This window comes from Papaver somniferum, unplaced genomic scaffold (genome assembly GCF_003573695.1).
Source record: "Papaver somniferum cultivar HN1 unplaced genomic scaffold, ASM357369v1 unplaced-scaffold_137, whole genome shotgun sequence".
In the NCBI taxonomy this organism is placed as follows: domain Eukaryota; kingdom Viridiplantae; phylum Streptophyta; class Magnoliopsida; order Ranunculales; family Papaveraceae; genus Papaver; species Papaver somniferum.
The window spans coordinates 18370223-18442311 of NW_020622934.1; the positions used below are offsets into that span (position 1 = coordinate 18370223).

The 72089-nt window shown below is 35.1% G+C and overlaps 4 protein-coding genes, 1 long non-coding RNA gene and 2 pseudogenes across 8 annotated transcripts; 5 read left to right on the forward strand and 2 right to left on the reverse strand.

Annotated features, from left to right (window-relative positions):
• Nucleotides 1-2105: 2105 nt before the first annotated feature.
• Nucleotides 2106-3589, forward strand: LOC113334632 (pachytene checkpoint protein 2 homolog; the record flags this gene model as incomplete). The annotated part of the gene is made up of 7 exons (XM_026580841.1): nucleotides 2106-2189; nucleotides 2292-2361; nucleotides 2476-2546; nucleotides 2629-2719; nucleotides 2953-3080; nucleotides 3222-3344; nucleotides 3449-3589. Coding segments are annotated over 7 exons (708 nt in total), but the record flags the coding sequence as incomplete, so codon positions are not given.
• A 2927-nt stretch (nucleotides 3590-6516) lies between these two features.
• LOC113334865 lies at nucleotides 6517-10132 on the forward strand. 4 transcript variants are annotated; one of them, XR_003353008.1, is made up of 7 exons: nucleotides 6517-6606; nucleotides 7284-7416; nucleotides 7608-7739; nucleotides 7843-7884; nucleotides 8447-8490; nucleotides 8593-8638; nucleotides 9720-10132. It is a non-coding gene; the product is annotated as an uncharacterized LOC113334865 (long non-coding RNA). The 4 variants fall into 4 exon arrangements; XR_003353009.1 differs by having other exon boundaries at nucleotides 6523-6943; nucleotides 7843-7899; XR_003353006.1 differs by having other exon boundaries at nucleotides 6523-6943.
• A 2115-nt stretch (nucleotides 10133-12247) lies between these two features.
• LOC113334864 lies at nucleotides 12248-14084 on the forward strand (annotated as a pseudogene).
• Nucleotides 14085-28751: 14667 nt separating this feature from the next.
• On the forward strand, nucleotides 28752-31715 carry LOC113334857 (probable protein phosphatase 2C 47). Its single transcript, XM_026581082.1, has 4 exons — nucleotides 28752-29108; nucleotides 29910-30107; nucleotides 30288-30529; nucleotides 30691-31715. The coding sequence occupies exons 1-4, from the start codon at nucleotides 28866-28868 to the stop codon at nucleotides 31259-31261; spliced, it is 1254 nt and encodes a 417-aa protein (XP_026436867.1). The 5' UTR covers nucleotides 28752-28865; the 3' UTR covers nucleotides 31262-31715.
• A 614-nt stretch (nucleotides 31716-32329) lies between these two features.
• Nucleotides 32330-34116, forward strand: LOC113334420 (annotated as a pseudogene).
• A 383-nt stretch (nucleotides 34117-34499) lies between these two features.
• LOC113334884 lies at nucleotides 34500-36864 on the reverse strand. The gene is made up of 7 exons (XM_026581106.1): nucleotides 36542-36864; nucleotides 36358-36457; nucleotides 36050-36145; nucleotides 35905-35957; nucleotides 35307-35355; nucleotides 34872-34919; nucleotides 34500-34792 (listed from the first exon to the last, which is right to left on the reverse strand). The coding sequence occupies exons 1-7, from the start codon at nucleotides 36814-36816 to the stop codon at nucleotides 34715-34717; spliced, it is 699 nt and encodes a 232-aa protein (XP_026436891.1). The 5' UTR covers nucleotides 36817-36864; the 3' UTR covers nucleotides 34500-34714.
• Nucleotides 36865-37011: 147 nt separating this feature from the next.
• LOC113334633 (protein NRT1/ PTR FAMILY 5.10-like) lies at nucleotides 37012-38788 on the reverse strand. The gene is made up of 3 exons (XM_026580842.1): nucleotides 38591-38788; nucleotides 37901-38469; nucleotides 37012-37792 (listed from the first exon to the last, which is right to left on the reverse strand). The coding sequence occupies exons 1-3, from the start codon at nucleotides 38786-38788 to the stop codon at nucleotides 37012-37014; spliced, it is 1548 nt and encodes a 515-aa protein (XP_026436627.1).
• Nucleotides 38789-72089: the final 33301 nt, after the last annotated feature.

The window sequence follows — 72089 nt, forward strand, 5'->3', positions numbered from 1 at the left end:
ATTCGTGTAACCGTGAAGAACATAGTAAAACAACAAACCCCGTGGATGTAGGCCTTAGTGCTGAACCACGTAAACCTTGGTCTTATTTACATTTCATCACTTTACATTCATTTAGCCCGCGCTTGTTTGCTTATATGTTTTGTTTTCCTTAATACTTATATCCCATGCACAAACGCCACGCATGGAGTTGTTGGATGAGGCCATGATAAACCCGAAGGTTTTGAGCCAATGAATCAACACCAAGGTACCATCATCATAATCTCTTTAGATGTTAATGATTGATTGTGAGCGTTCGGACCCCATCGTGGTTCGTGTGCCCACATATCCCATAAAGAGTGAATCTGTAGGTGTCTGCTTTTTTGAGCATCAAATGAAATAGACAGCAGAGAATAGACTGTCGGGTTGTGGTGCAAGGACCAACGATGTGGATGTGGATTAAGAAGGATTACGAAGCATTAAATTGATAAGAATACGGCATAACATAGATTGAGTTGGTTTTGATGTGCGTACAATGCCACACTTTTACGGTTTTATGCTCTTTGTTCAAAAACAATGCCCACCTATCAAATATTGGCAATCCATTATCATTAACAAGAAGAAACTACGTGGGTGCTATCAAGGGAGCCAGGTAAATCAGGACTAAAATATCTAAAATGACTTGGTAGGAATTACATATAGGTACTAGTTTGGTGATACTAGTTAGTGGCAGGTCCACCCATTAAAGCCCAGTAATCAGAGGTCCATAATTAAAAGAAAACATAAAAATGGACCAATTTTTTTTATTCCTGGTCCAATACACGTGTGACTTTAGGCATGTGAAATATGAAAATACCAAAAATAACCTTTCCTATTTAAAGACCTATAAGCACGAGATAAACATTTCACGTTTCATATTCGTTTTCTCTTTCCTCTCACTGCTATGCGATCAGATTTATGGTCTTCTTCAATATCTCTCGCTTCTACCAAATCAGATGAAAATTTCTTTGTTGCAATGTTTATATTAGGGTTTTCACGATCTAATCGTGGTTGTATTTGATTTCGTCTTTTATCTCCGTGTCTAATTTGTTGATTATTTTACTAGATCTAGATGAATAATCAGATTGTTTGTTCATTTCGTTATTAGATCTGATTATACCAGTTCCATTTTTGTTGGTTTTAGATTTATTTCAGTTTGTTGTTGTGTATGAACCAGCAGTACGTATATCCCGTACTGACAGAAACCTAGTCTACTTTTAAGAAGAAGATGAACAAGATGGTGCATCATTATGATTTACGAGGAGAATATTTGTTTTCTATTTCCAGGTATGATTATTTTGTTCGGTTTTTCTTCTTTTGATTTGTTTTTTTTTTATTGTATTATGATAATCAAATCGATTTGATTGACGCTTTTATGGTTTTTAGGTTTGTTACAGTTGTTTTTCGTGTATGAATTGACAGTACATATATGGCGTACTGATACAAAACTCTTCTGATTTTGTTTTATTCGAAGTTTTTCCAATTTTTTTGGTTCGATCCATGAGTATGTATGTATAATACTGAAGTTTTGTCACCTTTTTTTTGTCTTATCCGTCAGTACATATACGAAATACTGTAATATCTGTTTCGATCCTCTTATTTTTCATAGATCCGTTACCTATTCTTGTCATCCAGTTGATTTCTAGTTCATGAATCTTCAGTACATTTATCTCATACTGATAGGAAGTGCTATTTGGTTGTGTTTTTGCTCCTTTTTTAGTCTTATCCGTCAGTACATATACGAAATACTGTAGTATCTGTTTCGATCCTCTTATTTTTTATATATCCGTCACCTATTCTTGTATGCAATTGAGTTTTTGCCACTATTTTGACATGCAGTTCAGCTTTTAGTTGATGAATCCGCAGTACGTATATGTCAAACTGATATAAACTTCTTCTGATTCTGTTTTATTCAGAGTTTTGTCACTTTTTTTGGTTTGATCCATGAGTACGTATGTGAAATACTGAAATATGTGCTTTGATTTTTGATTCGGTTATATTCATGGATTCATCATTTCTTGACATGTAATTGAGTTTTTAGTTTATGAATCTGCAATATGTATATATATGACGTAGTGATAGAAACTTCTTTTGATTCTGTTTTATTCTGCCAATTGGTTGAGGTTAATGCACATTCTTTATTCAGTAAATGGTTCTCTGAAAGTGGTAAATTGGTATGTACATTTGCTCTTCAACTGCTTTACTGAACTTCCAATTAAATGTAAAGAAATCATAGTCTTTTGAAATTCAATCTTTGTTCAAATTGTTTTAATCAGGTTGCGAAACTTTTTCAAAAAATCCAAGAGATGGTAGAGGAAGATAACATCCTGGTATTTGCTTTGATTGGTGAGCATATCTTCATCCATCCACATTATTGTACTTTCTGCTAGGTTCTTGCACAAACTCTTTTGCTGACTTATTTTGACAATATGTAGTAACAGCCTTTTTTTTGCTTTGTAGATGAAGTTGAAAGCTTAGTTACTGCTCGAAATGCTGCTTTGTCTGGATCCGAACCTTCTGACTCGATTAGGGTATCATAAATTCTCTGAACTGGGAACACAAAGTAATCGAATGCACTTTATAGCCATGTAACGTAAGTTGTATTATATTCAGGTTGTGAATGCTTTACTCACTCGGATGGATAAATTAAAATCCTCGCCTAACGTCATCATCCTAACAACTTCAAATATTACAACTGCAATAGGTACGCCTGCAATGAATCGGTACATTCTTTTTATTAACTATAGATGCTGCCAAAAGTTTCATTTTTCCTGCCAGGAAAGACTTTAATTTCTGGAGTTGCCCGTATGTAGCATTTAAGAATCATTTTATCGTGAGACCCAGCCAGTTTTTTCGAGATCTGGAATAGAAATTTGTGTTCTATACGCATCTTTGTTAAAGGTGGAATCTATAGACTGACTATGGTTTAGATTCCAGATATTGCGTTTGTCGATAGGGCAGATATTAAGGCCTATGTGGGGCCTCCAACCCTTCAAGCAAGGTATGAGATACTAAGGTCGTGCATCCAGGAACTGATTCGAACTAAAATTTTGACAGATCAACAGGTAATGTTTCCTTTTCCTCATTCACCTAATTGTTGATAAACGTGACTTCATAATTTCTAGATTATTCGGAGAGACACTGCGGTTCAGTCTGCCAAAGGTCCACTTACTAGCTTGTGTTGATCCATGTTTCTGTTGTTCTAGGAACCACTCATTCTTCCAAGTTTTGCAAGTGTAAGAGAGAAGCTGAATTCACCCAGCATACACGAGAGTCTGGGTCCACTTGAATTGGCTAAGCAATTGCTGGAAGCCTCAGAAATTTGTGAGGTTAGAGATCAACAAATAATTCTTAAAATCCATATGATGAGTAACTAATCCAAATTTGATTACCTTATAATACTTAAATGATTTTGGATTCTTTGTTATTTCAGGGATTAAGTGGAAGAGCATTAAGAAAACTTCCTTTCTTAACTCATGCCTCTCTTACAAACCCTAACAATTGTGAACCTAGCAAGTTCTTGCAAACATTAATTGAGACTTCCAGGAGGGAGTTGTCTGAGCTATGTAGTTGATCTTATCAGCTAACCGAATGCGTTAGTGCACACCAACTTTGCTTTGAAAAGGACAATGCCACAAAAACCAGTGAATATATCGTTTCCGATGACCTTCTCTTGACATATAGGTAATTCCTACATGTGAAATACTGAAATATGTGCTTTGATTTTTTATTCGGTTATATTCATGGATTCATCATTTCTTGACATGTAATTGAGTTTTTAGTTTATGAATCAAATGGAGTTGTCTGAGCTATGTAGTTGATCTTATCAGCTAACCGAATGCGTTAGTGCACACCAACTTTGCTGTGTTTTAATATTGTTATATTCTGCTGACATTTACAGGTTCATATGTCAAATGGATACGTACTCTATATGTAACCAGTGCTGCAGATATATACTCAGATTTGTAAGTGGTGTAGCAGATATGTATTCAAAATTTTGTAAGAAGTGTCGCACATATGTACTCAAATTTGTAATCAATGTAGCAGATATATACTCAAATTTGTAAACAGTGTAATAGATATGTACTCAGATTTGTAAACAGTGTAGCAGATATGTACTCAAATTTGTGGTCATTTCCATGTTTTAATTAAATTTGGACCTCCAGATAAAATAGAATCCCGATCTGGTATAAACAGTGTTCTTCTGACCGTTTCAGCGGTTTTAGTACGGGAAACAAAACCGTAAGAATGTGTTGCATTCTTCACACGTGTTTAGCTCTAGGGTAATGTGGTCATTTTTCTTGTTTCAAATAATTATGTACCTAGTGATAAGTCTAAAATCCGGTTGGACCCTAGTATAACTAACTTATTGGGCCTAGGACCAACCAACAAATTTTCCTTTCCTCGGAGCCAGCTGGGCTCTAAGTTGGCCCAGTCCCCGTGCTACTGGTGTATCTAGATATTAATGAGCACACTAATTAAGACACTTATCCGCTTCCTTTGGGTGAAAATAAAACCGGCGCCTCAAATAATTTTATTAGGTTAGCTGCCAGAGCGAATCATCTTAAGTCTTCAAAGAATTACTGACAATAAGCCCGATATCAGAAACACAATAGACTTTTAAAGGATAATAACCAAGAAAAAAACTATATCATATTATGTAACGACAAGAACACCCAAAACCCGGACCATTACGGCACGGGTCATATCCTAGTCTATCTTACAAAAATAAATGTGTTCTTCCTAATCTGACGGTTTCCATTCCTTAGAAAATGCAGAATATAAATTGCGGCTGAGAAATAGCCATATTTTTAAGCCCAAATCCGACGTCTTAGATATCATCTTGCACTTAATCTCCTCTTCCGTCACAATGCCCAATAGCACCATAGGCATAAATTAGGGATTTTTCTCCTCTCATTGTTCTCTCGATTGTTTGCCCGCTGGGAAGCACCGACACACGACACGGACACGGACACGAGGACCGGCAATTTCTCAAAATACTAGGACACGGACACGTATATATAAAAATATTTCCATTAAATTATATATGTTTGTCCCCATTCCTAACATAAAAGATTAAGCATTTACCTGTCTAAATGTTCCAGCCTTCCATGAGAACATAGATATCCATTATCAACAAAAGGTTATATAGACATTTACTAGTATATATATATATACATATCAACAAAAAATTAGAAGGCTTCGCAAAAGGGAGTAAAGTCCTTTCCGCGACATTTACTAGTCTATATATATATACATATCAACAAAAAATTAGAAGGCTTCACAAAGGGGAGTAAAGTCCTTCCCGCAACAGCGCAACTTCATGAACCAAATACTAGCCCAAAAAACAAGGATCCTCCAAGTATGATGTGAATGCCGCTACATCCAGCTGTAGAAATTTAAAACAAAGAATTGGCATAAATGAAACTTGCCAGAGTTTGTAAGAGTGCAGGGCTACTTGTAGAAGGTCAGTTTAAACACAAATTTTAGGGGGAATTCACATCATAAAACAAAGAATTGGCATGATGGTAACTAAAATTTTAGAATAAAATAGATCAAGGAGATGGACAGTTACCTGGTCACCAAAAAATAACGTCAACAGTCAAACCAGGGGGTATAGCTCCTCCACATTAGCTTCATTATCATCCAATATCATGCGTTCCATCTCTGGCTCATTAAGAGAAAGATCAGCAACTTCAAGTACACCAACAGTACCCTCCACAGTATCAAAAGAATCACCTCCAATGTCCCACATTCTTGTATCCCCTAGCAAGTATTCTGGGCTTCGTCTTGATAAGAGACGGAGATTAGTATGAACAAATACCAAATCTTCACCTCTTTGTGGAGTAATTTTATTTCTCTTCACAAATTCAAAACAAATACAGCAACAAAACCCAAGTTCACCAAATACAGCAACAACCCAAGTTCACAATAGATTGAAAATAGAACAAAAAATCAATAACTCAACAAAATCATGCAAATAAGAAGGAAGAAGGGAGAGTAAAAGAAAGAGAACATACCTTCAAATTCAATGTAAACAACTAAGAGATAAAGCCAGAACAATTAGCAAATGATTGTAAAAAACTAAATAAGTTGATTTTCGGATGATCAACTTAGATCTGAGAAAAGAAGAGTAAAGGTGAGGGAGACTCTTCCCACGGGTATTCACGGAAGAGTAGAAGATAGACGAGAGAGAGACGAGTTTTGATAAAATATTTTTTTTTTTGGAATTTAAGAAATAGTGTAACATATGCGTCCGACGTGCGTCCGAGTGTGTCCGACGTGCGTCAAATGAGGACACGGATTTTGATGCGTCCGACACGCATCGTGTGGGCGTCGTGGCCGCGTCCTGTGTCCATAGTGCGTCCGACACGGACACGGAAACGAATCTGATGTGTCCGTGCTTCCCAGTTTGCCCGTTATAGAAACCAATAACGCTAACATGATTTGCGCTATTAAATCTCTTTGATTCATACCCAGCTATTCAATTTTATGCGTTACGAACAACTTCCCTTTGAAATGTGCCCCTACATAAGCCTCCACCAAGGTTGGCATCTTCCAGCATAATCTCTCAAGTCTCAAGATTACCGGGTCAGTAATCTCCGTTATTGTGTGTACTAATGATATGTGCAAACATATCATTCGGTGATCAGGGTGAAATCAGAGTGAAACCATTAGAAAAGAAGAGAAGAGAAGAATTATCAGATTAGAAGCAAGACGAAATCATATAATCATAGAAGGAGAAGCCATGATCTAAAATATCACCATTTTCATAGATAACCTCTGCGTGTTACACAATGGCACATATATAGCCAAACCTATAACTGCCCATAGAAACTACCCAAACTACCTATTACATGTGTACATATCAATTACCTTAACATCAACGTTATTTCTCCATTGTTTCGTACTTTTTGAAAAATTGAAGGTATTAGAATGATGAATCTCTCTGCATCTTATCAAAAATATTGTTCTAGGGTTTCTGCTACACTTGACAATTACTGTATTTACGGGATTTTACTTTTATGAGAGATGAAATTTTGAATTTGTAACATGGATAATTTTAGATAATTTGGCTTTATATTTTAGGAACTACTAGATCATTAAGTTATTTTTTTCTTTTGCTGGAATACAGGATCATTGGGTAATTTTATTTTGTCTTTATGCCGAGATATATTTATTATAGAGAATTTGGTCTGTGTTCTTAAGTTTTATCAATCATTCAAGTATAACTTGAGTTTTCATGCCCTTCTATCAATCATTTTCAGGAGTTGATATTTAAAAATGAAGATGTTTACAAGTGGTAGAGAGAACATTAAGTTATCAATTTGGGATGTTGGACAGGATATGGTAAACAAGTGGTAGAGAGAACATTAAGCTATCGGTAAAACATTTCTCTTGGTAAGGTTTATTTTGCAGCAATTACCCTAATTGCCTATTGTACTTTTTATTGATAAAATTGCACACAATTTTCATATTTGACCGAAGTTTCTAAGTGACGCAAATTACTTAAGACCCTCCCCATAAAATATGTACTTGCTGTTCGATTAGGGAACATCTTAGCATTACACGTTCGTCTTTTGCAACTGCAGGACACATACTGATCGTGATCGATGTATGTAAGGCGTGGACTGGAATCGTAGTACGGAAAGATATATGGCCTTAGTTTTTGTAAGATAGATTGAACGACATCTTTGTCTTGATGTAGCATTTTAAAATTGAGGGTAACATTCATAACAAACAACTCTTCTTTGAACATTGTGTTTTAGAATCTAATGAGTTCACGAGTCACTCTCTCATTTACTGACTGTTTTGTAAATTTTGTAGGTCACAAGAGTCTGATTGAAAGGCGTGGTTCTCCCACAACAGGTACAACTTATCATCGTAAGTTTATCATTTCAAATTAGTATTGAATAAAGGTTTGATATATATTTGCAAATTGCCAGGGTTTTGTCACATATATATATGAACATACAGATTTTTTAATTTTCTTACTTCAGTATCACATCAACCTTCACTATTCTCTCCCTGATATAATCTGCAGTGTCCTGAATTTTCAACTTCCCGAAGTCAATAATGGGGTTAATTTTTGTGCATAATCTTATGTAAGGGAGATGTGCTAATCTTATGGAAGGGAGATGTGCTACTTTAATGCTTTATAATGTCATATTGCGAGTGAATTTCACATCAAGCATTTCCTTAAATACTTAAAAACTCAGTGGCCGAAATATAAGAACCTTGAACCCGATAACCAAACTGCTTTCGCTTGGAAGTTCACATTATCATTGACAACTTCTACAAATACAAATATATACTTCACCTGGATACACCCACAATACTGGAAATCAGAGAGGCATGGCTTATATCATCTCAATTATATCTTATATAATTTTACATTCAATCCCAGTAACAAACTAATTTGTGACTGCAGACGTTGTTGAATTACTGACTGCAATCCCGAGCTTCAGGTACCAGGTAATTTTGCAAGTCGGTATTGTTACATCCAGCTTTTGTTGGTTTTTGGTGTATCGAGCTGATTATTTTGTGTGTGTTGTCGTGTTATGTTCGTGCAAGTAGGGAAATATTGTGCAAGGCTACCCCTACCAGAATGCCACTGTGCAAGGTACCCCTACACTATGAGTATTGCTTAGACTGTAGTAAGAAAGTTGTAGGCGATGTCGGAAATTGATTATATTAGTGACCATTAGCAACAACATAGAATGTGAATTGGATGAAAATAAATAGATAGTGGCGTGTGTCGTGTTAATTAATGAGACCAAAACTAAATTTTACATCGCCTTAATTTGAAAAATAAGCTTATACAAGACCCATGGAGATCCATAGGCACAATCATAATGAATGAATATCGGTATACAACTGGAGAAAGTTTCAAACACCAACAACTCTATTTTCTTATATGAAAAGGTTACTTGCATGATCTACGTAATCACGACCAACAATTTCTTTCTTACATTGAAAAAGGTACAAATTTCATCCATTAGTGTTCCCTAGGCTGTGTTCCTTTATCACAGAGAAATTGCATTATGTAATTCACTCAGAGGCTCAGGCATTATTAATTTGTGAAGATCCATAGGCACATTAAAAATTCACACTCAGAGGCTCAGGCATTATTAATTTTGGATTATCTTGAAGTATTGTTTCCATTTTATGCAAGAACGGGTTGGAATGTTTGATTTCCGGTTTCAAATTTGAATTAGGTGATGTCATTTCCATTCGAAGATATAATCTTTTTAAATCATTTTCTGCATTTAAACTAGGGGTATAATTTGATATTTATTGTACTATATTCCAGCTTCCTGTGTTTAATGGTAAGGGACTAATTCTTCTTATATTGATGTATGTTTTAAGAAATTTATGGTTGTTAATTGTTGAAATTCTAATTGCCCAAACAGAAGATGCAAAGACAATGAACTGAGTCATATTTCACCCAGCCTAATAGATACTGAAGATTTTAACTTTTTGCAGTGACCACTCGGTTGTTTTCTGTTGGATATGGAGTACCTGTCTGTTGAAGTCATAGTTTGCCTTAAAAATTGAAACTGACAATGGTTAAAGTTAAAGCTGCAATTGAGATTGAGATACCACCTATATTGCTTTTCATGTATACTGAGTCGGCGAGTAATTCATCTTCTGATGAAGTATGTTCTAAGCAGTTTTTTGTGTTGTTGTTTATTGTTGCGCAGGTAGGGATATGCTTTGAAATAGAGTATTTCCTTCTTATTTCTGATATTGAAATGGTCACAAATTTTTTGCACCTGTCGACGATGCCACTGAAGGCATTTCTAGCTAGCAAGTCTATTCGACTCATGATAGAATGAATCACCTGCCGCGATGCCAGTGAAGCATTTTAATTCAGTTGGACACTTTCATTTTTGTGATCAGCTTGCCGTTAGACTGCCTCTCAATTCATGTATAACAAAACTTTTTAAGCGTTTGAGGGCAGAATTATCTCTCTTTCTGAATATTTGTTTTTTATTTTGATTTTTGAACGAAAATGAGTTAGAATATTTTTAATCTTTCATAAAAACGAAAAGATTTGATCAACCAAAACCGCCTTTGTAAACTTTCGCTGTTATCAAAAGTTTGTTTATGGGTACTTTTTGGCTCATTCAGATTGTTATCATTGTTGTGCACAGTAAATCATTTTGTTCAAATACATAAAGTTTAATGGCAGGTCCAGTGCAGTTTCTATTCCCGGAAATGATAACATGCATGATGACTATGGTGAATTTTCAATTAAGCCATATTTATAACCTCATGAAAATATTGAATACATAACTGTGAGCGAGTTATATAGGTCCTCAGCCCTGAAGGCACATTTCATATGTGAAAGGGAAGGTAATGAAACATGTTAGCGTCAGTTCAGATTTTCAATTCACATGAAAATTTGCCCGGGCCGTTACGGCACGGGTCATATACTAGTTAAGAAAAAAAAAACTGAGTTGTAAATCAAGGGTATTCATTTAAATAGCCGTAGATCGTTATTATTATTTCCCTCTTAGTCCCTTACTTCGAACCCATAGGGTAAGTTTCCTTGGTACAAACAAACTAAAAATGCTCGTAAGATAAAGATGGATAATGTTAATTGCATTTTGTGCCTAGTGGTTTTGTGCATCTTTTTGGCATGATAAATGTGCACATAATTCAAAAGAACGATTTTTTTGGGACCAGTCTTTTTTTGAGGGGACTATTGTTTTATTAGGCCATCTTCCCTGTGATTATAAGGGGTGACCTAAAGATAAAAAATACACATTTATCCTTTACTCTAATTTAAATTAAAACTAACATAATAAGTATATAAATCTAATCATATATATGTGTGTGTATATATATATATGTCTAATCTAAATGAACCATTAATCAAAATCGAAAATAAAAACACTAAAAATCTTTTGTTTTGAAAAAAAAAAACTCTTCTCTTCATCTTCTTCTCTCTTTCCTTAAAGTTCCTTGTTTAATTCGTTTTTGGTTGAGAAAATTGATCAGAAATCATCAAAATATGGTTAGAAATTATTTAATAAAACCTAGTTTGCTAACCGAACATTCTGAAACCAAGAACACGAAGAACACTTCGGTTATCACGAATTTATTTTTTTGCAACCGAACTCAGAGTTCGGTTGGTTCGCAAAAAAAAAATCTAACCGAACTCTACAATGCAAACACATAAGTTGATCAGTTCGGTTTATTTGAGTATTTTTTTCTCCTAACCGAACTTCACTATGATATTGAGTTCGGTTAGATATGTTGTTGGGTAAAAGTTTGCGAACCAACCGAACTTCTTACACTTGGTATATAATTTTTTTTACGTAAAGTTCGGTCAGATAGTTGGTTGGTATGAAGTTTGCGAACCAACCGAACTATGTACACTTGGTAAAATCTTATTTTCATGTGAAGTTCAGTTATATATTATTTGCAAACCAGCCGAACTTCTAGATCTTAAAGTTCGGTTACATTGCGGGGCGAACCGAACATTACTCTGTAAATCCTATAAACAAAGTTCGGTAACATGTCTGTTAACCGAACGACTAAAAACCTCCATTAACGAGCGAGTTCGGTAACCTGCATGTTTGGAAAAAGTAACTGAACTACACTTTCAGATGTGTTCGGTTACATGTTCTTCACATAAGGTAACCGAACAAGGCCAAATCTACTTAAAAAAATTTCATTTTTTTTTGAAAATTTGGAGCAATTCAACCAACATTATCAGATGTGTTCGGTTACATGATTCAGATGAGCTATCATCAATTGAATCATCACTTGAATACTAAAGCTTAGTGAACTCAATTTTTTTTCCATATTTTTCTTCTTCATCTTCTCTAACTTTACTCTCTCAATAATTCTACTTCTTTTAAAAAGAAACATCTGATTTTTTAATCTAACTAATTATCTTTAACTTAATCATTTCACTAATCATTCACTAAATATTATTAACACTAACTAATCATCACCCAAAATTAATCAGGAGGATAATTTAGGTATTAATATGAATATCTAGATAATGGGTGACCTAAATTTACTTAGGATGTCTTACCCAAAATAAAATAATAATCCCAAATAAATAAATAAAAAGACTGGTTCCCAGAAAATCATTCATTCAAAAAGTACACAGCAAAGCCAAGGCTATATCCACACTACGTGCTTGCTCTCACACCAGGAATATTATTCTGTGGGTCATCTTCTTCTTCAATCAAAACCCAATAAAAGAAAACTAATCAGTTAATGAATCAAAAAGATAAGTTGTCGGCCATGGAAGATTTTTCAAAACGATTTTTTAATGGTTTCTTAGTTCTACTTACTCTCTGTATCTCCTCTTCACCATTGTTGGTGTTAAGTGATCATGTGGCCACAGTAACAAATGATCAATCTTTTTCTAATTTCTCAACCAATTTCCTCTTTGGCACTGCCTCCTCTTCTTATCAAATCGAAGGTGCTTTTAGGAGTGATGGGAAAGGTTTAAACAACTGGGATGTTTTTACCCATAAATCAGGTAAAATCGTAGACGGAAGTAATGGAGATATCAGCGTTGATCATTATAACCGTTATCTGGAAGATATAGAGCTGATGGATTCTCTTGGTGTCAATAGTTACCGCTTCTCAATTTCATGGGCGCGAGTTCTACCTAGAGGGCGATTTGGAGCTGTAAATCCCAGTGGCATTCAATTCTATAACAACTTAATTGACGCTCTCCTTCGGAAAGGAATCGAACCGTTGGTCACGTTGTTTCACTACGACATTCCTCAAGAACTCGAAGACAGATACGGAAGCTGGTTGAGTCCTCAGATACAGGAAGATTTTCGTTATTATGCGGACGTTTGTTTTGAAGCGTTCGGAGATCGCGTCAAGTACTGGGGCACATTCAACGAGCCAAACGTCGTCGCTATCCGGAGTTACCGTACCGGTATGTACCCACCTGGTCGCTGCTCCGGAGTATTTGGCAGATGTGCATTTGGCGACTCCGAGACTGAACCTTTTATTGCCGCTCACAACATTATCCTGTCTCATGCTTCTGCAGTTCAACTATACAGAAACAAATACCAGGAAGAACAAAAGGGTAGCATTGGGATTGTAATGAACAGTATATGGTTCGAACCCCTTAGTGATTCTTTGGCAGACAAGCTAGCCGCCGAGAGAGCCCGATGTTTCTATTTGAATTGGTTCTTGGATCCCATTATGCATGGAAGGTATCCTGCAGAAATGCAAGAGATGTACTGGAATCCAATCTGCCGTTGTTTTCAGAAAATGAAAAGAAGAAACTACAAAGTGGTTCAGACTTCATTGGTCTAAACCATTACACCAGTCTCTATGTCGGAGACTGTATGTTCTCTTCTTGCCCAGATGGAAAGGGAGCTTCGAGGACAGAAGGTTTTGCCTATCTAACTGGCGAAAAGGATGGTGTTCCCATTGGAGAACCGACTGTAATGGATTTATACTATGTTCATCCACCAGGAATGGAGAAAATGGTTACGTATGTAAAGGAGAGGTACAATAATACGCCCATGTTTATTGCAGAAAATGGTTACGGTGAGATCAACAACGGTAGTGCCAACATTGAAGACTCCTTGAACGATACCGAGAGAGTGAACTTCATGAGCAGCTACTTGGATTCCTTGGCAAGCGCAATCAGGAAAGGAGCCGATGTCAGAGGATACTTCGCGTGGTCTTTGCTTGACAACTTCGAGTGGGTATTGGGATATACTCGACGATTTGGCATTTTCTATGTGGATTTTACAACACTGAAGAGAACTCCAAAACTATCTGCAACTTGGTATAGAAATTTCATAGCGAAAAACAAGGTGACCACCAAAAAATTCTTTAATTTCGAGAAATGATCATCAAAATTCCCAGAATTATGCAATGTAATATTAATAATACTTTCTTTTTAGAATACTATTACCGGGGCTTTAAAAAGGTGGGAATTTGGGTGCTGTATGGGATCATGAAATAGTAATCCTTATGACCCCTTATCATCCTATTTTATATGATACCTAATTTGCCCCCGATTTAATTAGTGTTAATCATGATTAACTAAACTAATTATTATTAGTGAATGATTAACTAAACTAATCATCCGACTAATTTTTTTCAAAATTAATTTTTCTTTTCTTTTGATTTAGTAGAAGGAGATGGATGATTTTGAAGTACCTTTTTTGAAAATTTTGGAAGAAACTGATGAAAAACGTCATGAAAATAGTCAAAAAGGCCTTGTATACCTCTCCCAATCTCAATTTTGTTGATTCAAATCCTCTGAAATCAAGATCAAAATCTGGGTTTTTCAACAATTACGGCTGGGATATAATACTCGACCTAACTGTGAATAGTATTTACGGTTAGGAATAGAAGGATTCCAAACCGTAAACAACTGTTTACGGCTGGGAAATAAAGAACTTCTAGCCGTAAGCTCTTCCAGGATCACTTATGTCTGTATTACGGCTAGGTTCAAATTACGGCTAGGTTTTCCTAGCATTTTTCCTATTCGAAACTCATTTTACGGCTTGGAATATCTGGTCGTACTCAACATGTCATTTTTTTCTTATTATCAGAACAAGTTACGGCTAGTTTTTCCTAGCCGTAATTGATAATTTCCGCTGGAAGACCCGGACGATTGTACTACAATGGATGGAAAAACCTAGCCGGAAGCAGAGCTCTGTTTTTTTTTTCCTGTGATTATCAGAATTACTTAAGACGGCTAGGAAATCCTAACCGTGAACAACTAATTACGGCTGAGAAATAAAATCTTCCCAACAGTATACCTATTCGACGGCTAGAAATTTTATTTTTCTACCCGTAATATGAGATTTACGGTTGGGAAAATAAGAACTCCCAGCCATAAACATCTACAGAAACTATTTTTTTTTACCCGAATTAGATTTCTTAGTCATTCACAAGCAAAAATAACTAATGGGTTCCTTTATTTTTTATTTTTAGGATCATCAATTTCATCATGATGGAATTATGATCATCATCTTCGTTGTGATTTATGAATGAGAAGAGAAGAAGGAGAAGATAATAGTTTTGTGATCATCATCATCATGGTGATATCATGATCGTCATCTTCATCATGTTTTGTAAACAAGAAGAATGAGAAGAAAATAGCTTTAGTTTTATTTTTATGATCATCATGATGAAATCATGATCATCATTTTCATTACATTTGATGAATGAGTACAGAAGGAGAAGATAATTAATTTAGTTTTTTTTTAATGAATAGTGTGATTTTGATTTATTTATGTATAAGGGTAAATTGGACTTTTCATATGGATGGGGTCCTCCCTATCCATGGTTTGGTTTTAAGTGTCATTTTAAGCTCCCAAAATCTCTCTCCTACGGCCCCAATAATAAGATTCTTTTTTTAATCGGAAGAGAGAAAATTTATTAGAGTAATGAGGAACTGGTAATCAAAATAAATCTATTATTTTAAAACGGAGGAGATATAATTTAATAAAGACATTTTTCCAGTTAAGCACATCATTAGAGAAGTTTAAATCCACCCTATTGCCTACAGCCGAAGACAAAGCAAGTGCTTCCCGTAATTTCCTTTGAAGATAATTCCTCTCCTTCCAAAAAAGTAACCGTCTAAAAGACAGCAACAATGATGAGATCCAATCCAATGACAACTTGGGAGCTAATTTACAAGTTGGGCCTCCTATATTTTGATTGAACGATTTTTTGGGCACCACTGTTTTTTTTGAGGAGATCATGATTTGATTAGGCCATCCGCGCCATAATTATAAGGGGTGTCCTAAAAGGTGGAAATGACTAGTTTACCCTTTAATCTAATTAAAATTATAACTCTACAACTTCTTCTTCCTCTATTCTACGACTTTTCTTCTTCTCTTCTTCATCAGTTTATGATCATTCTAAACATGATCATATACAAATCTAATCAAAATCATCAAATTTTCATCATTGTCGATTCATTGAATTTTTATCGTCGATTAATCAATCTTTTGTAAAGAAACCCATTCATAAGTATTTTCCCACAAACTCATCGAACTAGCCGATTAATTTTTATCGTCGATTAATCAATAGTAATTTTTATCGTCGATTAATCTTTTGTAAAGAAACCCATTCATAATTTTTATCGTCGATTAATCAATAGTAAATTCGGTAAGGAATTTTGTGGAAAAACTTTGTCGAACTAGCCGAACTTGCTGGAAATGAAGAACATGAAGAACAGTTCGGTTGTTTCGCAAGAAAATATTTCTAACCGAACTTTTAATTTCCTAACCGAACTTTTTAATTTCCTAACCGAACTTTTAATTTCCTAACCGAACTTTTCTCTGAAATCATATATATTGAGTTCGGTTACGTCGCAATTTTTTTCTCTTAACCGAATTCTCTATATATTTAGTTCGGGTACATCGCAAATTTTTTCTCCTAACCGAACTTTTTAATTTCCATACCGAACTCTTAATTTGCTAACCGAACTTTTCTCTGAAATCTTATATATTGAGTTCGGTTACGTCGCAATTTTTTTTTCTCTTAACCGAATTCTCTATATATTTAGTTCGGTTATATCGCAATATTTTTCTCCTAACCGAACTTTTCTCTGAAAGCAAAAACTTCCATTAAAATTAAGTTCGGCTACCTGCGTTTTCATGAACATTAAACGAAATACATTAGCAGATAAGCTCGGTTACATGTTCTTCAAATCTTATAGCCGAACTTGTTTGATTTCGCCCAAATCAAGCTATAAAATTTCTCATTTTCAGAAAATTTCGGCCTATTCAAGCAACAAAAAACTAAATTTGAAGTATGCTTAGGTGGTTTGAAGGTTCGGATTCAAAAAATAAAAAAAAAATAATTGAGTTTTTTCAACTCTTATATTCTTCTTCTTCTTCCCTCTCAATAACTTAAATTTAAGAAAAATAATATTGATTTGATATTACACTAATCACTAATTAACCTAACTTAATTACACTAACTAATGATTACACCAACTAATCATTACACAAACTTAATTAGGAAGGGCAATTTGGTATTAGCATAAATATTTGGATAAGGGGTGTCTTTACTTTACTTCTAAATGTCTTGTTAAAAATAGAACCATGGTCCCAAAAAAAACCATGGTCCCCAAAAAACCGTTCTTTTCATTTAGGTACTTTTCAACGATTTTGGGTTGGGCTTGGGATTTCGTTTGCAGCTGCATATAGGGGTAATATCTGGGGACGAAAGCTTTTTACGAATGATTTTTTAGGGATCATGGTTTTTTTGAAGGGACCATGGTTTTATTAGGCCACCCTCCCTATAGCTATAAGGGGTGTCCTAAAGTGTTGAAATGACTAACCTACCCTTAACCTAATTTAATTTAAAACCAACCTAATAACCATATATATATATATATATAACCACCACCTCCTACCACCACCGATGATTACCACCACCACCACCACCACCGATTATCACCACCACCAACCACCGATTACCACCATCACCTCCTCCCACCACCATCGCCCACCACCGCCGATTACCACCACCACCACCTCCGATTATCACCACCACCAACCACCGATTACCACCACCACCTCCGATTACCACCACCACCAACCAACACCACCTCTATATATATATAGCTTAATTTAAAACATTAACAAAGATATTCTCACAAACCCATTACTTGTCATTCGTTTTTGGTTGAATAAATGAGAAGTAATCATCAAAATGAGTTTAAAATGGAAGTTGCAGAGAGGTTTAATGGAGTTTTTTTTTTCCAGAGAAAAGTTCGGTTACGTCGCAAAAAGTTCAGTTATCACGAATTATTTTTTTCTTAACCGAACTCAGAGTTCGGTTGATTCACAAAAAACACTTTTAACCGAACTCCTTGTATTAGAATAACACAAGTCCATAAGTTCGGTTCCTTCGCAAAATAAGGATATCACCGAATTTTAGTTTACGGAAATAATGAGAAATCCAAAAGTTCGGTTCGTTCGCAAAAATGTTAAGTTTTCTTTGTAACCGAACTCTACCTTTGAAACTTCGTAACCGAACTCTACCTAATTCGCCAAGAAATAAATTTCGTAGTAACCGAATGTTTGCCTAATTGCATATATGCATATATAAGACCAGTTCGGTTGATTTACAAAATATGTTGAAGTTTGACCAACCAAACTTCTAATACTAGGTTACTTTTAACCTGCATTTCGGTTGGGAACTTGGTTGCGTTGAAGTTTGCGAACTAACCGAACATACCTCTGTAAATCTTATTACTAAAGTTCGGATACCTGCGTGTTTGAAGAAAGAAACCGAACTCTGTGTTCGATTATATGTTCTTGACATTTATTAAACGAACTCCGTGTTCGGTTACCTGTTCTTCATACTTAGTAACCGAACTACCTGAACCTAACAGGAATTTTTTATAAAAATTTATAGTTTTATGAATATTTGGACCAATTCAACCACCATTATCTAAGTTTGAAGCATACTTGGGTAACCAAATACTCTTCCTCCGGTTGTGGTTGGTAAAATCCATCATTTTCATCTTGAGATTGAGTTTGTGGAAGAATACATACACCATCAAATAATAACTCATATCTAGATCATTGTGAAGATTAACAAATACTCGAGGAGAGGATGGAGATGAAGAATCAGATGAGGTATCATCACTTGAATACTCAAGCTTAGTGAATTGGAAAAAAAAATATTTTCCATGTTTTTCTTCTTCATCTTCTCTAATTTTACTCTCTCAATAATTCTACTTCTTTAGCTTAATCATTTCACTAATGATTTCACTAATCATTACCCAAAATTAATCAGGAGGGTAATTTAGGTATTAATATAAATATCTAGATAAGGGGTGACCTAGATTTACTTCTAAATGTCTTATTAAAAATAGAACCATGGTCTCCCCAAAAAAACCATGGTCCCCAAAAAATCATTCCTTTTTACAACCGGTATAATCTACACACTACAACATTGTATGGGAGCTAATTTACAACTTGTTTCTTTCATCAGCATTTATAATATTTGGGCTTTTTATATTTTCTTGTACAATATATTCTTCACTCTTGATAAATTTCTCTTCTTATGAAAAAAGATAATATCTAATTACTAGCGATTTTGCAGTGTAATAACACTTCCATGCACAATTACTAGTTGGAGTTAAGACCAAGCCTTACCAGCAATCATGTAATATACTTTTTGTTACATGCCAACACTATGAGTTAAAAACACGAGAATTATTTTGTAAGAATTTGATTAGTTTGAAATAAAAACCAGAAGGCATGGGTAAACAAACTCATCGAAAAGAGAAAGGATCAAAAAGCATACAGAAAGGATCAAAAAGCATACAACTTGTTGGTTTCATAAGGGGCATCACGTTAAATTATCCTGGTTAATTTGACGTACGCATACCAATTATTTGAGACCTACCATTAGAAGATAAAAAATGTCATTTTGAAGTAATTTGTACCAGATCGTTCTTCGTGATAGGAACACTAAGAACTTTCATGATAGGGATACGTGTAGGAGAAGGAAATCTCAAATCAAATCTTTGCAAAATAGCCTAGGTATCCGGCTCACAAATAGAGTGGATATTGCTAATAATCTTAAGGACCGTTTTCTGGCCATTATAGCAGGTCTACTAATCCGATTATCCTTCTTGATTCTATGACTGCGCGTTAGAATTGTGTCTCTGAAACTGATAATGCGCTTCTATTAGCTATCCCTAGTGAATATGAAATCAAGGATGTAGTATTTAAGATGAAACCTTGTACATTTCCAGGTCAGATGGATTTTCACCGGAATTTTATCAGAAAATGTAGGACACGGTGAATATGGTACATTTTTTTAATTCTTTTTTTATTTTTTTTCATTTTTTTCATTTTAAGCACATATTAAAGCAATGTAATCATAGCTTCATATGAATGCTACGGATTTTAGGCCAATTTTTTATGTATTACGTCGTACAAGATAATATCTAAAATCATTTGTAACAGACTTAGGCTCGTCCTTAATTGGATCTCGCTATATCAAGTAGCTTTTCTGTAAAATAGACGGATGGCGGATAACATAGTTATCGCTCATGAACTTGTTTAACATGAAATCATATATTTCTGAGTTATATAGAGTACTCATTCCTGATCCAATATGTCATGAATTATCAAATGACAAAGTATGAATTACAGAATTAATAAGTATTGGACGCATGGTTGTCTAATAAAATATTGGATGGTCGGCCGAGTGGATGGATGTCCAATAAGTAATGGACTCATTCCTGATCCAACATGGAAACTATTGATGTTTATCAGAATTATCATAAGTCTAAAACTTTAATTTTGGAGAAACCTGGATCCAGGAGATGGAGAGCTTTCCAATGTGGGTAGAGAATTACGAACCAATAGGTATGAAGACTGTCCATTGGTGATAGAGAGACCGGCAGAGCGGTGAATGGAGAATTGTGCAACTGATGTAAGAAGATTTAGAAAAAAAATATAGGATTATCCAAGATATGGAGGATTATCCAAGATATGGAGGATTATCCAAAATATATTAAGGAATGTGGGACCAGCCGGGCAAGTCCGATCATGGTGGAGCACAGGCCACCATGTCGACGACCATCCATTCCTGAGAATTTTTGGTATTTTTGTTGGATGTTTGTGCAATATTTTCTATTTTAAGAAGAGTTTGATCTTGAATGAAACTATCAATTTTTGCATGAATGAGCGAGTAGGGTTTTGCTCACACGTCCGAATATTGGAATATTAAAATTATGATATTTTAATATTTATTGGTGAAAAAAACCTAATAGTCGTGGAATTAGTCTTTTTGGAAAATTCAGCAATATTTGAAGAAATATGGAAAACTAAGAGTTTGCACGAATGTGGGAGTCAAGAGTTGTGGAATAATAATAATAATCAAATAAAAGAAGTGGAGAGGCGTGGAACAGGCAACAGCCGGCCAGTCGGTGGGCCCCGGCCCCTTGCGCCTCTTTTCCCTTTTTATTTTATTTCCCCTTCATATTTTGCATAGATATCCATATATCCACATTCGTCCATATTTTTGAGTGCACGTATGTGCATTGTTACTAAGTACACACGCACCATTTTCATGGGGATTACTCAGTGGTGTCCCGTATGCCCGAAAGGTAGACATTTATTACTAATCCATGGAATTCAACTGGGAAAACTCGTGAGTTGAAGTAATAAAATATAGTGATGAAAATACAATATTTTCTAGGAATTCAATTGATGAATATTGCACTAGAATTAATTATTTTATGGCTCTATACTAGCAGACACTCTGTCTAGGAATATTATTCGAGATTCGAGGTATGAGATAGTGGAAGCATCATACTTGTTTTGAATGTTTATTCTGCATAGTCAGGGAACATTTGCGATATCTTGAAGACGTTATTGCTCTACACTAATGGTCAATCCATCTAGGATCCGTCCAATCATTCTCGATTTTGTACATAAGTGTGCTCAGGATAAATGGTAAAATATGCAGAATATTGAAAGCTCAACTGAGAGGCTTTAATAATTACATATTCATGCATTCTCTGAAGAGGCTACACACTCAGTCAGAGATCATCATGACATGAGCATTTATGTCTAAATTTTAAAATATGAATTTCATACTTTCTTCTGAAGCCAGGTCAGAAGTATACAAAAATATGATTTTACGATTTTAGCCTTCATCAAAAATCCACTACCAAAAACCATGTTTTGACTATGGCCAAATCTTCAGCTGAATCAAACTATGCCATGTTTGTAGAGGCATGAAGTGATTTTGATATAGTAGCCTTTGTAAAGTATATGAGACTAGGTTTGTGTTTTTCGAGTGATGGATGAAGTAGAAATGAGTAAGAGATGAATATTTGGGCCAAATTGGGTAAGAAAAAGAGATATTTCTTATATAGAGGACGACTCAACGACCAGTTTTATCCGAAAAATGTGAAATAATTGAGCACAATCGGCGCTCGTGGATGTCCATAAAAACCGATGATATGTTGATACCAATTAAAACTAGTCTTTATGGTTATCAACATCTACCGATTATAACTTTAAAAATCAACAGAAAATTTGAAGTTTCCACTGCCCAAAATCAGTTTATATGGTCGCATACAGAGACCAATTTTGGTCTCCAAAATCAACAAAAATAACAATTTTTCAGGATTGAAGAATCAGTATATATGAATATCTACAACAACCGATTGTTGGATGAAATCCATAAAATCAGTTGATATGTATAACCATATGGATTATAAAAATAAGTTGAACCATGTATAAACCCATTACAAACCATAAGTTCATTCATGCACAAATATATTGTACCACAATTATAAAACATAAAAGAAAACCTTGCGATAACTATGAAACCAAAAAAGTGTCTTGCGATAACTATGAAGCAAAAAAGTATTAGAATATATATTTACAATGTCTTAATTAGCATGATAATAACAAGATGTATCATGGAGCTACAATATTTGGACTCGCAGCAACAACATTAGCAGCAGCGACAACACCATCATCGCTAGCAGCAATAAGTTCTTGAAGCAGCTGCTCGAAGTTGATACAATTCCTTTATCTCATCGTCCTGGACCATCCGAGCTCTAATTTATTCTCTTTTCCTCTTTCTTGAAAGTTTGCTAAGCTCCTCAAGTTCTTCGTAGGCGAGTTCATCGGCCACTTTCAATGCCTTTTTTAGTTTAGTGTCTCGGCCAAACACAAACTCTTATCGACTCTTTATGATTACCTCAGCCTTCCTCTTAACATCCCTTTCTTGGAATCTCGGTTGTGAATGCTTAAGTGGTTGAAGTCCATACCTATAAGAAGATATATATATATATATATATATATATATATATATATATATATATATAATTAAAGAAGAAAAGGTTTAAATGAACCAAGAGAATTGGTGGATAAGACACGTATGCATTGGTTCTGTATACCGAGTTGTACAGAAAAATGGAACCCATACAATTGGTGGATAAGACATGTAGATAAGTACCAGTTCTAACTACCAAATTCTACAGAAACATAAATCCCATAGATAAGATACATAGATATATGCCAATATAATAAAGGATACTCAAAAGATTAAAGAAAAAACCCAAAAAGATTTCAATTTTTTTGTTGTTTAGTTGTATTTTTATTATTATTTTTTTAAATGATGGAGATAGAAAGAATTTTCTACCTGCAGTAATTAAAGTTAGGATTAGATAAAGGGCGACTTGGTACTTCAATTCCATATAAACATCCCATATGCTCATTTTAAGACTAAATTTTGTGCGCTGGATTTGGGTGCTATGTTCGACAAAAAAAACGTTGCAGACTAGAAAATAAGTGTTGTCTATTTGGGAGGCCTCAAATTGGCCTGGTGAATCATGTTCGAACACTCAACCCAACAGTGTTGAGAGAAAAAGACATGTGACGTAGGTAACGCTGATGAATTGAAAGGTACCCAATTAATGAACAGCCAAGAGTCACTTGATGATACCAAAGCCGTGTTGGCCCTTTGGCATGTTATAGCCACACATATATGTGGTGCTCTGCTAAGGGACGTATTTGAGAAATAGCACTCGGAAAACATCATTAATTACTGTACAAGATTCTTGGTAGAATTTTTGCTCTTGGGCCGTGTCAGTTCTTGCTTGAACCCAACGCCATCAACATTTTATTTATTTATTGGGTTAGTCTAATGTAAACATATACTCCCTCCGTTTCTTTTTAATAGGCTGGTTTTGTTTTTAGAGAAATTTAAAGAAATTAAGAGAATTAATTATTGAAAGTGGTCATCATGATACTTGTCAATAAAAGAAGTGAAGTGAAATGGTCCCCATGACACTTTTCAGCAAAATAAGTTAAGTGAAATGGTTCACATAACACTTGTCATAAAAAAAGTTAAGAGAAAAGTAGTCCCAAAAAATTAAAATAACATTTGACTTTCCAATTAGGAAACCAGCCTATTTTTCTGAAACATTTATTTATAAAAACCAGCTTATTGAAAAATAACGCAGGGAATACTTAAATAGTAGGTAAAATTTGTGTTAGGTTTCACCTTTTATTAAAGGGGAACTAGGTTATGACTAATTTCCTATCCAAAAAAAAAAAGAAGAAGGTTACGACTAATTCCCACGAAAACATCAAAGTCCATATAATTAGATGAAACTTTAAACAACTTTTGAAAACATGCTTATACATAAACTAATCAAATACGATTGGATTAGCCAAAAGGTTTAATCATAGTTTAATGACGTCTTCAAAAGCATCATCCTTCCTGCCTACGATTGTGAATTGCACTGTATAATTAAGAAATCTAATTAGACTTCCATTAATAATAAGAGAACGCGGAAACTAAAACCCGGTCATGAGGGAGGGTGGATTTCGTCGCATTTTGATTGGTTGTTGCAACTTGTATTTTTTATTCATTTCTTGAAGCAAAACTTGTGATTCATGTTGCCATTAATTATCATCTAGTTCTTCACACTGTTGATGATTGCAACACCCTAACAAATATGACCCTTGACTTGAAAATCGTTGGGTCTTATTTTATTTCCATGGATACAAAACTATAGAAGGTGCCATATATGCATTTTTTTTTCAACATTTGACCTGGTCATCAAAGGTGGACCTTAGCCGGCAAGTAGAGTCTCCAACAAAACCAACTAAAGGAGATGTTACTGTAGTAAAACGATGAAGCTGTTGGTTTTTGTTTGAAACTTGCTAGTGCAACAACTTTTACTGACCATTTAAAAGTTGGCTTTAGGCTCCTAAAATAAAGAGTTTCATTACTTACTTCTTTTCTTTCTGCGACATGATCACTTTCTTGTAGAATACTAACTTAAGACTTTCGAACCATAATTTCATAGTATTTCATCTCTTGCTTGTCAAGATTCCATTTTTACCATTTTTCTTTTTTTACAGTTTTACTTGATACTTGTATATTGTCTCTTTACATTACGTAACTCATACTCTCCTAGTAGTGAACAAAAAAGGTTTTATTCATCCCACGATAAAACTCTTAGTTAAATTTAATTTTCTCTTTATGCTACTGAGATATATGTCATTTTTATTTTTTTTTCCTTTTATATGTACGTGTTTTCTTGCATAAAAAGGATAACCCTCATATACATTGATTGATAAAGTCAATTTGAGGCTAGAAACACTACAAAAATGATTACATATTACAGACATCATAACTACGGTGACGGCAGAGGAGAGGAGATAAAAAATACTGTCTTTCAAATGGGTGGAAAAAATGTTCCTGGCCCTGATGATTTTACAGGTCTGTTCTATCAAAAACATTGGAAAATTGTGGGAGAAGCTGTTGTGGATATGACTCAAACTTGCTTCATAACTGGAAATGTGGCAAAAGTTTTAAATCATATCAACATAGCTCTTATTCCCAAAGTTCCTCTAGCTGAGTTGGTCTCCCAATACAAACCCATAGGACTTTGTAACTTTATTTAAAAAATCCTTTCTAAAACTCTAGCTAATAGATTAAAACCTTTTATGAATAATATCATTTCCCAAAACCAAAGTGCTTTTGTCCCTAAAAGGAGTATCTCTAATAACATCCTTCCTGTTAATTAGACCATTTATGCTGCTCAAGCTATTGGTATTGCTGCCATCAAGCTTGATATGTCTAAGGCCTATGATAAGCTGGAATGGTCTTTTCTTGAAAAGATTTTAAATAAAATGGCTTATCTGATCATTGGGTTAAAACTCATAAATCAGTGTATCTCCACATTCTCTTATTCTGTTCTCCTTAATGGTAGTCCCACTGGTCTCATCAAACCAGAAAGAGGCTTAAGACAAGGAGACCCTCTGTCTCCTTATATTTACATCATTTGCTAGGAGGCTCTGTCCTCTTACATTGATGCTCTAACAAGAAAATGTTTGGTTGAAGGCATAAAAGTGTGTAAAAATGCTCCTGCTATGACACTCCTTTTATTTGCTGATGATTCCCTGCTTTTCTCTAAAGCTACTGTTGAGGATTTCCAGACTATTAAAGAGTGCCTTCAAAAGTACTGCTTGGCCTCTGGTAAAGAAATAAACTTTGATAAGTCCGGTACCCTGTTTAGCAAAAAAATCCCAGAACATCTTAAACTGCAGCTCTTTACTATCCTTGATATTAGTAATAAGGATCTTGGAGAAAAATATCTGGGCACTCCTACTGCCTTTAAAGCCTCTAAAATCCAAACTCACATGAGTATTCTCCAGGCTATTGATGCAAGAATCTCTATCTGGATCCATAAACTTCTTTCCCAAGCTGCTAGAACAACCTTAATTAAGCATATTGGTCAGGCCATCCCTCTTTATCAAATGGGAGCTTTCCTTATCCCCAAATACCTTTGTAGGAAAACGGATTCTCATCTCTGCAAATTTTGGTGGGGGGAAACTCTTGACCCAAAAGATAGAAAGCTCCGTCACTTGACTGGGATATTCTTTTGCTCCCCCAAATCTGAAGGAGGCCTTGGTTTTAGAAAAACTGAAATCAATAATCTTGATATGCTTGCCAGAAATGCATGGAGGATAGTTGAGAACCCTGATTGTTTGCTAGCTACTACTCTGAAAGCTAGATATTATACCCTAGAACTGATTTTTTGAATGCCAAGTGTCCTGCCAATTGTTCTTGGACTTGTAAATGTTTACATGTTGTTAAAGAGCTTATCAAACCTTTTATCACTTGGATAGTTGGAGATGATCAATTTATTGACTCTTGGTGTGACAAATGGATTCCTTCTCTAGGATCAGCTGTGCCCAACCCTTTGGTGCCTCCAGATCCATCTATAAAAGTTTTCTAGTTTATTAATCCTATTACCAGATCTTGGGATGTTGATAGATTAAACACCCATTTTGATGATGCTTCTGCTAAGAAGATTATCACTATTCCCTTAAGCCAGTGTTGCACTCCTGATAGGAGGGCTTGGGATCTTTCAAATAATGGTAGATTTACCTATAAATCTGCTTACTTGGGACTTCGAGGGCTCAGGCCTTCCCCTTGTAGTGCTCTTTGGAAGTGTATTTGCAAAATTAATGTTACTTATAGAATTCAAGTTTTCATCTGGAAAGCTGCTAGAAATGCCTTACCTGCTAGAAATGTTTTTCATACTAGAATGCTTTTGAGTTCTGTTGATTGTAGTAGATATAATGACCCTTCTGAATCGATTATGCATGTCTTAGTTCTCTGCCCTTTTGATAGTCGTGTTTGGTTTTTATCCTCTTTCTATATCGACACTCAGGTTTTTAATTCTAAATCTTGCATGGATTGGATGTTATTCTGGTTAGTTAGTCCTGTCTATAACTCCCAGAAGAGGATCAGTGTTTTTTTGTTGCCATCCTTTGGTCCTTGTGGCAAAGTAGAAATAACCTAGTGTTTCAGAACATTAAGGAGAATTACACTGCCGCTCTGATGAGAGACAAAGCTATGTTATTAACTAGAAAATCCCCCATTAGTGTTTCCACTATGACCCCTGATAGTATAAGTGACAAATGGATGCCCCCACCAACTGGATGGATAAAATGTAATACAGATGGAGCCTATGATGATATTTCTGGGAACAATGGTGCAGGCTTTGTGATGAGGTACTTCACCAACACTGCTTCCTTTTGTGCTTCCATTGTTTTTCAAGTCGAGTCTGCCGAAGAAGCTGAAGCCAGAGCTATTTGGGCGACTTTACAAAAAGCTGTGGAGCAATAGCTTACTCATCTTATCATAGAGATTGATGCTCAGAGTCTAATCAATCAATTTTCTGCTGGTGTATTTGATGAGAACTCTAGAACAAATGCTATCTATAAGGATATTAAGTTTCTTTCTTCCGAGTTTATAGCTTGTTTATTTATTTTCTAGCCATGCACCTGTAATTCAGTGGCTCATGAACTTGCCCTTTGGGCCAAGACAAACGATTCTACTATGTACCGGTCTGTTCCTCCAAAATGGTTGATGCCTTTTGTTGAGGGGGATCATTAGCCTTCTTGAAGGCCTTTGTCTAAAAAGAAAAAGAAAACAAAAAGCTACGGTGACCGCACAATTTCAAGATTAAAGATTCCCCATTTTTTCCGGCCTGAAAACCAGAAACAGTAACATACCAAAACCAAGAAGCCAAATTTAATTTTGCACTCTGCAAATTTGCATCATGGTATCTTTGAAAAATTTAACTAAGGTCTTTTTTTACCAACCTTGAAGAAACCTCAAGCTTAAGAAACCAGAAGAATTTCTTGTACTTTCGATAGCTTCTTAATTAAGCTACACGTACAGTACAAGATTTCCAATGGAGTCTCCCAAAAGGAAACCCTTTTGTAAAAGGAAAACTATTATCCTTATAAAAATGGTTTTTTCAAATACACTCAAAATTTCATTTCCCGGTTGTCGTAAGAAAAGGAAAAGACATATTCCCCAAAATTACCCCTCAAGTTCCCAAAAGTCAACCGAATCGATCCGTCTAAAGAGGGGTATTTTCGTCAGAAAGGACAACCCCCAGTGGAACATCTAGCCATAGTCAACTTCCAATAAAAAATCATCACGAGCTAAATCAACAAATACACATGTCATAACCTCCGCGAACGGGACTACACTATTACGTAAAGAGAAAAAACACCACAAAATATTAAAAAAATCTCTCTTCCATTATGCAATCACAAATAAACACGTGTCAGTTCCAATTCCCCCGGTGCCGCCGCTTTCCGAGTTGCTGCAAAACTAGTAGTACTATAAAACCCGGTTCGAGCCAAATTTAGAGGCCCAAATATTTATTTCCATAAATTATTATTACTCACAGCCTGAAACCCTAATTTATAAAATTTCCAAATTTCACAAAAAAATCCTCAATTCTTAAAAATCCCCAATTCTCTTAAAAATTCTTTGAAATTCTGATCAATCAATCAATGGTAGCTGAAGGAGATATTGTTTGTCATCATCAAAGCATCCAAGTATTGGATGTTCAGTATCGATGTATTTCTTCTAATTCTAATTCTAAACCTAATAATCATAATCAGAAAATTGAAGAAATCGTTGAAGAAATTGTTGAAGAAATCGTTGAAATTTCCACCCCTTCTTCATCGTCCTCCGTGTATCAGCAAATTCGAGCTTCTGTCTCAATTCCAACCGAAAATTCACGTCGTGAAGTGGTATGTATCTCAATTTTGTTTTTTTACTTGTTTTCGATGAATTTTGATTAGGGTTTTTGGTTATTTTTTTTCTGGGTTTGATCTGTTTTATCTTAATTCTTTTGTTATAAGGAAAAAAGGTGAAATTTTTATAGAATTGTAAATTAATTTTTGGTTTCCTGAAGTTTATGGTTAGATCTCGAATCTGGGTTCTTAAACCAAAGACCTAGATCTCAATTTTAGTGCGTTGTTGATGATTGATTACGTGATCTTAGATGATTTATTGTAGATGAAGAACTCATCAGGCTTCGTACTTTTAGTTTGTTGCGCGTATAATATTGACTTAGCTACCAGGAGATGCCTTTTATTGTATACACTAATATAGAAAAAATTCAAGCTACTTTATGCGGGTATTGACTTTGAATTAGGATTTGCATGTATTGATTGGATTATGGTCCTGTTCAAGTTTTAAAGTCTTATGGTTTTTTAGTTCTGCTTCTGCAATTTCATAAAATTCAGTTGTTTAGCCAATTGTGATCTCATATACATAGTTAAAGTCATGTCATCCTTCTTAGGTAACTTCAAAACTTTGGTTAATGCTCGTCTGAACTTCTATGACCATAAATTTATTATTTTTTGTTTGGGTTGTTGTAGGTTATGAATTAATGAACTTTGGGATTAATGAACTTAAGGATTTTTTTTCGTGCTGCTTTCATTTGACGTGTTCAATAAATTTCGAATACCACATTCTGTTGACTTAACTAGTTTTGTTAACTTTGATCAAGTCTGAAAGTCTAACTATAATTTTATGACTTTGATCAGGCCCGTAAGACCTCTGATCTCAAATCAGATGGTTCCTTGGGATCGTCTGTTGTTCAATTTATGCCAACCATCCATTCTGGCAGTTTTTCTGATATTGGGCTACGGAGATTTATGGAAGATGAGCATATAATGATTGATGACCTATCATCTCATTTTGATTCAGTCTTCAAGTTTCCGATGCCGAGTGCATTTTACGGGGTAAGTCCTTAATCCTTATAAACTCTAAAATTAGAAAGAACACCATTCATAAGAAATCTCGTAGAATCCAGGAATGTAGACCTGCTTGCCACCCATTCCAGAGTAGACAGTTTCAAGAAAACTACATATTTATCTGGTACAACACGAACTATAGCTTACGTATTTGATTACTTGATTCAGGTGTTTGATGGCCATGGAGGTGCAGAGGCAGCAGCATATATGAAAGAAAATGCACTTAGATTCTTTTTTGAGAATGCTGATATTCCACAGACTTACGTGAGTGATGATGACGATAATTTAGTAGAAGAGGTAGTGAATTCGTTCCGGAGAGCATTTCTTTTGGCAGATGATGCTTTGGCTGACGACTGCAATGTGAGCAGTTCATCAGGAACAACAGCTATTACAGCCCTGGTCCTGGGAAGGTTCGTGTGCTATTTTCAGTTATATGTTTCTAGGCTAGTGTTCAGATGATCTAGGAAGAATAAGATATTATTCTATAGATTTGAGTTCTTTTCAATTTTGTGTCTTTTGTTATTTTCTCAGTGGCTTACTTATGTATTTTAAAATTCAATGGTTGTTACAGACGTTTACTTGTGGCAAATGCTGGTGATTGTCGTGCTGTTCTGAGCCGTAAAGGGATAGCCATCGACATGTCTCAAGACCACAAGCCCATCCATCCACCAGAGCGAAGACGGATAGAGCAGCTTGGTGGGTATGTTGACGATGGGTATCTGAATGGAGTACTATCAGTAACCCGGGCTCTTGGCGATTGGGACATGAAATTCCCCAGGGGTTCCCCCTCACCTCTCATAGCAGAGCCAGAGTTCCGCCAGGCCATCCTCACAAAGGACGATGAGTTTCTCATAATTGGATGTGACGGTCTGTGGGATGTAATGACCAGCCAACAAGCAGTCAGTTTTGCACGTCGCTGTCTTAGAAGGCATGATAGTCCACAGCAGTGCGCCAGGAACCTTATTAAGGAGGCACTTAGGCTCAACACAGGGGATAACCTTACCGTGATTGTGATTTGCTTTTTGGATAGCAGGGAAATGTTTCCATCCCCACCAAGACAACGCAAGGGTAGATGGTGTTTTTCTACCGAGGCCTTGTTTACCTTAGGGTGCCACATGGATGCAAACGACAGCAAAAATTGATACTGATTCCGAGAATGTATTAGGAGGGTGCTGTTACAACTGAGATGGAGAAATATGTTATTGCTGTTTTTGGCTGCTTCAGCTGTTATGGGAGTTCTAGAGAAAAAGCAACCAACATTTTTGTAGGAAGGGGACATGGATTCCATTGAATTCAACTTAAGGAGACACTAAATTAATAGTGATAGGATTCATTAGCTCATTTATTTTGTTGTAGCAGTATTTATCATTGCCAGTTCATCTAAATGTAAATACTGTTGAATTAGGTAAGTGAGTAGTGAGTTATTCAGGAGATTTTAGGGCAGCTAGGCACAGGTTAGTCATCTTAGGAGTAGCAGTTGAGATTTTTAAATTAGTAATAGTATTTGTAATGATATGCGGATGCCCCCATTGATGATTGACCTTGTCAAAAATAAAATTAGTATTAATTTCAAATTGGCTTTGTTTTTGTGTGTTATGAGCTTTCGACAGTCTGTAAGAATGAATTTGATAAAATAAACAACTTTGTTTCAAAGTCATGTGTTTGCTGCAAATGCAACAAAGAAAACGAGCAACCAATTTCTTTATTTTCATTTATTTTTAAGGGGTAGGAGCCGTTTGACATGCCAGGTCCGGCATAAAAAGCTCATCCTACTGTACCACAGTTTGATGATATAAAATAGGTGAAATCTGACACCAATGGGGTGGTGGCGCAGTTGGCTAGCGCGTAGGTCTCATAGCTATCTAGAGTATGAGCTCGAGATTTCGAGCCTCTCTCACCCCATGAACTTTTTTATTTCAGCTTTACCCCCGTTACTTCTTCTTTTTCCAGCTTCTTACGAGCATTTCTGAGCTCTTTCTTTTTACCCCCTAGGCCCCTACACACTGTCAGCCATCATTGCTGAAGAGCTATGCATATCTGCAACATGGCATGCAAATAGAAGAATATTCTACGGTTCTACCAACCAAATGAAATGTGTCAAACCCTTAAACCCTTTTCTATCCTATAAATACCAGCAAAACTCATTCCTAATAATTCATCTCATTCACTATTGAAACCACTACAATAAATTAAGCTTAGCCTATTTCAAGATGAAGTCCTCATCTTTAGTTTGTCTTGGTTTTTGCTTTCTTTTTGTGTTGAATGGTTGTTTAGCTCAGATAGAGCAGCAAGGAGGAGGATGGCAAACCCAGCAGCAGCAACAACAGTCACGCCATTACCAAGGCCAAAGCCAGTGTCGAATTGAGAACATAAATGCACAAGAACCTAACCGCCGTGTTGAGTCCGAAGCTGGTGTTACAGAGTTTTGGGACCAGAATAACGAACAATTCGACTGTGCTGGTGTCGCTCCTGCTCGATATATTATTCAGCCTAGAGGACTTCTCTTGCCATTTTTTGTTAATGCACCTAGACTTGTCTACATTGTTCAAGGTCTAGATCTGTTCCCTAATATTACTTCTAATTCCACATTTCAATTTCTGCTAGCAGCACTAGTAACACCCTCAGCATTGCATGTACTAATGCAGGTAGGGGTATGTCTGGAGCTCTTATCCCTGGCTGTCCTGAAACTTTCCACTCAATTAGACAATCTGTGCAGCAACTAAGAGGAAGAAGCCAGCAACAGGGAGCTAGAGATCAACATCAGAAGATCCGTAGCATTAGACAAGGAGATATCTTGGCTTTACCTGCTGGAGTAACTCATTGGTTGTATAACGAGGGAGAGACCCCACTTATTGCTATCTCCCTTCATGACACAAGCAGTAACGCTAACCAGCTCGATCGCAACCTCAGGGTATATGAAATGATCAATCCTCTTGTCTATGTTGTTACTGATGAATTATGTCATACACAAACATATACAGACTGACTACATATATGCTGTGTAGAGATTTCAATTGGCAGGAAGGCAGCAAACACAAATTAGCTCATACCAATAACGACAACAACAGCGTCAACAATTACGAGGCCAGCAAGATATCCCGGAAAACAACATCTTCAATGGCTTCAACGTCGAAACCTTGGCCGAGGCTTTTGGAGTGAGCACTGAGACAGCAAGGAGACTACAAGGACAAGATGACCAGAGAGGTAACATCGTTTTTGTTGAAGGCGGGCTTCAAGCTATCAGGCCACAACAAGGAGAAGAAGAAGAAGAAAAAGAACAGCATTACAGGACCACAAATGGGTTAGAGGAAACTATTTGCAGTATGAGGCTCGAGCAGAACATAGCGAACCCAACTAGAGCTGATGTTTACTCAGAAAAAGCTGGAAGAATCACTACTCTCAACAGTCAGAAGTTACCCATCCTTAACTACCTCCAAATGAGCGCTGAGAGAGGAGTTCTTTACCAGGTAACAATGTCAGGTTTCCTTAACGATTGAATTTCTGCAATCCAGTGCGAAGAATTTTTGTCTCACACATGCATGATGCTCTATATGCAGAATGCTCTACTTGCGCCACACTGGAACTTGAATGCCCACAGCGTGATCTACTTCACCAGAGGAAGTTGTAGGTGTCAGATTGTAGGTAACCAAGGTCGCCAAGTCTTCAACGGACAACTCAACCAAGGACAGATGTTGGTTGTTCCTCAGAACTTCGCCGTGGTTAAACAGGCTGGAAATGAAGGATTTGAATGGGTATCATTCAAGACTAACGACAAGGCAATGACAAGTCCATTGGTCGGTAAGACTTCCGTGTTAAGAGCTATGCCGGTAGATGTGCTGATGAATGCTTATCAGATCTCAAGGGAAGAAGCAAATAGATTGAAGTATAACAGACAAGAAGAGATGATGATACTTAGCCCAGGATCTAGATCTCAGGTTAGGGCTTCTGCTTAAGCATATGTAACACATGTATTAGTTCATTTTGCAGGGGTTTAGGTACGGCGTTGATAACTTAGTATAAATAAATCTGATCTTCATAAGGCTGCAGTTGGTTCAGCTTAATTACATGCATGAGGCATGATGTTATAATAGCTATTTAGAGTACTGATAATGAATAAATTTTCTATTGTTATGTTTTTCTATCTGTTTTACTGGTTTATACGCCATGAGATGATTTCATCTGCTAGCACACAATACAAAATGACCTGTCAGGTGTCAATATTGTAGGATATCACTACTGCTTGATTAGTAAGTATGTGACCTAAAATACAGCAACAAAATGACATTGTGAAATTGGAGCTAAATTTTCTCAGCGCAAACGTTTTGTGTACTTGATATCCTAATGATTTATGATTAGGAAAGGGTAAGGTGTTGTCAGGAATCAGTAAACATGTAATGGATTGATATATGTTGGCTCATAAACAAGCAAAGACAATACATTTACAAAAAAAGAAAAGCTTTGTCTTGTTTGAAATCTGCCATGTATGTCATCATTGTTATCATTTACAAAAGAAAGAGATTGAGACCAAGTAATAAAGATCTCAATTAATAATATCGAGCTTCAGAAATGTTACTTGGAATGATGCACGAGAATTATCATGTGTATGTTTTTGCAACCTTTGTGAACCTCTCCAAACCACGTACAAGCAAATTTTCAAGAAGGGGCTTTAGTGCCTGAAGAATGGAATGGAATTGGAGTTAATGCTCCCAATTCAAACAAGGTTAATCTGCAGGTGAGGTTTATTAAACTTACTGATGATACTGGAGTCAGAATTTGAGGAATCTCGTAAGAAACTGTCAGCTGGAAAGAAAAAAAGAAAATTGGAATTATACAAAGAAAACCATGAAATGCTTTAATCACCAAAAGATGAAAGCACCAAAAGAAAACAAGAAATGGCATCACAGGACAATTTCAATGAGTACTTTTCCTGCCTTAACCAATTACAACGAGAAAGGAAAGGCCTCTCTATGAGATCATCCTTTCTTATCAGACCCAGATCTATGAGCCTATCTCTTGATAGCATTACCACGGATACGGGCTTAGACTTTAGACCTTTTAATCAGTCTTTTACTCTCACTGGGCACGAAGTAAGAGTAACTGCAGTTTATCTCACACCAACAATAACAATTCTCGGATAGCCATATTGATAAGGGGAAAAACAGGAATAAAAAGGAAAAGTATTCTCACTTCTACGGTGCACGACGTAGGACTTTTTGGAAAAAATCGTACGACTCCTCTGTAATATAAAAAGAGAACAACTTATCAAATACTAACAGAAAAATGATTCAGGAAACATGAGGAAGCATCACGCATTGACTTTTTATGCTTGGACATAGATATGTAGAGTTGTGTTCCGATATCAGCATGGTTTTAAAGGTATGTTTATTGCGCAATTAAAATCAAAAAATCCTTCTGACAGGATTACAGACTAACCTTCAAACAATGATAGATTGATAGACTTGGTTTTAAAGGTGTCTTTATTGCGTGATTAAAATGTGAAGGTAGTCTTCGTAAGCAACCTGTGAGTATGCCAAAAAATCCTTTTGACAGATTTACGAACTAACCTTCAAACAACGGAAGATAGATAGACTTGGTTTTAAACTTTAAAGCTATGTTTACTGTATAGTTAGAAAGTAAAAGTGATCCTTGTAAGCGACCTGTGGGTGTGCCAAAAATCCTTTTGATAGACTTGCCTAAACAATTTAATTAACCGAATTCCCTAAAAAAAATAAAAATCTGGCAAACTGACACTTATCACTCTACTGTTGCTAGTGATCTCACATACCTGTTAGGTAGACCTTCTAATGATCGCCAGTGGATTTTTTGGTTGGGTATCGGCTGCAAGGAAAATCATGTACCATTAGCCAAACAATATCCCGAGCCTTTCAATGCTCAAATAAATGATAGCCTCAAGTTGATTGAACCCTGACCTGCATATTGCGAGCAAGCCAGGAAAACTCAATATCTTGACCAAATGCCTTATACTTCAATGACCACCTTGATAAATCAGGCTTATCTTCCAAAACCTGTTAACTATCAATCAGGTTCAGTTTTAGTAGACTTGCTTATGCATACACACCATTGACGCAAGAATACTACTAAACAGCGAAAAGGGTCATAGCTCATGCCAGTGCTGTACTTCTATGTTCATTTCCAAGCTGCACATTTGTACAGACAAGTCACGTTTTCTACTTTCTAAGCTAATAAGAAACACACTCAAAGTCGTGTCGGTACAAACCTTAACAGTTGATATGAAAGGCATCCAACGGGGAATAGCTTCACGATCCAAGTAACAATTATACGCAGTTGAAACAGGAACATCAATATCCATCTTAACCCTGTATTCAACAGATTTTCAAAGTCAAGAAAGTCAATCTGAAAGTCAAAATTGGCAAACTGAAATATGAATAATAGAAACTTACGTGCAATCTTGCCACTCCATGACAATTGGAGAAATGGGTTTTCTTCTTCTGATACTTTTAAGATTTCGATTTCCCCCATTAGCATATGAAAGTTTGTTGTTTCTGAAGAATGTCTGCTTCAGTGATGAACAAGTTCTTAGTACTCTGGTAGTTGAAAATGAAGTCAAATGACTCAGTGTTGAAGTAGTAGTAGTTGAGAAGTTTGAGCAATGAAGTAAAACTGTGGTAGTTGAAGTTGAACAAGTAGAAGCCATGATTGCTGAAGACAACATCATTTCTCTTTCGAAAGAGAGAGAATTGAGGAAGAGAGATGATATTGTAGGAGCGATGAGCAATGACTGTCACATAATTATTTGATTTTTATTAGAGGCCCATACACAAAAAGCCCATATTTACATATATCATGGTTGTACATCTCTACATACAGACATTGTCACTTTGATATAGTTTTTGATCCTCTTGGTGGAAATTCAGTTCTTATATACATAAGATTTTGAAAAATATATGTAAGCCACTAAGTTCAGTGCACTAAGTCCAGCAAGAAGCCAGTAGAAAGAATCAAGATGTGCACGATTAAGGTTGTCAGAAAACCAACTAGAGTGACCGCTAACTTTAGTTGCCTTGTCAATAGCAAAGATGAGAAACCCACTGAAAAATTCCCCAACACCATATATGCAAAGGCTAAGGGAACTACCCATACTCTTCATATCATCGGGTACTTGATCATAAAAGAATTCTTGTATACCAACTATGGTGAAAACCTCGGAAAGACCGACCAATATGTATTGAGGAGCCAACCACCATACGCTCATAGGAATTGTTTCTTTAGGATTGTCGATTAATCGGAAATCAAGAGCAGTTTGAAGTCTTGCTTTTTCAACCACAGCAGCTACCAACATGGATATCATAGATAGAAACAAGCCGCAACACATTCTCTGAAGCATCGTTATGCCATTAGGTTTGCCAGTCAACGATCGAGCTAAAGGAACACAAAACCAATCGTAAATGGGAATAAAAAGTACGACAGATAAGGATAGGAGGATTAAAAGTGATGCAGCTGGTATCTGGATGCTTATCCCCCTCACTGATCTGTCCATGGTGTGCCCTTGCTTGGTGAAGAATGTCAGGGTTTGAGAAGACACAACTCCATACATCACAAGTGTAATCCATATTGGTACTAAACGTAGCACCCCTTTGGCATCTTCAAGTTGATCGATGCCTATATTATTCATCAACACTTTGTCCAAGAACCTATGCAAGTTTAGTAAATGCAATATGTACATGTCATGTACCAAGTTTCACAAATATGAGAATGCAAATGAAATTTTGGACCAGATGTGTTTAGTGAAATTTTGTTACCTGAACTGATGAGCTCGATCACGGTCATCATGACTAGGCACTGTGATCCAGTCCTCCTCTGGAGGAGCAACTGAGGATGAGGCAGTTCTCCAGTTCTTTACGGCAACTACATAGACTTCAACTATTCTTAATAACGGGTTTTCTTTAACCACTTTAACACGAAAAGTATAAGTTCTGGTTCCAAGCAAGAAAACAACGAGTGCTATGGCCATAGAAACGGCAGGAAATCCGAAACCCAGAATCCAACTCAAGTTTTCTTGAATATATATAAAGATCAAACGAGAAAGAGTACTGCCAACACATATCCCGAAAAGCCACCAATTGAAAAACGAGCTTTTGGATGCGTATTCTTCCTGTTTACGTACATCAAACTGGTCAGCTCCAAATGCTTGTGCACATGGCTTAAATCCAGCCTTCCCAATTGCTATGAGGTACAAAGAAATGAAAAAGAGGATGACTTGGAAAGAATTAGAAACACAGGAGACATCGGTTCCTATGTCAATATGGCAATCTGTCGGATTTTTCACAGGTGCAGGAAGCACAACTGATAGAGTTAATAATCCAAATCCCTGAGCACATCACAAAAGTTATTGTATTGTTAGGAAAAGTTGCATCCTAGCATATTCTAAGGCCGAATTGGAGCACAAGATACCATATGGTTATTAGGGGGGAGAGAGAGAAGTTACGTACCAGAAGATAGATAAGAGAAGAGAACAATATGGTACGATATCGGCCAAGATAAGAGTCAGCGATGAAGGCGGTAAGCAGAGGAAGCATCCAAACAACACCAGACCAAACATTGATGTTGAAAGCAGCTATAGCTGTTGATTGATGGAGTGGACCAGTTAGATAAGTGATCAAGTTTGAAGCAATTCCATAGTAAGCCATGGTTTCCAATAGAACCCTGATTTTGGGCATACCAAAATCTTTCTAGGCATACAAAACAATAGTCCCATCTTGGGTGACCTTATAAGGGGTACCCTATAGATAGTTCAATTACCTATATACCCTTAATACAAAAATCTAAAATCAGTTTTCTAAAAAATCAAAATCAGTTTCCCTTACAATCTCTTCTTCCTCCTCCTGCGAAAAAAAAAATTCATCATCGTGATTAATTGTCGATTCGTAAAAATTTGATCGTCGATTAAACTCAACCACATAATGACTCGTACAAAGAAAAGCAGGGACTAGGCAAACCAAATCGTCTTCTAATCCATCAATTGAAGAAGAAGAACCAATTGAAGATGAAGGTGTAGAAACTGAAAATCAACCACCAATTGAACCAGAAATTGAACCAACTGCATCTCCAACTCCGGAAATGAGGATAAGAAAGCAAGTTTTACAAACCCAATCTCCTATTTGCTGTTTTTCATCGATTAAATGACGATTACAGTGTTGGGTTCGGCTCAAAATTGAGTTGCGTTTTTAGCCGAACTGTTCTTCACAAAAGCTTCCTGTAAGTGTATATGAACAGTTCGGCATGAAATTTCAAGCCGAACCTAGTCACAGATAGAGATGCATAGGGGTTCGGCGTATTCGATAATCATAATATGTGCCGAACCTAGTACATTAACGAGGTTCGTCTATTACGATATTCTCAATATGTGCCGAACCAATAACAATATTTTAACCCAAAAAATAACAAATTGATGTTCGGCTCATACAATTTTCGAAACATAAGCCGAACCGGTAATTATTTTTTTTCCGAGCTATTCAGGATGTTGTTCGGCTTACTATGAAACTTTCATATAAGCCGAACTAGTGTCTAGGAAACAGTTCGGCAGATGCAGTAAACAGATTCAGTAAGCCGAACCGTTCATCAATTGGTAGATTCGGCTCATAGATGTGAGCCGAACCTCAACCTGTTTCGCCGAACCATGATTCAAAAAACCTAACTTTTGATAATTGAGAGCTATAGAAGTGAGATTAAGTATAGGATATAAGTGTACCTGTGTATTAGAAGCATTGGGTTCCTCATCAATGTCTTCATCATCAGGATTTGGCTCATAAAAATCATCATCTTGAGTTTGTGTTTGAGTTTGAGTGGGTGTAAAATCATTCTCATAATCTAAGAAATCAGCCATTTCTGGATCATTGTTGTAGTTGATATGTATTTTCCTAAGTTTTTTAGATGAATGATGACCCTCCTCATCCTCCATTGAATCAAGAATTAGAATTTTCTCACTTTCTCCTCAAATTTTTCATCTAAACAACTCTTATAATTCTGAAAATTATTTTAATCACTAAACAAAATATTTAATCACTAATCAAGATTATTAACACTAATACGTAAAGGGAAGATTTGCCATTAAAAATGTTTTGGGTTAAGGGGTTATCTGATTTTGCTATTTCACAACCTTTTTTGTCTTCATTCAGTATGCCTTGGAAGATTTTGGTATGCCCAAAATTATAGTTCTTCCAATATCTCGGCTACAATTATGAACCATGCCGATCTCCATCCACCAATACCAACCTTATGTGAACTTCTATTACTTTCCAACTCGTTTCCTCCGTAATCCACCGCACCTTCAACTACACATATTCTACTTCCTAGTCCATCTTTATGATTACCCTGGTCTAGTAAAGATTCATACTGACCATGTTCTTGATTTTCACTTCCTCCATTAAGACCCATCTAATGGAAACTGCAAGATGAAACTTGGCTTATATAAAGACAACTCTCTTTATTGATGTTTAGAAAATCTCTCAAAACTAAACACAAGCTCTAATCTTGCTCATATGATCAACCACAACTTTGGTGATCATATATATATAGAACTATGAATTCCTTTTCCTATTCCTATTACCTTATTACATGTCTTTCCTTTTCTTAGAACTAGATGACTTCTAATTCCCTTAGGATAACATCAATTTCCCAATCTTGTCCTAACCAGCTTGTTAGTGACTTCTATGTTCAAGTTTAACCAACATTCTCCCCGTTAAGCTTCAACCTTACCCGTGACATATCTTGTACTCCAATCAATTGTCTCATTTCTTCAAACTTGATCCGAGCTAATGCCTTTGTCAATATATCTGCTTTCTGCTCAGTTCCTGGTATGTGTTCAACGTTGATGATCTCCTTCTCGATACATTCTCGTATGAAATGATACCTTTTGTGAATATGTTTCGTCTTCCCATGAAACACTGGATTTTAGTGAGTGCAATTGCAGACTTATTATCAATCTTGATGAGAACCTTTTCAGGTTCTCTTCCTTTGATTTCACCCAACAGTTCTTGAAGCCATATTGATTGTTTAGTTGCTTCTGTTGCGGCCATAAACTCAGCTTCACAGGATGAGAGGGCTACAGTATCTTACTTCTGTGAACACCATGTAATAGGTGATTCTCCTAGATAAAATATATGACCAGTTGTACCTTTTCCATCATCTTGGTCAATATTATGACTGCTGTCACTATACCCAACAATTCCTTTTGATCCTCCTCGACCGTACTTCAATCCACAGCTGATTGTTCCTCTTAGATATCTCAATATCTGCTTTATTACATCACCATAAGACTTACGTGGACTCTGCATATAACGACTTGCTACTCCCACAGAGAAATCCAAGTCTGGTCTTGTGTGTAACAAGTATCTAAGGCATCCAACATTTCTTCTGTAACTCGTTGGATCAATCTCAGCTTCTTCTTGTGCCTCTTCGTTATTCTCAGTGTTTTCATTATTCTCTTCTTCTTCTTGATTAACATCATTGTTTCCATTGGTATTGATGATTATGGGTCCTTCGCCTTCATCAATTACTTGACGCCATCTCATGTGAAACATTCCTGGATCCCTACTTGATCCATCATTAGTTTCTTTCCAGTTCCAGTTTGCTTTTTCATCGAATACCACATCTCGACTCACTATCACTCTTTTCGTTGTTGGATTGAATAATCTGTAAGCTTTGGATCCAGGCTCAATTCCTAGATTCACAAGAGTCTGAGATCGATCATCCAGTTTCTTAAGAGTTGCAGAATCAACTTTTGCGTATGCTTTGCAACCAAACACTCTTAAATGATCTATGTTTGGTTTCCTCTTTCGCAAACTTTCATATGGAGTCATGTCTTTCAGAGCTTTCGTAGGTATCATGTTTATTAGGTATGTGGAGTGTCGTACAGCTTCTCCCCATAGATAATTAGGTACCTGCATAGCCTTTAAAGAACTTCTTGTCATCTCCATTAGAGTCATGTTTCTCCTCTCCACCACTCCATTTTGTTGTGGTGTATATGGTGTTGTGAGTTGCCTTTTGATTCCATTTGACTCACAGAACTTGTTGAACTCTAAGGAAGTGAACTCTCCTCCTCTATCAGTTCTAAGCATTTTGACCTCCTCTTTTAACTCTTTTTCTATCAGATTTCTGAAAGCTTTGAATCTGTCAAATGCTTCACTCTTTTCTTTCATAAGAATAGACCACATATATCTTGAGAAGTCATCTATAATAACAAATATGTATTTGTTATTTGCAAGGGTTTGTGGTGTAATAGGACCACATAAATCAGCATGAAGAAGCTTTAATGGCTTTGAGGCTCTGAATGTTGTTGCTTTTGGGAAACCTTGATGAGTTTGTTTCCCAACTAAACATGATTCACAGATTTTTGCTTCATCATTTATCTGTGGTAGTCCTCGAACCATCTTGTTCTGAGACATTGCCTTTAAAGTTCTAAAGCTTATGTGTCCTAACCTTGCGTGCCACTTCCATGTCTGATCTTCCAGTCTCATATTCAGACACAATGGCCTTCCAATCATGAGACTTATCTTGTAGAGTCTATTCTGTGAGCGTGAGACTCTAACTAAAAGTCTTCCACTTGGGTCATGAACTGTTAGATAATCTTGTGGCATTCTAACATCACATCCAACTTCTGTAGCTTGTCCTAAACTTAGAATGTTGCTTTGTAAGTTTGGGATGAAGTAGATGTTTGTGACAAGCTTCTGTTCTCCGGTCTTGCTCTGATACCAATTAATGGTGCTCTCGTCTCCCATGGCTCGGTGTATACAAGCTCTGATACCAATTAATGGCAACTGCAAGATGAAACTTAGCTTATATAAAGACAACTCTCTTTATTGATGTTTAGAAAATCTCTCAAAACTAAACACAAGCTCTAATCTTGCTCATATGATCAACCACAACTTTGGTGATCATATATATATATATAGAACTATGAATTCCTTTTTCTAGTCCTATTACCTTATTACATGTCTTTCCTTTTCTTATAACTAGATGACTTCTAATTCCCTTAGGATTACATCAATTTCCCAATCTTGTCCTAACCAGCTTGTTAGTGACTTCTATGTTGAAGTTTAACCAACACCATCTATATATATATATATATATATATATATGTCTCTCAGTTATATACATTTTTAAATATGAACTAGTACACTATTTGCATCAAATTTGATTCCTATGACCCAATAAGTTTGTTTATAATTTAGAAGCGGGGCTTAGTGCCCAATTACATCATTATCCTTGTCCTTGTTCAAGACCCATATAAGCTTGTTTGTAGTTTAATTGATAAAAATAATTTGATTAGGTGTTTATATCAAGTGGCGACCAACTAAACTATATTTAAACAGTATTAAAGAAACGAAAAATGATTTTGGCCAATGAGAAGAGAACTCCCAAGCACTGATAATGTGAGTCTATGACTAGACATCTCGACTACCATTGTCAAAGATGAAGTTGTTGTGCCATTCTTAGCATTGTAGCATCTTGTTTCATGCCCGTGTCCAAATATTGAAATGAGTTCCAGAAGCTGTGTCATGAAGCTTGTTGGAAGCTGTGTCCAAATATTAATACACTTTTTTTCCCACTAGAGTTGCAAAGTCGTCATATTTTTCAAACTGCTATGTAAACTGGGTTGTGCCAGCACGAGCATAGGGTTAGCCCATCACAGTATGCTAAAGTTTGAGCGCAGCCCAGCCCAACAGATGTGGGTTGTGCTGGGATAGAGTAACTGCCACTAAGATACTACGCGGCATGGATAAAACACGTCACGCCATCACAACACAACACTTTAAAGTACGTCATAACTTGCATAAAATACTGCACAACATAACACAACAAATCGCATTTTGTATATATTTCACAAAAAAAATTTTATTCTAGCTAATTTTCGACATTTTATCTTCGTTATCTCGACTTATTTTTATAACAATACATGATGTATAAATAAGTGAAAAATATTTCATTAGGTTAATTAATTGCAAAACTATTTGCGTGGACCGGTCTAGCTTCAACTTTCTGTGTGAATCTAGGTTAATCACAAACCATTACATGTGCTTTCTTAAACTCTTTCTCATATATTATATACTCTTCGTCTTTTTTATTAAATATAAACATATTTTTTTTACCAATTGGTTTAAACATAAACATATTTTTTCACTAATTGGTTTCAACATCGTATAATTTTGTCAAAATATGTTGAAACCAATCTAGTGTCAACATAAAAATTGAATTGGCATTTCACCTATATAAATATTAGTTTCGATAATGACGATGTATCATCTTTTTCTTATTAATTTAACCTTTTTGTACTGTAATGAAAAATTAAAACGAGGCAAAGGTAGTGTAAGGTAGAGAATCAGTTGATGATAGTAGGTTTGGTGGTGATATTAGAGCGTTGCTCGGTAGAACTCACAAGTGTTGTTATCTCAAGCTTGTTGTCAAATTTAGCTGATCAAAACTATATCTTGATTTCTAGTCTACATTTAGTCAAGTCTCGGATTAGGATAGAAGTGTGTAGTTGAGTACCAGAAATCACGACGTTCTACCATTTGAAAGTGAAGATCAACGGAAGCTTTTGGAGAACTTCATCAACAAAAGGTAAGTGAAGACTGAACCACCTATTATATTACTCAAGTTTTCACCTTTCTATCTATGAGACTATATCGCATGAGTAAATTGGACTTTATGTGCACAACAAAACTTTTGAGTCAAGTTATCTTGTTAATTGTTCTCGAAATGTGTATGACTAAGCTTAAGAACATTTGTTCATATTTGATGAATTTGATTAAGAACAATTTATTGTTTATGACCTAACTCGTGATTCAAGTTAATCATTTGAAAATAGCCTGGAACAGTGATATGTGTCACTGATGTTATTCGAAAATGTTTGAAACTGATTATTAGAAAGATATAAAACTATAGTAAATATGGATACAAGACAATACATGTACCAGCTTACATACTGGCGCAACTTTTATAAGTCCGGATCCGTAGTACCTGTACTCAGTACACGTACCGGCATATCTATAGTTCGGCAACGACTTTTGGTACACATACCGAGTATGCAAACCCAAAAAGTCTGTTGACTCGTGAACTCAGGATGGTACACTTACCTAGTATGCATATCGAAAAAGTTCTGCAGACTCCTGAAATTGTTTTGTCTTAAGAGTATACAAACCCGATACATGTACCATGACAAAATAACTCACAAAATGGAAAATAAGTACACGTACTTACCCAGTCGAATATTTTCAGATGCGTCAGAATTATTTCTATGAAATAATCGGCATTTGAATAACTCTCTAAAAACACATGTATACATATTTAATCACATTATAATCTATGGTTGTGACTCAAGATTAAATTCTTAAAGTGTTATATGAAAATGGTTAAGCTTATAGTTCGTCTGAAAAGTTTCGGCTAACCATTCGTGAACAAATCTTTATACAAGGTTAATACGGTTCATCCTAACCAGAGTGTATATTTTGTTGTGTTAATCTTAAGTTAAGTTTTCATCTAACGGTGGATATTGATTGCTTGATTCCAAAACTACCTTAGCTTAAATCTAAAGCAACCTTGATAATGAAAGTCTATATAAGGAGAACCTCAAGCAATTGGGATCGATCTTTGAATCCCCAACACTTTTCTTGTGTCTCCTAGTTGTAAACTAGAGTCGTCCTCTCCTTTAAACTTAGCGACTAAAAAGACTTCACTTAGGAATTTGTGAAGCCAGGTCCATCTATCTTTATATTCATAGTTCGTGTATCCTGATCTTGCTACTGATTGTTGAGTCTCACTCCGATCAGGAAAGATAGATATAAATCACAAAGTTTCTTCATCTTAGACTTTGTGATTCCACAAGTATATTCCTCTGTAACACTTCTTTGTACTGGATCAGGATACACGAACTATTGCAAACGATTTCCTATCTCACCTTGATATTTTGATCAAAATAACAATCACATATAGGCTTATCTGTGGGAGGAAGATTGGCTTAAAGTCTTCAATTGAGTTGAAGCAACTCTTAGGCTGTAAAGGACGTCAGCTAAGGGAATCAGTTGCACAGAGTCTTGCGAGATTCAAGAGGCGTAAGGAGCGCGATTGTAACTGAATTAATATGACGGCGGATTCGGTCTCAAATACATTCCAGTCCGAAGTATTGATAGTAGGCTAGAGTATGTAGCGGATTAATACAGTTTGATGTTCAAATCTGGACAAGGTCCCAAGCTTTTTCTGCAATTGTCGTTTCCTCGTTAACAAAATTTCCGGTATTTGTGTTATTTCTTTTTCCGTATTATATTGTTTGTATCTATAATTGAAATATCACATGTTGAACGTAAATCAATCAAGGTATATATGTCTATCGTAATTATTGGATATGACCTGATTGATCTTGGATATTGGTCTTTGGAATTGTCAAAGTACTCCCAATGTATAATCAGGTTCACGGATTTGTCTCCGTTTTCATATTGATTGTGACATAAAGAGATATAAACTCTTAATATAATTCCTGATTGAGTTTCATTAAGTTGTAACTTTCGGAATTGTATTCAGGTTTAGTCCATACAGGTTCCCTAAGAAAAAGTTGGTGGTGTATTTTGGTACCCCTGCATTTCCAGGTTATATAGGAGTACCAAGAGGTGGTAGTGGTGGGGGAGGAGGAGGCTACATAGGTGCTACTGGTGGCATCTTTGAACATGATATGGTGGGAGAGAAAAAAAGGAGGCATTGGCGATGTTGTGGGGAAGGAACAAGAAGAAAAGGGGGAGATATTGTTGGTGGAGAATCCGGAAATCTTAGTGATTCAACATAATTTTCTGACCTATTAGGTTGTTACACTGGTTGATTACCTACTTCCTATTTGGTTTTTCTTTTGGGTGATAAGTTTAAAGGTATTGCAAATTGGCATCAGGTAATTGATAAGTTTAATTTTAAGTTAGTAGGTTTGGAGAAGCCATTTTTCAATAGAGCAGGTTAAGTTACCCTTATTAGTAGTGTGCTTTACAATATCTTTAATTTTCATCGCTTCGTCTAGATGATAGTCTCGCTTCCTTCCTACTCCACCTACTCATGCATGTACTCATCGGTCACGATTCTCACTCCCTTGTGAAATGTATGTCGTTGTTGGTAGATAAGAAAATTGAAAAGCTAATGAAAGACTTTTTTAGAATGACAACAAAGGAAGAAAAAACTGCATCTAGTGAAATGGGAAGTCTTATGCAGGAAGAAAATTTTGGTGGCTTGGGTGTAAAATGCTTAAGAAAAATGAATCAACCTCTACTGATAAAATGGCTATGAAGATTTTAACCGAAGATAATGTGCTCAGGAAGAATATTGTAGTGGAAAAGTTTGGATCTGGTTTGGAAAAGTATTGATATGATTTTCCGTCCCCAGTCTCATCCAATAAACCCTCTCTCCTCTCTCAAAAGTAAAAAGAAGCGGAAATCCTAATAGACTAAACGCCTCGTAATTCGTTGCTTTGTTTTACTTTAGGTTCTTTAGTATGCTTGTTCTTTCATTTTTTCTATTAAGGTACTCTTTTTCTCCTACTTGGTTTAGAATTTTGTTATGTTGATTAATGGTTGCTAAAGAAGGAATGGGTTGTCATCTATCTCATCAAAGAAAGCAGTACATCTCCTATTCTTCAATTCCGATATGTGAACAAGATGAAGCAGCAAACTATTTCATATTCGGTTTCATCTCCTCCTAAGATTTGCAATTTGGGGATTTTCTCCTCGGAGATGGCTGACTAGATATTAGTTTGTAATATTTTATCTTTATGTGATTTTAATCTTCTGGGTTGGTATATTGATCTAGTTTATTTTAGATTACTTATGTTTTCGGCAGTTAGATCTAATTCTAGGGGCGTGAAATCCCTTCAATAATGTTTTTATTAAGTAGGGGTCACTATCTGATAAATGTTAGTCTCAAGATGGATGATGAATGTTTGCGGTAGGTAAAACAACTCTGACGATTTCTCAGGCGAGTCTTTTTGTTTACCGGTTGGAAAATATTTTAATAAATATTCCTTGGCAGGACAGGGTCTTCAGAAAAAATTAAATATTTGGTATAGGGTTTTGGATCATGCCGCAATAAGCATGGAAACAAGTCTAGCCGTAGAAACCAAGATAACAACAATTTGTTCATTAAGATCACCGTTAATTTCATCAATCTTTGTAACTATTATCATATCTTCAATGTCGAGACAACCCAATTCGTCCCGATTCAGACTCTTAAAGACCGATTTAGATTAACACTGTTACACAAGACACTATGGTTACTTTTCTATTACTGATACTGCTAGTTAGGTCATAGCCACCCTAATTCCATTAGCCAATCAAATTTTAAAAACTCCAGCTCATGTTATTTACATGTTCCGATGAACATAGGGTTGGATTCGATTCATTCAATGACTTGTGATTTTGTTAGAGCACCGCTCTGTCGAACTCGCAAGTGTTGCTATCTCAAGCTTGTTTGTCAAGTTTAGTTGATCAAAACCATATACATGATTTCTAGTCTACTTGTAGCTACGTCTCGGATTAGGATAAAATGTATAATTGATTTTTATACTTCACGACGTTCATCGGTTGAAGACGAAGATCTACTGAGGAGATCTTGGAGGAACTTCATCAACAAAAGGTATGTCGATACTAAAACTTATTTATCACCAGAAGTCTATTTTATTCTATATTCTAATGAGAGTAAGTCGTATAGCTATATAGGCTTTTGCATTATAAACATTTGATACTTTGAGCTAACTTTATCTCGCTTTTCTATTTCTCGAAATATGTGTTGGAAGCTTTTTGCTTTAATTATGTTCATCATTATTCTTGACGAGTTTATTTGGAGACAATTTATTTGTTGGAAACTAATTATTAACTCAAAAGATGATCATGTGAAAATTGCCTTGAAACATCTTATATGATTTGTGTGTGACAGTCATTTGATATCAACTTGGAAAGTTTCGTGTTGATCATTCGACCACTTGAAAATTACTTGAATCTAATGGTATGTGTGAGACAACTATTGTCGTATTCTAAGGATGTTTCAATGATGAAATGAGAGTTTAGAACAATTAACCATATATGGATACAACACGGTATGCATACCTAGTATGCGAACTGTATTGTTATAATTCAGGTCCGGGAACCTTGTTTGCGTACCTAGTATGCGAACGGTCTGGGACGACTTTTCGCGTATCTGGTTTGCGAATGGCTAGACAGGCCAAGGTCCGGAGTTGTTGTTTACATAACTGGTTTGCGAACACAGTGGTTAAGTTCTAAAATCGGTTAAGTATGATTCTCATACTCATGAACTAAAACATTTATGAATTAAAGAATACAATCTTTGCAAACCGTGGATTAATGTTCATGAATTGATTCTTGTATAAGTACTATGTAAAATTGCGGATCAATTCGATTTTGTTTCAATTTGTTCATATATATTTCTATGAGATAGTGAATAATTGAACAACTCTATTTGAAACACAATTAGATTCATTTGATTATCTTTCATGATTGATTGATCGATCCAGAAGTTTTATATGAATGTGTTTAAGCCAAAAGTGTTCATATGGCTAACTTCGGCTAACTGTTATTGAGCCAACTCAATATACACGTTTAGGTACGGTTACCCATATCTAAATGAAGGTATATTTCATTTGTGTGTAACAAGATAAGTTCATATAATGGTGGAGATCGATTGCTTTATTATTAAGCAGACTTAGTCTGAATCTTAAATTAGGATTTCATCCAATGATGAATATTGAATGCTTTGTTACTAATCTATCTTAGCTTTGATCGTAAGCAACCATTGTTAGAGCATTGCTCGGTCTAACTCGCATGCGTTGCTATCTCAAGCATGTTTGTAAATGTTGGTGATCAAAACTATAAGTCTTTATTTCTATTCTACTATAGCTAAGGTCTCGGACTAGGATAGAAAGTGTAGTTGTGCTCAAGAACTCCATGGCAATCATCATACAAGACGAAGGACTACTCAAGGAACTGGTGGATCTTCATCGACTAAAAGGTATGTGGAGACTTGAACTTATCTATCACTCAAAAGTCTATTTATCTCCTATCTTGAGACAAAAGTCGTTTTGCTATATAGACTTAGATTATACAATTTGGTATTTCGAGCTGAGTTTACCTTGCCTACCTAGTGACGAAAGTCATCTCGAAATATGTGTTGGTATAGCTTTCTATTTAGCCAAGTTCATCTTTACCTAGTGACAAAAGTCATGTTATGTTTCAATCACTTTGAAAATTTCTCGGACGAAAAATGGTTTGTGAATAACAACTATATAACGTCCTCTGAGAATGTTTCAACGATTGAAATGAGAGTTTATAATATATAACCATTTGGAGGATATAAGCACTGTTGTGGAAACACATATATGTATAAGTCCTTATTGCTTGAACCGAAGTTTGCGAACTTTGTTGATCAAGTGAACCGGAGAAGTGCGTGAGCTAAGTCCGCGAACTGGCGAAGTTCTCAAACCCGAGAATTTCTGCTGGAGTTTGTAAACTCCATCCGGGAACTTAAGTCCGCGAACTTGAGTAGGTTCTTTCTAAAAATGATGTTTAGTGAACTTATATTTATAAACTAAGGAATGCAATTGCAAACCGTAGCTATAGAGTTCATGAACCGATTCATGTGAATCAAATCGTTTTTACTTCAATTGTGTCTTGTGTAGTACATGAGATTTCCTTGCAATTTAAAAACTCTCTAACTAGTTCATTTGAGTCATTTGAACTAGTTATGGTGAAGAAGAATATGGTTGATATGAAAGTTATCATATGGCTAACCATTTGGTTAACTATTGTTGAACCAACTAATGTACAAGTTTGGGTACGGTTACACAAGCCCATGAACCTGCATTTCATTTGTGTATAACAAGTTATGTTTTCGATCTAACGGTTGATAAATATTAGCTCGAATCTAATCAGGTTTTCATCTAATGGTGAATATTGAATGCTTTGTTACTAACCTAACATTGATTGCAAACCCTGATTTGAAAGACTATATAAGGGAGAACTCTAGCAACTGGGAAAACTAATCCCCACACATTCTGCGTGATACTAGTTGTGCTAACCTAAAGTAGATTATCCTTTAACCTTTGGTTTCTTCTTCTAAACTAGGTTAACGACTTAAAGACTTCATTGGGATTGTGAAGCCAGACCGATACTACTTTTCTTGTAGTTGTGTGATCTGATCTTGTTGTTTCTATCGTACGAGTACAATTGTAATAATTGACTTGAGATTTCTATCTCCGAAAAGCAAGATAAAAAATAATCACAAACATCTTCGTCTCATCATTTGTGATTCCACAATATCTTTTTTCGCTGCGTCGATTAAGATTATTGTGAGGTGATTGATAATACTAGGATGTTCTTCGGGAATATAAGACCGGTTTATCAATTAGTTCCTGTTCACCTTGATTTATCAAAAGATGGAACAAAACTCATAGGTATATTCGTGGGAGACGTATTTATCTATTATCGTAGACTTTTCTGTCTGATACAGATTTGTTTATTAAAGTCTTCGACTTTGGGTCGTAACAACTCTTAGTTGTGGGTGAGATCAGCTAAGGAAATAAAGTAAGTAGTATCCTGCTGAGATCAGAGACGTAGGAGCATAATTATACCTTGGATCAGTGTGAGATTGGTTGGGGTTCAACTACAGTCCAGACCGAAGTTAATTTGGAGTAGGCTAGTTTATGTAGAGGCTTAATACAGTGTGTGTTCAATCTGGACTAGGTCCCAGGGTTTTTCTGCATTTGCGGTTTCCTCGTTAACAAAATTTCTGGTGTCTGTGTTATTTTTTTCCGCATTATATTTGTTTATATAATTGAAATAATACAGGTTGTGTGTTTCTCAATCAATTAGAATATCCGACCTTGTGGTTGTTGATTTAAATTGATTGACACTTGGATATTGGTCTTTGGTACCATCCAAGTTTATCTCTCTTGTATTTAAATTGAGACTCGCAGTTTGCTTGAGTAAGGTTTAAATAGAGAGATAGAGATAAAAACTCTTTGATATATTTTTTATCTAGATTGAGTCTGACTGTCTAGTTGATTCTCTAGAAAGTATATTGGAGTTTGTCCATATAGATTGCTAAGCGAAATATTGGGTGTGGTTGTTAGACCCCCGCTTTTTCAACCATGATTTAAAAGGCTATATAAGGGAGAACTCTAGCAACTAGAAAACCTAATCTCGACTCTTTCATGTGTCCTAGTTGCAAACTAGAGTCGATTTTCCTTTAACCTATGTTTTTCCAAAACCATATTAGGTTAACGACTTGAAGACTTTATTTGGGATTCGTGAAGCCAGATCCAACTATTTCTCTGTAGTTCCGTATTCTGATTTTACTTGTTCTATCTTGTTAAGTATTATCTTCTCTAAGATTTTCTCGAGATTTATCTTCGATAGGCAAGATATAAAAAGTAATCACAACAGTTTTTCGTCTCAGACTCTTGAGATTCCGCAATAAATTTTTCTGTTAATCAGTTGGGTTATTGTGAGGTGATTGATATTTTTAGGCTGCTCTTCGGGAGTATAAGACCGGATTTTTAATGTTCACCTTGATTTATCTAAAGATGCAACAAAAACCAGATAAATAATAGACATATATGTGGGAAATATATTTGTCTATAAGTCTTCGACTTTGGGTCGTAGCAACTCTTAGTTGTGGTTGAGGTCAGCTAAGGGAATCAAGTGCGCAAAATCCGGCTTGGTTCTAGAGGTGTAAGGAACGCGATTGTACCTTAATCGGTGTGAGACTTGGTTAGGCTCAACAACATTCCAGTCCGAAGTTAACTTGTAGTAGGCTAGTGTCTGTAGCGGCTTAATACAGTGCGGTGTTCAAAGATGGACTAGGTCCCGGGGGTTTTCTGCATTTATGGTTTCCTCGTTAGCAAAAAATTTGGTGTCTGTGTTATTTCTTTTTCGCATTATATTTGTTTATATAATTGAATGTTTATATAATTGAAATATCACAGGTTGTGAGAAGTTCAATCAGTTGATAAATCCGACCTTGTTTGTTGGATATAACTTGATTGACACTTGGGCATTGATCTTTGGTACCATCCAAGTTATTTCTCATATCAATCAGGCTCACGGATTTTTATCTGTTCGATTTGCTGATTGCATTGAGAAATTGAGATAAAGATCTTTGATATATTTCTTGATAGAGATCGCATTTAAGTTGGTGCTCTCTGAGTTATATTGGAGTTTAGTCTATACATATTTCCAAATGAATTATTGGGTGTGGTTGTTATACCCCGGGTTTTCAATTGGTATCAGATTTGGCAAACACGCTAAGACTTCGTAAGTCTGTGTTTGTAGCAATATGACTCTATGAACAGAAGTGTTATCTCAAACGAAGTAGCACCAGTTCAGAAACATACCGACTTGGTTTAAAGCTTGGATTCGCTTGAGGAATCTCTCAAATCCTTTTTATTGCCCGAAACTGTGTATAACTAGAAAACACGCCTAGACGAACAGTTGGATGAACTTTTAGATGGAAGTGTTTAGGATGTTGAAAAAATGTTGATGAGGAAGTCTCGCAATATATCAAACTTTTTTACCATCTCATAAATTAAGAAGTCAACGTATTTTTTGACTGAGTTTCTGACTCCTCTCTGTCAAGAAAATAATAAAATGGGAAAACTCTTTAAAGGTTATGATTGTGGATATAATCTCTTACAATCTCTTTTTAAAGATCGTGAAGAAGATGTGCGTTCAAAAAATTCTGAATGTGAAAACCTTCATCGAAATCTCTTTGTGTTGAAAGAAAAACTTGTTGAATCTGAAGCAAGGTGTGACTCTCAACAAAATTGTTTCAATGACAGAGAAGATGTATTTCTCTCTCGAGAAAAAAAACTGGGGGCTGATCTAACTGCTGCTCTCAATAAGGTCAAATCATTGGAAGACAACTTTAAAAAGTTTATCTTTAGCTCAACGAACGTATCCACTATGCTGGGAGCATGTAAAAAAAATCGTGATACACAAAGTTTGGGATATGAAGGAATAGACGCTCTAAGTATTAATATGACAAGTTTTGTTCGTGCTAGTAGCGATTTTCAACTGAAAAACCTTACTGATGGCAAAAGTGAAAAACTACCTCCAGCAGCAGAAGTTCTAAAGAACAAGGGTCGTCAATCTCCTAAAACAGCTCATATGAGAACGGTTAATAGCATTCCGGTCAGTTGTTATTATTGCGGAAACAAAAGTCACCTTGAAAGGAGATGTCGTTTTAGTTTGCGGAACGAAAAACTTCATAACATTCTTGTCTGGATGTCTAAGGAAGTAATCAAACCTGATTCTCATATTACTGGTCTTACTTGTCCATCTTTTAAACAAGGAAAGTGCTATGATGATCCAACCCTTGTTTGTAAAGATAACACAAAACGTTTTTATAGTCGCAAAAAGAATAATATTATAAGGACAAATGACCATTTTGCTGGTACAATGAGTAGAAAGGCATTTCCACAAAAGAAAACACCTTCAAACTCCTCCTCCATGGCTGAAGGACGTGGTGGATCAAAAGTATCAACCATTCCTGAATACATTCACATCAATAATCGTGTTTCATAACTTAAGACTACTATCAATAGACTCAGGCACAACATTAGGAAGGCAAAGAAGGCAACAACATCAGGTGCCTGATTCTTTTTAGTAACATCCATGAATATTAAAAAAAACAGTTGGATTTTTGTTTTTAAAATGAGATGATTGACTCATGGCATGGTTTGGAACATTGAGAATAGTTACTGGATTTACATCTGGACCTTTTCTTATTATAGTTTTTTTGGATATGGGCACCATTTGGGTACAATTAACGAACCTTTCTTTTGGTTAATTTGAATGTGTATTTGTTTTGGTGAATGAATGTTTGGTTTTTTGATAGGTTTCACTTTGTGATAAAGACATTATGAAGGTATTAGTAGTATGCTATGTGTGAGTCACTTTGAAATGAAAAACTCATTTTGAGGATTGAAATCAAGTAATTTAGTTTTGAATTGAATATGGATTTAGGATAGCGTAGAAAATAGTACTGCAAATCAATCCAATATGAATCTTTGCAGGACATTAAATTAACCAATAAGCTTTTTTTCGGTGATTGAGCCTGGTTTAGACAATGCCATTATATATCCATAAATTCGCCAGTCATAGCGTGGCAATATATCCATAATTCAGTCAACGTACTAAGTTTTAAAATTAGCTCATGGACTAGCTCAAAAATTAATACTACTAGTTGGTCACCCGTGCTATGCACGGGTTTGTTTCTCGCTTACACATATTGAATGCATATTTTAAAATTAGTTTTGTTAAAATACATAATATTACTAAAAACTAATGAAAAATTAATAAACTCGTGATTCTAAAATCTAAAGAAGAAAACCTACATTCAAGCTTCATAAATTGATTAAAAGTTCTAGTAGTCCAGTTTTTTTTCAAATTTGAATTTTAATATTCTTTAAATTTCTGAAGCTCGTGTTTTTTTTTTCTTATATACTTTTGTCTCTTTCGGTTCACCTAATAATAACTACTCCTATATGACTTCACTTTTCAGAGATCGATGTTCTCTCTAGTATATGAGCATCAAGTAGTGATTCTTAGCAAACAATTCATCTACTTTAAACAGTCATTGCACTATATCAAATATTGGTTCTCTGACGCACAACTGGCTCATAGATTTCAATGAAGTCCGTGGGCGGTGGGCCGGTCACAATATTGCACAACTTTCTTATTGAATGACGGTTTTGGTAGGATATGTTTTATCTCTATCTTCTTTATCGGTCTCTAATTCTAGTAGTCTTTCATAGTGATATTTTTATCTTCTAATTCATGATTAGATGATAAATGCGTTGCATGACATGGCTCCTATAGCCAAATATATAATTCCCCATCAAAAATTTATCAACCATATGCACATATGATTCCTTAAATTTCCACTATTTCGGGAATGTTTTATGCCAGTTTATCATGCGACTAATTAGTTCTTATTTAAATTTACCGTATATTATTGGTAATTAAGTTTTTATACCTCTCTCCATGAGTGCACTGATTCGCATAAGCTATGAAACTTTCGCGTTATTATTGAGTAGAACCTCCACATCTGGTTCAATATTAATAATTGTTCCAATTCAAGAATCATAATGCAATTCTAAATCCGTTTTATACATGCATAAGTTTATCTATTAGTCTTATTAATTTAAAAGGATTGAAAAATATAATGTATGTCTAATAATTTTGTTATCTTGGCACAAATATTTCGATCCTGCATGGGGAAAAAAAGTGATCCTTCACCCAAAGTCCATTATCTAGAAGTGTATTTTGAACACGCCAACGTTTGTAATATAAGGTATTTTGAGTACCTTACAGTTTAACAGTATGTGTCTTTCAAGCATCTTACACAGAGTACCTTACTAGGTGGAGGAACTTTATCAGTTGCGAAGTTATTTTTTTACCAACAACACCTACACTGTGAGTACGTACTCTATGTTACACTGTACGACATTAAGTTCAACTTTAACAAAAAGAAAAAAAAAAGTGTTCATGATTAAGGGATCAAGTGTTGAGTTGTACTGAACTCGAAAGTGTACACTAAAAAATAAAATAACGCTACTTAGAAAATTTCTCATGAATATATTCAACGTGTTGGTGTATGTGTACTTACAATCCAGATCCATTCCTACATAATTATGCAATAAGACCTTTAGAGGCTATAAAATGTATTTAGATTTCAAACTCGTAGATTTATGTCTAACTCCACAAAAAAAAAACCTTCCAAGTCACTCAAGCACAATAACAAAGTTGCATAAACACATGAAGTAAATAGTATAACTAAAGAGTCATGTATTGAGACCACATTTTTTATCTGCTTGAAGTACTTGATTGACTATTTTGATTTTCCCATCATGTGAGGAATATAAACCATATACTTGAAAAATAAGAGAGAAAATGAGCCGATCAAGAAGAGATTAATTAGAACCTTCTTTTACCAAAAGAAGAACCAGACCCTCCAACTCTTATACTTGAGACTGCAGTCTACTCCGCTGCAAAAAAAACGATAAAATCAAGTGAACGAAAGCAAGAACGAGCACTTACTCTTTTTAAGCCCTTTGCCTGTAATATTTCAAGAATGTTAGTTTAACTTATCTTACGTTAAGAGTAGCAGCACGAAAAACTAAGGTAACATCAAATAAATATGTATGTTCTTTGCTATACATGTAAGAATCAACTGCACTTGCATAGACAACATCACAAGGCACAACTCTCCCAAACTTTCGGACTTTCCATTCAACATTATATGACCATAATAAAAATCATAATAAACATTATATGATCATCAACCATGCAACATTACAATCAGTCGCCGAATTGAATCCAATTATTACTGAATATGCACAAAAACAAATAATATAAGATGTTTTGGTTACTCTTGAATATCACTTTGACAACATAGATATTTATATGCTAGTTGCACACGATTATATGTGAACGTGATTTGGAAAGCTCGTGGAGTTCATGCAAATATGGAAACCGTAGACTCTGAATGGTTTCATAAGAACAATACCATGGTTTTTTCATCTATTTCATTTTCATTCAAGCAGAAAAATTTGCTTAACAAAATAGTTCATACAGACATTTCAAAAATAGCAAAAATGAAAAAATGAACCTGTATTTGAAATCACTACCGAAACTATATAAATTCAATGTGGTGTGTCAATTAGCATACCAAATTTCATGTCGAGAGCAATCACTGCTTCGCTTTTTTTCTCAGAATCACTTCTTCGGTGCAGTTATGATGGATTCATAGTGCGTCAATGTATAAAAGAGGTCCTCTGCTAAATCCGCTACCTGATGAGTAAAGAATCTCTACAATTAGTTGCTCCATGTATGACCAAAAACAGAAAAAGTATGGAGAGCAACAAAAATAGCTTTAACTCCCCTGTAAGACTCTAAAAAAAACTTTCAATCTAGTTTAAAACTTTATAGAAGATTAACTACATTGGGTATATATAAATCCATGCAATAATGAATCGATATCCAAAGCAATCTAGATAAACAAAAAGTTAACAAAACACTCTTGCGCTTTTAATGTTCCCTTACGTCATAACCAGAAGGAAAGACAAATATCACCACCTTGGATTCACCAGAAGCCAGTATATAGATTTTTCTGATAAAAATCAAAGAAACCCCAGAAAACAAAAACACAAACATCAAAATTAATTTCATCACCTCTGATGTCGGTACTCTTGAGATCCACATTGTTGCGACTATTACAAATGCAAGTCAGCATTCATGCATTCCCCATTGTTGCTGCTATAATACATGAAATAAATAAAAAGGTTAGACAACCAAACCCCAATTGCTGCTATAATACATGAAATAAATAAAAAGGTTAGACAATCAAACCCCAAATCGCAAAAAATAAGGAAAAAAAAAAACAAAAACAAAACCCTAGAAGTAAAAAACAACCAGAAAACAATGTGGCAGTTTGGATCTCGCTCGAGTGTTTATATAGTGAGTAACCAAACCCATAATTTCTATAATAAATTTTCTTGCTTAGGAAATAATACCGACCTCGATATAAATTTTCTTTCTTAGGAAATAATATCAATCTCGATATCTCTAAATTTATATAATATATTTTTATAATTTGGGATATCCTATATTCTTAGATCGTCATATTTACTTGTTGTGTTTCCTTCCAAAAAAAATATAGGCCATATTTTTATTGTATTTTTTGTTTATGAACAATATTTACTTTCAGAAAAGCACTAAGATTTTTTAGAATTCATAAGATTTTGTTATATTTATTTATTTTATGTAATCTTTTTTGATTGGCCAGAATATATATTGTGGGCCACAAATTCTTTTCTTTAAATTTTTTTATATTACCAAAATAAAAATTATTTTCTTATAATATTAATAACATTGCTAAAAATAGAAAAAGGTGTGGAAACAATGTTATTTTGGTAAATAAAGTGATATATTTTCTTAGACAACATTTTTTCCATATTTACCTATAAGATAAATAAATAAATAAATATTATCTTTGGACAACTATATTTGTTTATTGAGTTATTTTTCCAAAAAAGATATTGAGTATCTTCTCCATATCTGAAAAAGGAAACTGTGTTTGATTTTTTTTATTTTTTTTTATGAAATGAACAATATTAAGAAAAATAATGTTTTTTTATTTTCTGTGAAATGAACATTATCAAGAAAAATAATGTTGAACCAATATTCATTTTTGTTGATTATACTTTTTTATTGAGGTTTTTTGGTTCCTTATTTTTAGTTTTGTTTAAATCATGTTATGCTACTTACATGCTTTTTTATTGACGGTTTTATATTTCAAACTATTGGACAGGATAACCGATCCTTTTTTTGCGGAACAGGTAGCACGTTTTGGTCAGGTAAGCATTCATGACTCTATTTATATTGATTTATAAACTTAGATCAAAGTATTTTTACTTATTTCGAATTGTAAATGTAATCGCAGTTAGGATTAGTTTTAATATTAATCAATAGCTTATAGTTGTAATTAGGATCAGTTTAATTACCAAAAACTGTAATTGGACATTAAACATTTTTTTTTTGATAATTTTTTGATGAGATCATGATCAACAACATTTTTTTCGATGTGATTTTATTTTAATTTTGATTGTAAAATATTTTTTTGTTTATTTCGTTTGTTATTTTAATTGTTGTTAGGATTAAATGTTTATTTTTTAATTATTTTTGGAAATGTGTTAGATTTTATTATATTCGGTTATTTCAGGTAATTTGTTTGTTTGTTGTGATTGGTGGAAAATATATTGTGAACCAAAAATATTATAAAAATATCAAAAAAAGATATTATGGTGGGGCCAAAATCAACCAAAAAATCTGATTAACCACGTCGCTCGAAAAAATTATGTTTTTATATAGAGAATATGTAATTAAGATGTAAATATCTTGTGGACTTGCAGTCATTGACCCCAGTTGCTTCCCATTACCATGTAACTCGAACTGGCGTGTGTATAAGACTTAGGATATGGACACGTCCGCTACTAAACACTAACTTTTTAGCCACGCGTAAAAGTGGCGTCTCTATAAAACTTGCCCTTTGGACACGCATACTAGCGTGTATAGTAAAACTAACCTTTTATCCACACATATAAAATGGCGTGTCTACAAAACTTACACTTCGGACACGCATACTAATGTGTCCAATAAAATTAACTTTTTAACCACGCCTAAAGTGGCGTGACTATTTTTTTCGGACACGCCACAATTGCTTAGCGTGGCCATAGAGTGGTCTATAGACACGCCCATAAAAAACTAAAGAACTAACGTGTCTAAATGGTGATATTTGGACACGCTAATAACCCTGGCGTGGCTGAAAGCACCCCAATGAACACGCCAATAAAACATGGCACGGCTATATGAAAGATTTCTACTATATAGACACGCCAAAAAGCAAAGGCGTGACTAACAAAATTATAAGTGGCGTGTCTAAAGCCCAATTTTGTACTAGTGTCTTATTGATTCACTTGAGACTAACTTTATTGACTTCTCTCTTGTATCTCAAGAAAGAAAATGAGATAATATGAACACCTTTGATGAGCGAAAAGCTCATCATAGTACAACTTGACTACTTTTAGTTGTGCCTCCTCATTGAGACCGTATGAGGATGCACAAGTTTCTCAAGAAGATATCTTCTTTTTGACAAAGTGGTCTTTGTTGTATTTGTATTAGTTTCTTTAAAAAAAAAAATAATAAATTAAATGTTGATGATCATCTTACTGTTGAGCCTTTCTCCAGTTATTTTTTACGGTTGGTAATATGCATGATCAGTAACTCTTGAAATAATAGTCTTTGTTGCTAGCATTAAAAAGCTTCAATAGGTCTTTTCTTTTATACAGTTGATTATTTATTTATCAAAAAAATTCTTGTGCTCTAAATTTATTTTTAAGCTAAGATATTATGTCTAAAGTTAAAAACTTGTTTCGATAATCAGTTCAAAACTCATTTCTGAAATAGGCTCCATTGGTTCTTTGGCACCGAATTTTATTCATGTCCACGAATGGTCCGTGTATATTCATGGTCGGACGTATGGTTCCAACACTCATGTATTTGGAAACATCTATATGTGTCCCTAGGGTTTATTCATATGATAAACATATATATATATATATATAGACGTTTCTTGTGATATCACAATATACACGATGAATGGATGCAAAAAGAAGACAAAATTGAAGATGGAAAGGTTATTGAATTTCATGAGAATCCTCTCATCATACCTGTTTCTATGCTTGCGATCATGAAGTCGATAGACCCATTCAGATGTCATCTAATTTGGTTGACAACTTGAAATTGCAACAAAGAATCTTGTTTTTCTGAAGACTGAACTGAAGAAAGAAACTGATGATCTTGATGTTGTTCGATGTATAATTACTAACTATGTCTATGTTTTTCAGTATGGTTTAGGAGTTGATTTTATTTTATTTTGTCTAGGAAACTTCTCATGAGAATTTATTCTTATGTTTTAAGAAGGATAACTAGGGTTTGGAATAGCAAATACAGTGATTACACATAGCTATTTCTACGATTTTCATCTTGAAAAAGTGAGGGTACAACAATCTCACCCAATATTTCGCTTAGAAATCTGTATGGACTAACTCCAATATACTTTTAAGAGAATCAACTAGACAGTTAGACTCAATCTTAATAAAAAGTATGTTAAAGAGTTATATCTCAATTTCTCGATTCAATACTTACTCAAGCAAATAGAAATCTGCGAGTCCAATTGAATACAAGAGAAAATATCTTGAATGGTACCAAAGACCAATGTTCAAGGATCAATCAATTTCAATCAACAACCAAAGGTTGAATTTACCAATTGATCGATTCAGCGCACAACCTGTGATATTTCAACTTAATAACAAAATATAATACGGAAAAGAAATAACACAGACACCAGAAGTTTTGTTAACGAGGAAACTGCAAAGACAGAAAAACCCCGGGTCCTAGTCCAGATTGAACACACACTGTATTAAGCCGCTACAGACACTAGCCTACTACAAACTAACTTTAGTATGGACTGTAGTTGAACCCAAATCAATATCACCCTGATCCAAGGTACAGTTGCGCTCCTTATGTCTCTGATCCCAGCAGGTTACTACGCCCTTGATTCCCTTAGTTGATCTCACCCACAACTAAGAGTTGCTACGACCCAAAGTCGAAGACTTTAATAAACAAATCTGTATCACACAGAAAAGTCAACAGGAATAGATAAATCTGTCTCCCACAAAAATACCTACGATTTTTGTTCCGTCTTTTGATAAATCGAGGTGAACAGGAACCAATTGATATACCAGACTTATATTCTCGAAGAACAGCCTAGAAATATCAATCACCTCATAATAATCTTAACCTAATAGCGAAACAAGATATTGTGGAATCACAAACGATGAAACAAATATGTTGTGACTACTTTTCAATCTTTCCTGTTGGAGAAATTAATCACAATCCAATCTTACGATTGCACTCAATCACGATAGAAACACCAAGATCAGATCACGCAATTACAGAGAAAATAGTTGGGCCTGGATTCACAATCTCAATGAAGTCTTCAAGTCGTTAACTTACAGGGTCTCGGTAGAAACCTAAGGTTAAAGTAGAATCGACTCTAACTTATACAGCTAGTATCACACATAAGGTATGGGGATTAGGTTTACCAGTTGCTATAGTTCTCCTTTATATAGTCTCCAAATCAGGGTTTGCAATCTAAATTACCTTGGTAACAAAACATTCAATATTCACCGTTAGATGAAAACCTGATAAGATTCAAGCTAATATCTTTCAACCGTTGGATCGAACTTAGCTTGTTATACACAAATGAAATGCATGTTCATTTAGGTTTGTGTAACCATACCTAAACGTGTACACTTAGTTGGTTCAACAGTAGTTAACCAAAGGTTATCCATATGAGCACTTTCATATAAACCTTATTCATCTTCACCATAACTAGTTCAAATGACTCAAAAGAACTAGTTACAGAGTTATTCAATTGCTTAGATCTCATAGAAGTATATAAGACATAATCGAAACAAAAATGATTTTGATTCACTCGAATCGATTCATGAATATTATAGCCACGGTTTGCAAATATTGCATTCCTTAGTTTATATATGTCTTAGTTCACGAATAAACCGTTTTTAGAAAATAACCCACTCAAGTATGCATACCGGTTCGCATACTTAAGTACCCGGATTGAGTTTGTTTTCAGTTCACAAACTCCATCGTAAATTCACGGGATGTGAACTTTCGACAGTACGCGTACGGGTACATGGACTTAGCTTCCGGACATCCTGAACCAGTAAAGTACGCATACTTTAGTTCAAGGATTTTGGACTTACACATATAATGTTTATATCCATTCAAGGTTATATATTTTAAACTCTCATTTCAATCATTGAAACATTCTTAGAGTATATTAAATAGAGGTTATTCACACACTATTTTTCATCAAAGCGATTTTCAAGATATTAAAATAATCAACATGACTTTCGTCACTTGGAAAGATGAACTTAGCCAAAGTGAAAGCCTAAACACATATTTCGAGAAATAGATAAGCGAGATAGACTCGGCTCGAAATAGAAAATGTGTATAATCAAAATCTATATAGCAATACGAATTTTGTCTCAAGATATGAGATAGAGTAGATAGACTTTTGAGTGATATATAAGTTCAAGTCTCCACATACCTTTTAGTCGATGAAGTAACACCAGTTCCTTGAGTAGTTCTTCGTCTTTGCATGATGAACGTCGTGGAGTCTAGAGCTCAACTACACTTTCTATTCTAGTCCAAGAGTTAGCTATAAGTAGACTAGAAATCAAGACTTATAGTTTTGGCAACTAAACTTGACAAACAAGCTTGAGATAACAACGGTTGCGAGTTCGACCGAGCAGTGCTCTAAGAATATCCCCTTTTGTCAATTTTAGTGACAAAACTATCAGTACATATGGAATACAAAATAAATAAACTTTGCAGCTTCTCATCCACATGCTTGATCTCCTTGGTTCTTCAACATTACTCGAAATCTTCGTCACTTCCAAGTACTCCAATGATTCCAAAAATATTCAAACCAGCATCATCGTTGTTGAAGATACATAGCCATAACAATGAGAAAACTAAATCTCTCAATCATCGTTACACAGTTTCATAGTATTATTACAGAACTTTCTCAAAGTTAAATTATATCACAACTTTGACAACAATACTATGGTGATATGTATCACTCCCCCTTAGTCAATACTTCATCTCACATGAAAACCACTCTCCTTTACATAATGATCCGAAAACCATATGTATTTGTATTGTGAACTACACATTAATTATCCCCCTTTTTGTCAATAAAATTGGCAAAGGTACGAAAACTAGTGGGATCCTAATGAAATTTCCATAGAGACACTTCATGACCAAAAGAAGGTACATATAAACTTTTTAGATGCAATCATATAGTCGAAACTAAATGCATTCATCAAGGAGTTTATAAAGATACAAGATAACCCCTATAATATTCCACGGCCGTACTCCCCACAAAGATTTCGCAATTAAGCACAAGTTCAATTAAGAACTCTCCCCCATACAATGTCATTCCCGAGAGAACAACAAGAGCGACCTTACTTTCACAAGAAAAGAAGGATTTCTTTGGACATTAACAAATCACATAAGAATATGAATTTGTATCCAAAAATCTCAAATAAATTAACCACAAGAGAACCCATGATTAATTTAATCGGAAATGCTTAACATAAGAGAACTTACGAAGCCGCACAGTATATACATAAAAAATATGGATCAGGGAAGATTAATACTGCGGAATAAACAAAGATTCATTCTATCTTTCATTACTATTTCACAATGACATATAATAGACTTAATCTTTGTAAACAAAAGTTCATCCTTTCTTCCATAAATACTTGCATAATGACATAAAAGGATTAACTTTTGTTTGTCAAAAGTTCATTCAATCTTTCATCAATACTTGCGTATCGACATAAGACAGACTTAACTTTTGACCACGTATGGGACAATCATAGTTAACGGACTCAAACACACATATCCCATAACAAATTGCAATATATAAACCCATAAAGATTAATACTGCAAAAATCATCTTCCAAACAAACTTTAGAATTTAAACAAATAAATCTAAAAACATTGAAGATGAAAATCGTTGGACATAGCTATGTGTAATCATAGTAATGGCTATTCCAAACTCTAGTTATTCTTCTTAAAAACACAAGAATAAAATTTTAATAAGAAGTTTTCATAGGCAAAATAAAATCAACAAGCTAATGAATAAAGACAAACTCCTAAGACAAAGCCAAATATGAACTGAAATCAAATAGACATTTCAGAATCCTCACGATCCTTGAGGTCTTTGATCTTGTGATTGACATCATCCACTGCATCTTTAGAGAAGATATCCTCATTGAGAAGATCTTTAACATGTGTCTTTATGAGAACAAGGTCAGAAGTAACCTTTTTCAACTCAGTTCTTAATACATCAAGACTTTTCAAAGTATCAACGAGTTGCAGTTTTGCTTCCTCAAAGTATTAAGAAAATCATGAACGACTTTAGTAGAGACCATATCCTCCTTCTCAATATCCTGATGTGTATAGGCATAGTAACATGGGGCATTAGGATGGTCATATTCTATTAGAGTTATTTTCTTCCTCCATTTGGATTCAAAACCAATACCTTTATCAAGAAAGCCTCTTGAAAAGCCACCATATCGTGAAGATGAAGAGGAAGACATTCTTGACAATACACAAAATAACCCAGAGTATGCGTACGTGACTCATGGGTTTGGTATTTAAATTGTTTTTTAGGGAAGTTAACTTTTAGGATTTCTAAAATTGATCCGTAGTAGTAACATGGGTACTCGTAAGAACACAATCCAAACCAATGAAAATAAGAACACAAAAAGGTCATATTGATCGACACAAAGAAAACTTTTTACTACGTGAAGGTTCTTTCAAGAATTTTTTAGCTCAATCATTTTATAACTTCATAGAGAAACAATTTGGATCACAAAGTTGCAACGAAACCCCCCCTCCCACCCACCCACCCCCACCCCTTCCAAAAAAAAAGAAAAGAAAAGAAGAACAACATTAGACACAACCAATACTTTAAGCAATATTGTCTACAAACAATAGTTTCGCTAAGGACGATAAGAAAATACCTCAACTAAGCAGAAATAAATTTTGCCAACAGTATACTTGAATAACACATCTTACTCAACATGATTTTTATGAGTAAGTTTTCAGCCCTTGTGATTAATTAGCACAAGTATGATCCCTAAGGTCATTAGGTGAAATGTGTTTACGGTTGAGTCTCTTTTTCCTTTCGAATCTACGAAAGAATCCCTTTTGATGTGAGAAATTATCATAAAACTTAATGTCATCAAAATATGAGACATAGTTTGAGTTCTTACCAGAAGAATTTTGACTAGAGGAAGTCGACAACCTGTTGACGATTTCTTTATAAGCTTCAATTATCACCTTTAGGTTATTTCTCATATCATCATTTTTGCTTCCTTCTCCTGATACATTGTTCACATCAAAAACAACATTATCTCCCTTTTTGACATAAAAAAATTCTTGATCTCTTCTTAGACGAATTTTGTTGAAACGTTTGTTATGCTTCTGAGCATTTGAGGAACTCATCGAAATGACTTTCCTGGTAGAATATATAGGGTGAGTACTGAAACCAATTGGTTTAGACATATGAATGTCAGTTACACCTTTGAGGATTAAATCTAAGGTGTGTTGAAGTTGAAAAATGGAATTGTTATTCAACCGAGAGTTTCTCTTTTGCTTAACATTCCCTTTTGAATCACAAAAGATACATACTTTATGATCACGAAGGTGATTAGATAGTACATACTTAACATCATCATTTGGAGATTTCTTCCTTCCATGTGATGTGCAACATCCTTGATTAGTGGAGGTTACATGCACATCTTTTCCAATAGGAAGGGATTCCGATTTTACTTCTGGAACTGGAACTCTTTCAGTTGTGATAGAAGTAGATGGTATATGGGACTTTTTGGAACATCCTTGAATCGAGAGTTTACTCAAGCGATGTTCAATTTCCAAGGAATCCTTTTTGAGGCTTGCCTCGAGTAGGATACGTGAAGTTTGAACTTCAGAATTTCATTTAGAATCATAATCTCTTACTATACCAAGAAGAACATTGGCATTGTTTTTCAACTGATTAAATCTATCATCTTGGATTCTAACAAGATTTAGAATCAGTTCACTCTCTTCAGCTGTTTCCCTTTCATCAACGGATTTAGACTCTTTTGAAGGGTAATTGGGATAACATATGTCGGTGTATGTCAGTCTCACCAGAACACTAGGTTCTTCTACATTTGAGATTAACGAATATTTCTCTTTGATAGACACTGTCGAGATAGAGTTTTTGTTTTTGGTGACGCGTTTGTTAGAGATATCATTATCGTCCATATAGTCAAATCGCTACAAACACAGACTTATAAGGTCTTTAAACGTGTTTGCCTGCTCTGATACCAATTGAAAAAGTGGGGGTACAACAACCTCACCCAATATTTCGCTTAGAAATCTGTATGGACTAACTCCAATATACTTTTAAGAGAATCAACTAGACAGTTAGATTCAATCTTAATAAAAAGTATATCAAATAGTTATATCTTAATCTCTCAATTCAATCCCCAATCAAACAAACAATAATTTGCGAGCCCAAATAAATATAAGAGAGATAAACTTGAATGGTACTAAAAACCAATGTTCAAGGATCAATCAACACCCAAAGGTTGGATTTACCAACTGATCGATCCAACGCATAACTTGTGATATTTCAATTATATAACAAAATATAGTGCGGAAAAGAAATAACACAGACACCAGAAGTTTTGTTAATGAGGAAAACTCAAATGCAGAAAAACCCGGGGACCTAGTCCAGATTGAACACACACTGTATTAAGCCGCTACAGACACTAGCCTACTACAAACTAACTTCGGTCTGGACTATAGTTGAACCCCAATCAATGTCACACTAATCCAAGGTACATTTGCGCTCCTTATGTCTCTGATCCCATCAGGATACTACGCACTTAATTCTCTTAGATTATCTCATCCACAACTAAGAGTTGCTACGACCCAAAGTCGAAGACTTTAATAAACAAATATGTATCACACAAAAAAGTATACAAGAATATATAAATCTGTCTCCCACAGAAATACCTACGAGTTTTGTTCCGTCTTTTGATAAATCAAGGTGAACAGGAACCAATTGATATACCAGACTTATGTTCCCGAATAAAAGCCTAGAAATATCAATCACCTCACAATAATCTTAATCGACTAGCGAAACAATTGTGGGATCACAAATGATGAGACGAAGATGTTTGTGACTATTTTTCTATCTTGCCTATCAGAGAAATTGATCTCAAGCCAATCTTATGATTGCACTCAATCATGATAGAAACAACAAGATCAGATCACACAACTACAGAAAAATAGTTAGGTTTGGCTTCACAATCCCAATGAAGTCTTCAAGTCGTTAACCTACAGGGTCTCGGTAGAAACCTAAGGTTAAAGGAGAATCGACTCTAGCTTATATAACTAGTATCACACAGGAGGTGCGGGGATTAGGTTTCCCAGTTTTTATAGTTCTCCTTTATATAGTCTCCAAATTAGGGTTTGAAATCTAAGTTACCTTGGTAACAAAGCATTCAATATTCACTGTTACATGAAGACCTGATTAGATTCAAGCTAATATCTTTGAACCGTTATATCAAACTTAGCTTATTATACACAAATGAAATGCACGTTCACTTAGGTTTGTGTAACCGTACCTAAAAGTGCACACCTAGTTGGTTCTACAGTAGTTAAATAAAGGTTAGCCATATGAGCATTTTCATATCAGCCTTATTCATCTTCACCATAACTAGTTCAAATGACTCAAAAGAACTAGTTAGAGAGTTGTTCAATTTCTTAGATCTCAGAAGTATATAAGAAACAATCGAAACAAAAAAGATTTTGATTCACTCAAATCGATTCATGACCATTATAGCCACTGTTTGCAAAGATTTCATTCCTTAGTTTATATATGTCTTAGTTCTTGAATAAACCGTTTTTAGAAAATAACCCACTCAAGTATGCATACCGGTACGCATACTTAAGTACCTAGATTGAGTTTGTTTTCAGTTCACAAACTCCAGTAGAAATTCACGGGATGTGAACTTCCGGCAGTACGCGTACGGGTACGCGGACTTAGCTTCCGGACATCCTGAACCAGTAAAGTACGCATACTTTAGTTCAAGGATTTTGGACTTACACAAGTATGAGTTCATATACAATGTTTATATCCATTCAAGTTTATATATTATAAACTCTCATTTCAATCATTGAAACATTCTTAGAGGATGTTAAATAAAGGTTATTCACACACTATTTTTCATCAAAGCGATTTTCAAGATATTGAAATAATCAACATGACTTTCGTTACTTATAAAGATGAACTTGGCCAAAAATAAAGCTTACCAACACATATTTCGAGAAATAGATAAGCGAGATAGACTCGGCTCGAAATAGCAAATGTGTATAATCGAAGTCTATATAGCAATACTACTTTTGTCTCGAGATAGGAGATAAAGTAAATATACTTTTGAGTAATAGATAAGTTAGAGTCTCCATATGCCTTTTAGTCGATGATGTTCCACCAGTTCCTTGAGTAGTTATTCGTCTTTGCATGATGAACGTCGTGGAGTCTAGAGCTCAACTACACTTTCTACCCTAGTCCAAAACTTAGCTATAGGTAGACTAGAAATCAAGGCTTAAAGTTTTGGCAACTAAACTTGATAAACAAGCTTGAGATATCAACGCTTGCGAGTTCAACCGAGCAGTGCTCTAACACATTTTATATCTCAGATTATGATAGAATGTGTAGTTGAGCTTTAGACTTCACAGTGTTCATCGATTGAAGACGAATATCTACTAAGGAGAGATTGGAGGAACTTCATCAACAAAAGGTATGTGGAGACTAAAACTTATCTGTCACTCAGAAGTATATTCTATTATATCTTCTAATGAGACTAAGTCGTATGGCTATATAGGCTTTTACATTATACACATTTGATATTTTGAGTTGAGTTTATCTCGCGTATCTATTTCTCGAAATATGTGTTGGAAGCTTTTTTCTTTAACTATGTTCATCATTATTCTTGACGAGTTTAGTTGGAGACAATTTATTTGTTGGAAACTAAATATTAAGTCAAAAGATGATCATGTGAAAATTACCTTGAAACATCTTATATGATTTGTTGGGAAAATCATTTGAAGTCGACTTGGAAAGTTTCGTATTGATCATTCGATCACTTGAAAATTACTTGCAGTTAATGGTATGTGTGAGACAGCTATTGTCGTCTTCTAAGGATGTTTCAATGAATGAAATATATATGAGTTAGGCCCGGGACGGCTGTTCGCATACCTGGTTTGTGAACGGCTGGACAGGCCAAGGTCTGGAGCTGTTGTTTGCATACCTGGTTTGCGAACACAGTGGTTCAGTTCTAAAATCGGTTAAGTATGATTCTCATACTTATGAACTAAAATATTTATGAATTAAGGAATGCAATCTTTGCAAACCGTGTCTTAATGTTCATGAATTGATTCTTGTATAAGTACTTTGTACAATTACGAATCAATCCAATTTTGTTTCAATTTGTTCATATATATTTTTATGAGATAGTGGCAATTGAAAAAATCTATTTGAAACACAATTAGATTCATTTGATTATTGTTCATGATTGATTGATCATCATATTTTATCCAGAAGTGATAGATGAATGTTGTTAAGTCAAAACTGTTCATATGGCTAACTTCAGTTAACTGTTAATGAGCCAACTCAATATACACGTTTAGATACTGTTAGAGCATAGCTCGGTTGAACCCACCAAGTATTGGTATGTGAAGTTCGGTAAAACTATTCACAAAGGCCTGAAACCGATCTTAAGTAATCACCTGAGATGGTATGATCAAGTTTATGATTTTATGTCTGACCAAATCAAGGTGAAGGGTAACCTATCCTAGTAAGAGGTGCAGTACATCACAAAGGGGAATCGATCCTTGTATGAGGTGCAATAAGTTTATAGAAGAAAGGGAAACCGATCCTATGGACATGTGCAACACGTTTTTAGGCAAAGGGGAACCGATCCTATGTACATGTGCAACACATATAAGTTAGATACCATATATATGTGGGGAACCGATCCTTGTACCTAGTCAACCGAACTTTGGAAAGCTAGTTTGACTAAGCACAATACTCACATGGAGGTGGAACCAAAACTTGTTTTGGTAGAACCGTTACACCCATGTTTTGTGATTGAATGTTCTTTGATCAATCACGTAGTTCTTGAAAGTCATATGAACCAATTATAAACTTGTTTGGAAGTGTGGAAAATCGGTTTCAAGGTTGTAAGTATGAAAGAAGACTTACAAAGTAAGGATTTCGACATACTTTGTACACGTGCTGTGAATGTTAATCTTTAATTGTTCAAAGTTATTCCTTAATAGCTAAGGGAATATAATCCTAGGATCGAAACATAAATAAGTTAAGAATCTTTTAATTAAGGTTATTAATTTCGTTTTTAGGAAAATAAGAATTAGTAATGTACATTTACTAATTAGAGATTTTCCAAGAGATTTCGATCATTATTTTTGGACAGAGTATTTCCAGGAATTATGGAAACCGAATTTGTGCCTTAGTGAATATCTTGAGAATATTTTCGGTTTTGGAAATTCCTTGGTGTCCAAACTTCCTTGTCTATAAATATTGAAGTTTGCATTTCCAGCAAACTAATCCTTAGCAACAGCAAAGTACCTCTTGTTGTGCTGCTACTGGTGAAACCGC

What these genes read in the sequence shown, in the direction of transcription:
- LOC113334633 (XM_026580842.1), bottom strand. Translation starts at nt 38,788, where the DNA reads ATGGCTTACTATGGAATTGCTTCAAACTTGATCACTTATCTAACTGGT. An exon ending in CTTCTCTTATCTATCTTCTG is followed by an intron (nt 38,470 to 38,590) that starts GTACGTAACTTC and finishes TGATGTGCTCAG; the next exon opens with GGATTTGGATTATTAACTCT. An exon ending in GATCGAGCTCATCAGTTCAG is followed by an intron (nt 37,793 to 37,900) that starts GTAACAAAATTT and finishes AAACTTGCATAG; the next exon opens with GTTCTTGGACAAAGTGTTGA.
- LOC113334884 (XM_026581106.1), bottom strand. Translation starts at nt 36,816, where the DNA reads ATGATGTTGTCTTCAGCAATCATGGCTTCTACTTGTTCAACTTCAACT. An exon ending in ATGGAGTGGCAAGATTGCAC is followed by an intron (nt 36,458 to 36,541) that starts GTAAGTTTCTAT and finishes TGTTGAATACAG; the next exon opens with GGTTAAGATGGATATTGATG. An exon ending in GGCTTGCTCGCAATATGCAG is followed by an intron (nt 35,958 to 36,049) that starts GTCAGGGTTCAA and finishes TTTTCCTTGCAG; the next exon opens with CCGATACCCAACCAAAAAAT.
- LOC113334857 (XM_026581082.1), top strand. Translation starts at nt 28,866, where the DNA reads ATGGTAGCTGAAGGAGATATTGTTTGTCATCATCAAAGCATCCAAGTA. An exon ending in AAAATTCACGTCGTGAAGTG is followed by an intron (nt 29,109 to 29,909) that starts GTATGTATCTCA and finishes GACTTTGATCAG; the next exon opens with GCCCGTAAGACCTCTGATCT. An exon ending in TGCCGAGTGCATTTTACGGG is followed by an intron (nt 30,108 to 30,287) that starts GTAAGTCCTTAA and finishes TACTTGATTCAG; the next exon opens with GTGTTTGATGGCCATGGAGG.